Here is a 60,948-nt window from a genome sequence, read left to right as displayed (position 1 = left end):
TCACCATATCAACTGATCTACGGGATGACCTGCCATCTACCTATTGAGCTAGAATTTAAAGCTCACTAGGCCATCAAGCAATGGAACATGGACTTTAAAACCGCAGGAACCAAGAGAAAGATGCAACTCTTTGAGCTCAACGAATGGCGTGAAAAAGCATATCACAACGCCAATATATACAAGGAGAGGACCAAAAGATAGCATGATAAGAGGATAAAGAAGAATAAGTTCATCCCAGGAGATAAGGTATTACTTTTTAATTCCAGGGTCAAATTATTCGGGCATGGAAAACTTTGGACCAAATGGGAAGGACCATTCAAGGTGATAAGCACTTCATCACATGGAGGGGTAACACTTGAAAATGATGAAGGTATGTTATTCAAGGTAAATGGCCACCGTCTCAAGATCTTTCTAGAACCTAAAAAACCACCTGATGATTTGGATGAGATAGATTTTCTGATTTTACCATAGATTTACACCACTACCATCTTCTTTATGTTTCATAACGGATAGATATGCTTTTCAAGATTAGATAGGGACGAGGTAGCGTGCCCATGCGTTACTACGGGATAGCTAACAATTTATACTAAAAACACACGGATCGCACGATAAGATAACAATACTGTAAAAATTAAATATCAACGTTAAAGTTACAGTTAATCTAAAAAGCAAAGTTTATGAAATTAACAGTCACGGAGAGCGCGGCGTCATAGGCTTACAAACTCTACTTTATAGACCTTTCCATAATGCGCCTAAGATAATGTTTTATATCAGTAGGAAGAAATCTCCGATATCTATTTCTTTCGTGCACCAATAAATCCACGAATAAGTTCTGGCACATCTCCATACCATTCTATACACAGGCTCGAGTATATATATGTAAATATTAGTGCCTATCACATGGGTAATACTGCCAACAAAGATTTGAAAACGTAAAGAAAGCGACATGTTTTCCTATCCATATAGGAAATTTAAGCTCTGACCCCTATAATTTCAAATTCTTGTGTGTTGCAACAAAAAAAATGATACCTCGGTAACATACGTATGAGCGACGTGTTTTTCTATCCATAGGAAAGATTTTTTTTGCCTTATACTCATAAAATTTTCATTTTTGTTATCTCATAAAATTCACTTCTGTTTAAAATTTCTTCTATATACCTGTTTTGGATTTCCATGGCGTAAATCTTCCTCCACTTATACATAACGGGAGCGATTCATATTTTAGAAATTCGTAACAGAATGACAAAAACACTGACAACAAAACAATATAGAAGGCCACCAATTCTCCCAGCGTAACAATGTGCTAGAACTTGATAGACACAAGGGAAAGCATCTGGCTATAATCAAGAGATAAAAACGAATTCCACATGTTTCATTCCTTAAAATGTAATCACACATAACATTGGAGCCTGTTTGGTAACCCTTCGCTTCATGATTCTCGACCGAAGCGAGCATTCGGGTGAGGAGCTGAAAATATCGAGCACACACAACCCACACATTATCTGTCAGTTTTCCCTCATCGCCCGCAGCTCTCTCCACGGACAGCATCCCTTCTCAGCAGCATGGCTGCCCTTCTCAATAGCCAGCGTCACCACAACCTTTGACAAGTGTGACAATGAGTGATGCCGTAAATCAGAAATTTCTGGATATAGTTGGACTTCATGATGCAATGTGACTATGTGGAAACATGTAATTCGAACATGCATAGAAGAAAAACATTACCAATCAGAGAATGAACAAAACAAAGCAATACAAATCATGCAAAACAAAGCCTGAAAATATGTTCGGAAACCCAAAAGGTTAGTGGCCTGTGTATTGCTTCGTAGCAAGGGAAAAATAAAAATTCGAACAAACTGATATAGCCTGCACCTAATATTTTCAAGTCTCCATCAGTACATATGAACATTTTTTTTTAAAAATGATGAGACAGCATGCTAATATTAACCTCTTATTGCAACCAACATAGATGTTGCAACCCAGTAAATAGAAACCAACAACTCCCAGGATGGACTAACTTACATCATGAGACCATATCTTTTTCCCCAGATTTTAACTTTCACTACATCAACAAATGGACATGTCATAGAATTTGGGTCTAACTTACATCATGAGTGAATGAAGTGCCCTAAAAATAACACAGTCAAACTCGAAACCATGTCACAGTCAACCTCGAATTGCAATGGCATTATTGAAAAGGCTTACACATTAGGACTTTCACAACCTCAAGGAACAACGAAAATGTGCATGTGAATCCACACAAATGCAACAGCAGTATGCATGATGGTATAGGCTATTCTGTGATTCAGTGTTTTGATCCCTTCGAGATTCAGTGATTTATTTAATTTTAATGATGCTTTTTTAGATCATTTACTTAGACTTCAACTCCTGGGTTTTTCAGAACCGGCAAAGTTGTTTCCAATGATATCTATGCTTAGTGAGTGAGCGAGTAAGAAATAAGGAACAGAAAATGAAAATTTATAGGTTCTTTGAATACGTGCATAGATATAAGTTGATTTAGCATCTGGACAATTCGACTGTAACTATAACAGTAAAGCATACCATTTTCCCCGTTGGGGCCGAGAAACATGCCATTATATTGAAAGAATTGGACAAACTCTCATTATATATTTGAATAATTTGGGGGAGAAATATTCATGCCAGACCACAAGACTCGGTTCCAAAATTGCAGTAGCATCTAAGGGAAACACCAGACATACAAATTCAAGTAACTAATTGCGTCCTCCCTTTAGCTATTAAAGACATAAAACATAATAATAGAAAACAGAAGACATCATCAGTCTCTGGCTAGTTGCTTACACCATATCAATGTCACTGACACACTTAACTTCTAAGGTCTGCAGTGATGTTTGATCCTGAGTAAAACATTTTTCAAGTTTGAACCAGCCGGAGTGAAAATGCCTGGCCGGTATTTTTTAGGTCACACGACAACTGAGCAACTATTACTGCTAAGATATAAATTCACACAAGCCAACAGCTGACCTTCCTTGTACATCACAGCAATAAGTGATGCTGCAACTACACACATCTCTTATATTCTTTAGAGATAAGATCCAACTCATCAAGAACTATTGCTCCTACAACTATGGATGAATAAACTCATAGGTATTGACACCAAGGGACTCATGCCTTTATCCAGGTGATGAATTGACACCAAGGGAGAACCAGTACTGAGCTATTTACTGCAACTGAACAAAGAAGATAAAGGCTAGCTGATTAGGTACATACATGTTCACCTGATGCAATACTGGTGCCGACGTGCTTGCCTGAACTGAGGTCCTGAACTCAGCTTTCTCTGTTGCTGTGATGTTCACCTGAAAAAACAAATTGGTAACTCTTCCTTCATAGAACATCATTGGTCAAAACACAGTGATCGAGTGTCTTTCTTCTTTAGTCTCTACATGGAATAGGAAACTCAGGTTTGACCATGTCAACCACAGGAATGCAAAATGAGCAGAGCCAGCCAAGAGAGATAGCCACAGGAATGCAAGTGTGAAAGCCTCTTTTCCATACTAAGTGACAACCATACATTACTGTTTTCTACTTTTCCATGGCTTTTTTTAAGTTCTTGCTTAAGAGATTCCTACAACCACAAACGGTCTACTTAAGAGTTCGACGTTAGTGGACTGTGATGATGGGGAGTAGATTGGAATTGGACAACCAATCAAAATCCATATACAGCAGGAAAGGACAAGAGTTGGCATACCTGCTTGGAAATAAAAAATCCGTACACAGCAGGAAGGGAGAAGAGATGGGCAATGAAGACATGATGTAGTAGCGTGTGTCAGGGCACAGGCTGCGGAGGCGAATGTGGCTGCAGACAGCGGCAGGGTCACGCGGCGCCAGGTTGGAGCCCACCTGCGCTTAGCCCGTCACCCAACCATGAAGACTGATATACAATTCATAAAAGAATAATATACAACTTGTTTCTGCGAATCATTATCACAGAGTATTGCATTAGTAAATTAGTGAAGGGATTAAAATGATATATGTAAATAAATATCTATTTTAAAGCCATACATTTATGCTAATATTGTGACTGGTATTGTTGAATTAGTCTATAAAACCGATGTAGAGAAACAATGTTGTTAGACTTGGAGAAATTTTGATGCTTCAAAGGGAAATTTTCTTATCATGACTTTAAATTATTGAGATGGCCATGCAGAACAGCAAGAACCTGACTTTAAATTTTCTATGGAGCTGCTCTCTCTCCCCTCTCCTTCACCACACTAAGTTCGTCATGCCATCTCGAGCTGCTGCTTGCCGTCCATCATCTCCAATTTCTTCCTCCCCTGTTGTCGAGCACAGAAGGAGTTCGCACCCGTCGATCCACGACGCCTGACCACCGCGCGGTCCGATTCCTTCGACAGTGAGCATCCATAGACTCTCCTCCACGTTTTCCAAGCCGTGCCCCTTCCTCTCCTTGTCTGTACCAAACTGGTCTCGATCTTCAGAGCCGCAACCATGGCCGCCAATAGTGCTCGATAGTCGATACTCCCCTGCTCCCCCCCAACACACACACGCTGTGAACCCCCAAAATTGAAACCCCTTATCCTTCTATCTCTCCTTGTACCCTCGGATTTAGGAATGGTAGCCTAGAACTGGATTTCAGATTCAGGAATTGTAGCCTAGAACTAGATTTCAGATTTAGGAATGGTAGGCGAAGCTCCACTAAGCGCCATGGTGAGCATGGTGGCGCTCATGTCGAAGGCCGTTGTTGTTGACTCAGCCCATGCCGGACTGAACGGCAAGTTAACAGAATGGTAGAAATCAACAACGGAGTAACCTTTCACTGCTATTTCTCTAAAGCTGAATCTTTTGATGGTATTTTTTCAAAGTCAGGATCTTTTAATGGTATGGATCCAATTTTCCCATTATTTTGGGATTTACATCTACAAATGGGATGTCAACTGAAAAAGGTATAAAGGATAGTATGTACCGAGCATTTTCAGAATCAAAACTGGATCAAAATTAAGACAAATGCAGACAAGATAGCCTAACAGACAGATTGTACATAATCTATTTCCATTTATGTAACCATTTTTTTCTTCAAATTTGTGCGCTAAGTAGTAAAGGTGCAAACTACAGAGGGAGATGCAAACCTGAAACCTGCATCTTTCTTTTGGCTGTAGGAAATGAGACCAGCATGGAACCTTTCTAGAAACTTGCCACTGCTTATCCCAGGATTGTTTGGTGTAAGAAGTTGAGTTGATGGTTGAAAGCGTCAATAGATTTTGAAAATATACGTCGACAGTTTTTGCTATTTGTGGGCAATCAGCAAAATAGATCCCAAGCTCCTTGATCTGCAATGCACGTAAAAGTAGTGCCACACAGGTTAACCAACTTGCTTTCTCAGCACTATACTTCAAATGAAACCGAACTCTTTTTGTCGGGTATACCTGAGTAAGGGATTTCGAATCATTGTTTGCTGACCCTATGTACACATCCTTTTTATCTGATATCTAGACCTTTGAATGCACAACACCAGATCCCCACCAATACCCAAAAAGAACAGTTACATTCTCAACATTTGGCCTTCCTGTGACCAGATCGGTGCTCTCTTGGTCAAAATCAGGAGAAAATCTAGAGTGTTGGACAATCCTGAAATGATACTGCAGTTATCAATAGAGAAAATAAATCTCTTCGTTTGCCTTATAACTTCTTCGAGATTTAGTTGAGACACCAGGTTTGCTGTTGGCATACAGCTATGTCAATATTCCATATTTTTAGACCGACATCCTCTACTCCTTCAATCATCCTATGACTAAGTAATCACTAACATTTCTGAAACTGATAATTTCAAGTATCATACCAATACTTGCCTGATTTTGATCTTGTGATCTACTGTCGCCTCACCTGCATTCCCCTCTTCGAAAGCACCTTGCCGGCAGGTCACAAGGGTAGAGATCTACCGCAAGGAATCAGTAGGAGTTGGGGCTAGCAACGAGCCATCCCATCTGCCCTGCAAAAGAAGCAAAAGTTTGTGAATTTGGGGGCAGAGAAATCAGTAGGAGTTGGGGCCGGCGTCATGGAGTCAGGGTAGAGATGTACTACAAGGAGGAGAGGAGGGTAAGCGCACCGGACCGCAGGCACGGCTCTAGCCCTGGCAGAAGATGCAGGAGGCGGAGGCCCGCCACCATGGCTATCATTCCTAGGTAGCAGGATCCAGCTTCTCGATCCTCGAGCATTCCACGGCGGCGCAGGCCGCCTCGTCATCCATGCAGATCGCCGTCGCCCTCCGCCATCACAGCAAAAAAAAATCCCTCCGACTTCCATGAACCACACGTGCCCTAAAACCTAGGGTTTTGCATGTTCAAGGCCATTGCAGCGGCGTAGGTGTCGTACTCCTCCCGCTACCGTCGGAGATCACGACGGCCTCAGTGCTGTGTCCGCGTACACGCATCGGCTGTGACACTCGCGGCTGGCAGCAGCGGTGCAGGGCTCCATGGTGTGGCCGTCCTCAAACGGGAGTCGCGGCAAGGCTCGGACTGGCGGATCTGGGAGGCGGCGGCCGGCGGGAACAGCTGGGGGCGTGCGTGGGGATGGAATGCCGCGCGGGGATCGCACGAAGACAGACCGATGAGCCAAAGTTTGGGCGAGGGAGGGAGCGCTACCACTACGAGCGGGCAAGAGATTTTTGTTGCCTGGTTACTGATTTCGAAGGAGCGTGATTGACGTTGGGCGGGCCTGGCAGCGAGCGGGTTTGGTGTCACAGCAGGCAGGACGATGGACCCATGTTGGAATGTCGCACCAAAAAGTGTCCACGCTTTGTTCTTTTTAGTTGTAGGTGATTAGAAACCGCCGCAAGAAAAATCTCCGCAAGAGGGTGACATGTGGGGCTAGCCGGCCCCACCTAGAGGCCACTCGGCCCACTAATCAGCCCCCTCGCGCCCGGTCGATTCTCTCATGTCTTCTAGATCTTTCCCCTCCATAATCCCGTGGTTTTTTGACGCATTAGATTTCTCCTCATTACGAGACCTCTTATGGATAGATCTTGACCCCTATTACAAGTTGTTCCCCCCTATATAAACAAGCCCATGCTTGCCTCCATAGCCATCCCATCAAAGCCTCCTTTCTCCAACAGCAGCAAAGCTCTCCTCCTCTCTAGATTCCAATGGCTGGTAGAGAGATCATCCCCTATGGAGCCGATCTAAACAAGAAGCCCGACGCTCATGCGCTGACCATCATTCTTCTAGAGATAACCCCCATTCGCTCAAGCCAAACCTACTTCGCTCAAGCTATCCGTCGTCCGGTGATCACTCCGCCACCACCACACCCACTTATTGAAGGCAAGCCACGCCAGCAAGAGCCTCGTCTAGACATCTAGAAGTTGATCAAGGTGATGAAGGAGATCAACCTCCCTCCTAAGGGACACGAGGTGCTAACCGGAGTTAAGACCAATAAGTTTGGAGATGTTACTTGTGCAAAGTATAGATCGGTTACCCCTCGTACAACCATTGATGGAGTTTGGGCTATGCCGGATCAAATAAAAGTTGTTATCCCTAAGGAGAAGAAGAGAAAGGCATCACCAGCTATTCCAGAGGTTGAAGGGAAGTGTCTAAGGATGACCATTGCACTCTTAGAGAAGAAGATTGAAGAGCTCTCTGATGTTATCTATACCTTAGAACAAAGGATCGACGAAGAACACGTCTACTGCAAGAGCCTACAACATGATCTTAACGCTTTGAATCATTTTGTTGCTAAGATGAGAAAGTGAGAGTTAGATAGTTAATAATAAGGCAAGAGTGTTTTGGTCAAGTGTTTAAAGATAGTATGTTTAGGTTGCTTGTTTAGCTCAGTTGTTAGGTCGGTTGAAAGTTTGTTTTAGCTAGATCTTATGTAATAAAGTGCCTTATATATATTAATCGAGTCTTGTTATTATTATTACTTGTTCTCTATTTCTTTTGGATATATGTGTTTGTCTCCGCATGTTGTGCATAAAGGTAAATAGAAAATAAGTGTGGGGGAGACACACCACAACAACAAGACGGAATTCGATCGCGAAAATCACAAAATTCATGGAGCAATGGACTAAGAACCACGCTCACCAAAGTTGGTCCTGAGCAGGCCCGAGAGTGGGCCATCCGGCCTCCTGCATGGGCTAGCTGGCCCATCATGGTGCCGCCTCACCTCACGCTTTGTCCATGGCCAGGTTTGTAGCCCATATGTTCTATTTTTACCTATGTCGCTTTCCGTTTCGAACCAAATTGAAAATCCTTTGATAAATGACTTAAAACATGAGGAAAGATTATTTTAGTCATGACTAAAGGATAGACTAACATAACACCTTTCCTGGAAATCATGTTACTATTGGGAAGTTATTATTAGGGACCCCATGTTACTTAAGTTGTTGTGGAATGAGATATAGTAGAATAATAAGAACTTGATTCTTGATGTCTCGTTAATTGGAGAATTTTATTTCAAAAAGTAAAATGAGTAGCTATACCTCTCCTTTGTGGTAAAGCAATGTCCTACCAGAGCCATACATAGACTAGAAAAACCTTCTACATATACTACTTGTATTTGTTTTGAGTTTGGTCAAACCTTGTGACCCTTGTTGAGAAACTTATCATGCTCCCAAGATCAAGATCACGTACACTCTACACATATCTACTGCTCCTACACTGGGAGTACAGAAGAACATGTTTTCCATCCACCTAAAAATGTTCTACTCCTACACCGGGAATAGACACAAAAATATGCTTGTTAGGAATAAATGCTCCAAGTTCTTGTAAATGTCTCTCTAGAGAAGTTTCAAATTGCAGAAAAAGACGCATGGGCTATGCAAAAGTTATTCATAAAAAAAGAGAAAGTATTGAAAAAATAGACAAGTGTCCGAGATATCTAAAATAATGGGTACTCAGATGCCCGCCTGAAAAAAAAGAGGAAAAAAAAGAGAAAGATGAATAAGATAGCCCATGTTTTCTTGTAAAGTATTTATAAAGTTTCAAACAAGAGAGACAGGTTTAAAGGAGCATAGTAGATTTAGGATAGCCACCATATATATATCCACACACATGCACATCTTGATCCAAGGATATGACATTTTTCTCCTTAGATCCTTGTTTTGACTTTACAATATATGCAATGCAAGTATGTTTTCATATTCATCCCTACCTGAGCTCCACATAAGCTTTTTAGAAGTAGGCAAAAAGAAGGCAAAGTCACCATTGCCTTGTTGAGGATACAAAAATACCGTATATACAAAGTGATTTGAGAGTACTACAAAAGGAGAAGGTAAGCTATGTTTTGTTTTAAAAAACTTAAAATATTTGTCCAATTGACTTGATTGAAGGAAGATGGTGATCTGTTTCAAGTTGTTCCATTCTTCAACCACACAAAGTTTCATGGTAGACACTTTGAATCCCGCAGTGCATGAATGACTGGGAATAGTTTTATGTTAATGACATGTCCTAAGGTTATGTCTTGAGTAATCCATCCTTTTATCGAGGACGAGTAAAAGCCTAAGTGTGGGACATAAATAACTAAAATGGATCACCCATGTAGACTTAGGGGTTTAAACTGACAAGTTCCATGAGTTTTGGTGAATCTGTGTTTCCAGCAGGATTTAATCAGAAAACCGCCGAGGACCTATTCGTCAAAGGAAATCACGGAATTCCACCACGTAAACAGCGTGGGAAGACTCTAGAAGACTTTAGGAGGCTCTCCACCAAAGCGGAGCCCGTGCCCCTGACATGTGGGGATGGTCGGCCCCACCTGTAGGCCAGCTAGCCTATGGAACCCCTATCAGCCTCCCAGCTACTATGTCGGTTCTCCACTGCCTTAAGGATTGCATCTCTACCGTTTATTCAAGCCGGTTTGATTCGATGGCTCAGGATTGACACTCCGGCCCATATATACCTGCCTACACGCCCCTCGAGGGCATGCCAAGTTAGATCCTAAGAGCTGAAAAGCTAGAAACCCTAATCCATATCTCCACCAGGATCAGGGCTAGCAATCAAGAGAAGATTAGTCCTCGATAGGATCTAGTCTTGTATTAGAGATAGTGAGATAGAGTGAGAGGGAAGAGCTTTATAGGAGTCTCGGCCTATCGGTGCTCTCTCTACGGCTTGTACTCTAGCGGAATCAAATTCTTCTTGAGCTTGCTTATGAGATTTCTTTGGTAATCAACTTCTAATTCAAGTAAGCATCTTGTTGATATTGTTCTTATGGTTTGCAACTCTCTTTTGAGTACTTTAATCCTTGTAGCTCCTGGGTTAATGTAGTATTCGTAGTATAAGCATGGTGCTTAGACTCGGTTACTCATGGATGGACACTACTTTTTGAATTGGTGGTAGCTCGTGAGGGTGACTCTTATAGCCTCATTGAATCCTTTGTAGTCCACCTCCCATTAGTAGGCCTAGAAGGACCTTGTTACTATAGGAAACATACTCTGCCTGTGTTTTCTCTAGTAATGTCCCCTGAATTGAACAATAGAAGACAAAGCTTACCGAAGTTAGAACTAGAAGACCTTAGCAGTCTCCTCTACGCTCCTATTATCTAGCCTTGATTGTGAAGTTGGGTTAAGTTAGATTTGGTTATTCTCACACATGTTTCCTCGAGTTCGATATAAAACTGGGTACTCCCAGTGAAGTGCTACATCGGCATAATATCCGTGCACTTGCGTATTATTCTGTGTGCATTAATATATGCCAACATACTTCATTTAAATTTTGAGGGTGCTACCAATAACATAGCAGAGTACAAGGCCCTGCTCCATGGGCTGTGAACCGAAGTCACCCTTGGGGTCAGAAGACTTGTCGCCTCAGGAGACTCTGAGCTTGTCATCAGGTAAGTAATGAAAGCCTCAGCGTGCTGCGACCACAAGATGGAAGCCTATTGCGCTGAGGTCAGAAAACTTGAGGCAAAGTTCGACGGACTCGAGCTATGCCACTTCCCTCAAAGGGATAACGAGGAGGCTGACAGCCTCACCAGAATTGGCTTGACCCAAGACATGCCCCTAGGTGGCATGTTCCTCGATGAGCTTACAAGACCGTCAGCACGATGGGAAGTTGAAACTCAACCCCCCCCCAAGCCGAGCGTGCTCACCATCACCAAGTCCATAGGCTCTAACCCAAACTGGGCATAGGAACTCATCGACTATCTACGACACAGCATCCTCCCTGTCAATAGGGATGAAGCCGATCGAGTATGTTGAAGAGCCAAATCCTACATTATGAGGGATGACGAAATCCATCATAAAAGCACGAGCGGAATCCTGCAACGATGCATACCCACAGAAGATGGGATAAAGCTCATGCAAGATATACACTCGGGGGGCTTGTGGCCACCATGCAGCACCAAACACTTTGGTGGGTAAAGCTTTTTGACAAGGGTTTTACTGGCCCACCGTGGTCAAAGACGCACAACACATCTTGAGGACTTGTGAAGGATGTTAGTACTTTGATCGGCAAAAACATGTGCCTTCTCAAGAACTCCAAACGATCCCTATCACATTGCCCTTCGCCATCTAGGGACTCGACCTCGTTAGGAAACTCCCACCTGCCCCCGAGGCTTCGACCACTTGTTTGTCATGATTGATAAGTTCACCAAGTGGATTGAGGCCAAACCTATAGCTAAAGCTAGCTCGAAGGTGGCGGTCGAGTTCATCAAGGAGGTACAAACCAGTATGGGGTCGTGAACACGATCATCACTAACAACGGCACCCAGTTCATGGGGAGTGCCTTTGTTAACTTTTGTGAGGAACAACAAATCAACGTAAGATGGGCTGCAGTGGCCCACCCCAAGACCAACAATCAGTTAGAAAGGGCGAATGGATGCATTCTTTGGGGCCTCAAACCCTGAATTTTTAGGAAACTAAAAAAGTTCGAGGGTAGATGGGTCCAGGAGCTCTAGCCAGTCTTGTGGGGCCTATGGACCACCCCTACCAAGCCGACAGGGTTCACTCCTTTTTTCCTCATCTACGGTGCAGATATAGTACTACCCGAGTAGATCGTATACGCCTCTCATCGCGTCCACGCCTATGATGAGAATACAGCAGAGGAAGTCTTACAGGATTCCCTCAATAGGCTCGATGAGCACCGCAGAATGGCACTTGTCCACTCCGCAAGATATCAGTAGCAATTGCGCAAGTACCACAACAAGCACGTTCAGCCACTAAACTTCATGCAAGGCGATCTAGTTCTGCGTCGAGTGGAGACAACCAAGGGGAAAACAAGTTTACACCTCCTTGGGAAGGACCGTTTATCGTGGCTAAAGTGCTAAGATCAGGAACATATAAGCTGGCAAACATGAAAGGTGAAATCTACATGAATGCATGGAACGTTGACTTGTTATGACGGTTCTACGCATGAGAAAGAACCCTATGCTAGGGCCTAATTTATGGATGGTGTACCACCAACCCGCAATAAATGCAGTAGGCTCTACCAATAAGACAATCAGTATGCACCTAGGCTTAAACTAAGCACCCTAGTAGGTCACGCTGACCTACTGAGGCACTCGTGGGTTAACCAATCAAAAAGTTTCAAAGAGTATAACGCATTCGGGCAAATCGTGTCATGGGTTTCCCATCAATCACTGCAATACGTTATGCTAACCTATTACGGTGATCAGGGGGCTACAACTAACACTACACAAAGCCACGAGGCCACTACTCAGGAAAATACAAAACATGAAGTGCAGAAAGTCTTTATTCTAAGGCTAATGCAATTTGCACATCATGAGGAGCAGAGCGGATTACATCCTCTACTCTCTCAGATTCGGCAATGGCGCCTGCCACAGCCCTAAACTCCATGGCTAGTGCACCAACATCGTCAGGTTCTTCCACCGGTGGAAACCCTATCGCCATGTCACGAAGGTCCTCGACGCTACGAAGTGTAGTGGCCGCCAATGCCAACACAGCCCCGCGACGAACCGCGTGCCGAATTACTTCGGTAAACCGCCTCGGGACATTGCCGAGGCACTCTTCCACACTTACCCCCGCGTGTTGGTCCTGATATTGACCTGCCCTGACCACCATGGAGGAGGATCAGCCACAACAGCGTCACGGTCACACTCCGCCTCCGTCACTTGCTCGGTTAGAACGACGTTGGTGTCACAAAGCCTCGCAACCTTGCCTTGGGCAGCGGCTAATTCCTCTCAGATGGCTGGGAAGCATAATCAGAGCAACCGCTCATCAAAGCAAGACATCTTCAGAAGGATGAAAAGGAAATCTTGCCAAGAACTTACCAAGAAGGTGTGTCTGGGCTTTGGTGCGGGATGCCACGGTGGCGGCCGCTTCCCGCTCCGACCTAGCCATCGCTTCTTGTATGGCCTCCAACTGTGCTCGGAGATGACTCGCTTCATCCCTGGCCATTGTGACTGCCGGTGGCGCTGTGGTTTCCACCACCGTAACACCGACCGGCGATACGGGAGGACTCGCATTGTCAAGCACAAGAAACCTGGAAGAACACCCAGTGAGAAGAAGTGCAAAGCCCCAAGTTCACCCAATTTGGGTCGGAATAGCTACTTACCCAACGAACGAAGGACGGATGCGCGGATAGCGCTCGCTTGCCGCCCGTCTGGCAACCTCCGTCCTTGAGCTCCCCACACCCTCCATCAGATTGGATCTAAGGGGATAGAGCTGGAGGAAGACAAAGAACCAAAGAAAGGGAGGTAAGCTCAACAGTGCACAGATAAAATTATGCACATTTATGCCTCCCCTTTTTTATATAAGCAAGAACCGGCACACAGATGGCATCCCAACCGCACATGCTTCTGCATGGGAAAGCGAGCTGTTAACACCGATGCTCCAGCTTTCGATAAGCAAACTCACCCTCGGATCCCGGCGGTCTGTTTTCAATACACCCTCATCCGAGCCAGTGCAGGCGAGTGGTCTGACACTCAGATCGGGTACTCGTCCCAGCTGACCCCTTCAACAGGTGTAAGCGGTAGTGATTCATTCGCTATCGACCCTGCCCCTCTAGAGTCAGGGGGTATTCGGGAGGGTCACCAGTCTAACTCTAAAACCTTTGACACTCGGTGTCACGTAAATCTCCCAATACCCAGACAAGCTCAAAGTACCATATTTTAGTGAATGTGTGCCGCGTTGGGGGAACCGGAAAACTGGTTGGCCCATGGCTATAACCAAAGTACAAGCTCCTGGAACCAATGAGCATCTTTGGGTGCTAGCTTATCATTAAGTCCAACGGGGGCTACTGTCAGAGATATGGCCAGGGGTACCAGCACCGCCCGTATATATGACCATCACCCAGCTATCGGCCGAGCAACCGTCAAGGAGGAGGCTCACAAGGGCTGACACGATCGACCAACATGGAGATCAAGGCAAACTAAGGCAGGCGTATCTGGATGATAGCTAGGATCAATCTGTTGTAGAAAACTAGGAAATAATCTATTAGCCCGATCGCCCACTCTGTAACCCTACCTCTCCTACCTATATAAAGGAGGATAGGGACCTCGGACTCGGGATCGATCCAATCTTCCACCAATTCCATCTACCTCGTAGCTAGGAGCAACAGCCCCTGTAATTGAGCATACGAATACAAGAGCAGCCGCACCACTAGAGTAGGAATTAGCGTGTACCACGCCCCGAACCAGTATAAATCTCTGTGTCTCGTGTCCTACCATTTGATTCCGTCTACACGATCACGTTGCTGGATATTGCCGGATATTGCCGGAGCAAACAATCCGACAATATGTTTCACACATGTATTGCAAGTGTTTTTTTGGATGTTGCATAAGTGTTTTTGCAAGTGCTTCATATGCATATTTCAAGTGTTCATTTGTCTTTTTTGTATGTTGCAAATGTTGCATCTGGATGTTTTAAAAGTAGATCGGATGCTTCATATGGTATGAAGCGAGATGGAGCGTGAGCAGTCCCCGTGAACACGCAGCCCGGGTGACGTTCCGGCGGCGCCAGCCCCCGTGGGTGTGCAAGACACAGGTGTGGGTGAGCGACGTCTGGACGGCGTGGGCCCACGCGTGGACACGCGAACAGACTGCCGCCACGGGCGTCCGGACATCCTGACGCTAGCGGTTGTGATAAACGTTTAACATTACTTTATACGTATTTTATTTATTCCTGACATTATCCTGACATCAAAGCTTTTATCATGATCTGCATTGAAAAGAGGGTAGTAGAATGTTTTCTAGTGCAGGGTTTCAATTTTGGAAGTCAGCCTGCATATTTTTATTTTATAACCAGTACCGAACATTGAAAGCTACTTATTTAAATAAAAGAAAATGGTGCTCGCAGTTATTGTACTTGTGCTGTGTTTGTTTTAAAAAAGGTCGCAATCAAACAAAAAACAAAACATCTTGGGTGTTTCCATGTGACTGCATCCCCAAAGATCGATGATTTGGGCCTTCCATTCCTTCACATTATAAAAGTAATTACTACCAGAAAAGTAAATCATGACAAGATCCATAGAAGTCTATCTTGTAAGCAACATTCACTTGAAATAAATTACTTTTTATATGAAAAAAATCATGAAAGAGACCTGTTGATTTTTTTAAAAGGAAAAAGTACAGCAACACAATGATGATTATATTAAACAGCTACATGTATCCAGAACATGATTCCTCTTCACTTCATTTAAATGTATTGTAATCCACTTGACTTCGCTGAGATCTTGTGCATCAAATTCTCATCGCGTTTATAGATTTACCAACCTGTCATGATCAAGCATGATAGGAACAGTTCAGGAACTAACAATATAATTTTAAACATGTTAAGTTGTCATGACCATGTTGCGGGCGTCGATGGATTACTGTCGTCATTGACCTATATAATCTTAGATTTGCCCAATTGTTGGTGTGACGTTCTCTTGCTTATTCAGGAACCAGAGCACTGATTATAGTCCAATGTTAAACACATTGTACCTGTTCATGCATTTTGGAACCGTTCAAATAGAAGGAAAACTTAGTGTTCAATTAAATAATCTGATTACTGAATAATAAGATCAATGTCTTGCATCTCGGACCTCGGACAACTTGAAACGAACAGATATTTCTGCATTCCTTATCGACGCAATGTTCCTTCTTAGCTGAATTAATTAGAACAAATTCTGCAACTTGGACGACAACAAGGAAGTTTGAAGGAAAGAAGTCCATTGAATAAGACGCACGATGTAGCCACAATCTGATTATATATATCGCAGATTTCATTCTGCAAATCTCTTCAGAATAGTCAAATGTCACCGTACCAACATGGGTCATCTGAATGTTTCCTTCGGCATACGTGGAGAGCACATAGTTTGGGGATTACAGAGGGATTCAGTGCTAATTGTTAACTGCAAGTGCCAAAACAAAATCTTAGTTTGAAATGAGCCAAGGATCGATGAATCAATTGTTGGTTGCTTCACGCATTCATTCAGAGAGAAGTTCTCCACCACTGCAAGCATCTGCACCCAGTTTCTAGTTTTCTACACAGCTTGGTTTGTGGCTTTGTGCATTGGTCTGGTACTCTTGTTGTCCCTCATTGCCTTCTCTTCTCATCGATGGCCGAGGAGGTGTACAAGGCGCTGAGCCTCCTCTTCCGCATCGCCGCGCTCGGTCTGTCGGTGGCGGCCGCCGTCGTGATGGGCACCGCGAGCCAGCTAGTCATCGTCGACGGCAGCCCCGAATCCTCGAGCTACTCCGCCTCCTACAGCCAGTACAACGCTCTAAGGTACGTAACAAAGAGGCTTGCACATTCAAATGTGATGTTGCCAACGTGCCGTGTTTTGAGATCTGTGCTTCGTGCGTACTTGCAGGTACTTCGTGGCAGCCGGCGCGATCTCGGCCGTCTGCTCGGCGGCGGCGCTGTACCTGTTCGCCGTGCGCGCTGACGCCGCGGTCGCCTCGCTGCCACTAGTGCCCGTCCTCGACGCCGCCGCGCAGGGCTTCCTCTTCTCGGCTGCCGGCGCGGCCTTCGCGACCCGTGACGTGGTTGGCGGCACCGGCACGGCGGCTGGTTCGTGGGGAAGCAACGCGGGAGGAGGCAGCGTGTGCGACTCCGCCGGCGCGTTCTGCGGCAGGGTGATCGTTGCGGCGGCGGCCTGCGCGTTCGCGGCCGTCTCCGCCGCCGTCGCGGCACTGGCCAGGGACGCGAGCGACGGCACCTCGGGAGGGCGGCGTTGTGACTGGTGATAAGCATGCTCGAATCTCGATCGGCCACTGCATGCGTACCATTGCTCGCATCGTCCTTTTCACCTGGGAACGGTGAGGGTTGTAGTTGTAGTACTACCTTGTATATAAGTCTACGGTGATTTTAATCCTTCATCAGTTCAACGGATTCAGTTCTTTTAATTTTTATATCGAACTAAGATACGAGAACTATGCATCTCATGTTTCATCATCATGCATGGATAATATATTATCTATAAATATTAATAAAGAGATAAAATTTCAGCCTCTTTTTGGTCCATTCATTTTTTTTTTTTCGTCTCCCTCTAGCTACTTGACAATGTAGAGTTATTTCTGTTTGGGCTTATATATATAACTCGTGCTCATACTACCGGACAATGGAGAGTTGTTTCCGTCTGGACTTATATATATAACACGTGCTTATATGGCTTAAAATAGCTCTTGTGTAGCATGATATGGAGTCCGATTCCAAAACGTATTGGGTCATGTATGTGACTCATAATACAAATCCAAATAGATCTCTACGATTCTGAATAATATGATTAGAATAGAATCCTAATTCTAATCTAAATAAAAAAATATAAAAGTAGCCAAATAGTAAACTACTCTATACGAATACGAAGATAATAAAAGAGCCAAAATTTCTGCCGGTAATTTTTTCGTCCACCTATCCTAATCACCGACTGCCTCCTCGGTCACCCACTCGGAAGTAGCCCACGCGTTTTACTCCTATGGCACGGAACCGCCCGGAATTTCTGGTGCAAAACGTCCATATCCTTTCCGGTTTTCTCTTTTGTTTTTTTTTTTCACCGTTTGCCCTTCCCGTGTTCGCTTCCTTGACTTGTTTTCTTTTTTTCTTCTTTTCTTCTTTTACTATATGTCATAAATATAATATTTTGGACCTTTAAAACTCTAAATTATTGATGTAATTTTAATGACAAATAAAACTGTAGATCAGAACCTTGATCAATCTAGGATCCAACTAATGAAACTGTAGATTCAAATTTTAGTTATCCAATCTAAATGAAATAAATGTATGTTCATGTTGTACGCGTACACGAGTGAAATACTCGATGAGGGCTGCCATGTAAAAATTGAGTGTGGTCTTTGCCGTAATCATCAAGTATGTTCCCCAACTCTTTGACATCTTACTCATCAACAAATGGATACTATGAAAAATAAAGCTACGATGTATTTACAAGTTAATGTTTATGTGCCTTATACAATGAAAAAAATCTATCAAGGCTACATTTAATTCCATACAAACTTAAGAAGATATTGTCAAATTACTGTCAATATTAACTTATATTATTGTTAATATTAACTTATATTATGAATGTCATGATCATCGTAAAATAAAATATAAATTTTAAAGAAAATAATTACGCATCATTCGGATTCTCATTTGATATTAACTTTTGATAGTTTTTTTTCTTTCATTGCAAGACACGGGCATATATGCCAGTATTAATATTAAAAAGGGAAGCGATTTTTGCGTCCATCTTTGTTACTTTTCACAATGCCTTTGCGCCTCTCATTGTCTCCTCTGGAATCTAAACTCACCACATGTGCTCATATAGCTTAGAACCACCAACATTTATGCGTCCAACAATGGTACTGAATTCGATTTCAATACATATTGGGACGCAATTGTTACACAAATCTCCGATCAACAATTCTTGAGATGACCCAACAACAAGGTGTACGACCCGTTGCAACGCACGAACATCTTTGCTAGTGATATAATAAAAAAAGATGCGGGAATTTTTTTTCTATTTTTGCTTCATTTCATTTCACAGGAGATCTCTCATGTCACTTCATTTTTTATCCAAATCGCGACAAAAGAAAACGTGCAACTAAAATTTTTCATAGGCATGGGTCACCAAATCCATAATCAAAGTGAAAATTTTTGTACTATTGTAATCTTTTCGGTGCACCGTGCACATGTTTAAGCTTAACACTGTATTAAAAAGGCAGCCTGATGCCTTATTCTTTTTTTAGAATTACGCAGTATAATATAGATGCCCACAACATGCACGCACACTCACCCCTATGAATACAGACGCACAAATCCTATCCTTTTGAGCAGCTCCGAAGGACTGAGCCGGCGGGGTCATCGCCTACCACTGAAAGTATAGGGCCGTTAAATCCCGAAATAAATTTAGAAAAATACGAGGACTCGTGTTAAGTCGAGGACTTGAACTCGAGTGGGCATGTTCCACCACATGGAAGCCATATTAACTGATCTATGATCAGTTCACCTGATGCTTTATTCTTGTATACAAATTTAGTTTTGGAACTCAGCTTTCATATGCAGCTTAAACCATAGAGTTTTCCAACTCGCAAAAAAGTATTGGGAGGAAAAAATTAGACTGTCTCCAATAGTTTCCTATAATTCACTCATAAAATATAGAAATATAGAAGATAATTTTACATTAGGAATCCTATATACTATTTCCAAATTAACCTATATATATATATATATATATATATATATATATATATATATATATATATATATATATATATATATATATATTCTCTATTGTATGTTTGCATCAGGAACCTTTTTCTACTCTTTATTCTTTCCCACGTCTTTCCACCTTAAATTGGGACGGTGATAAATCCGTGGAAGACGCGCGGATATATCCGCGCGTTCGGTGATTTTTTCGAAGTGGCAAAAGATTAAGAGGTGGTATTGTAAACTCTTCGAGATTGATTTTTTCTATTCTTGACAAAAATTCTAGATGCATGATTTATTGGGAACTCTTAGAGGTTGGTTGAAACAGGAAGGGATCAGAGCCGTTAATTTTATTTTACTGCGACTACCATATACACCGGAGTAGCAGACCAAGAAAAATATTCCTAGCATACTAAGCCCTTTTCTAAAATGTAGGTCCTATATAATCGAAGGCTAATTGGGTGGCCCGTCCTTGCCTGACACAGGCCCATTAAGGCAAGGCCCGAGTAGAATTAGATCGGGCCCTATTGCTCAGGGTGCCGTGCCTATCCATGGGCTATGCTTCCGGTCTATGCATGGCCCTACAAGGTATTGGTCGTATTTTTATATTTTTTGATTTGAAGGAAAGGTATTGGTCGTATTGGTCGTTGTGGCCTGTGGGTTGATCTAGGCTGGTTTGGGGTTCCAACCGTTTGGAACCAAACCATGAATGAACAGGCCTATTTGTGGGCCACCATTGGCGCCACGTCCAGTTTCTGCTTCGCGTCAGCCTTCTTAGGTAAGATTAGTGGTGACAGAGGATTGGCTTGGCAACCAGAAGTATTATGTAGTAGTTACGTGGAGAGATGATTTAAATATTAAAGTGTGTAAATGAAAGGAAGTAAACAAAATACAAGAGATCACATATAGGGATGAAAAAGGCAGGGTATCGGATCCTGATATCACATTTTACTACATTTTAATTTGAAATACAAATATGGATTTGGATATTTTTGAATAGAAATACAAAACAGATGTCTCGGATTTGAATAGGAATACAAAACAGTTGCACTCAACCAAAAGTTACCCCAACGGTCTAACTCCACGAAATCTAGATTCACCAAAATGGTGGATCGGGAGGCCAGATTCAACGTTTTGGTGGAGCTTCTCAAGGGGTGCTCCACCAAACTCAAATTGGCGGAGTTAGAAAAAGCTATCCGTCACTGCCACTAGTTACACACCTCCCTCCCATACTAGTTGGTTTTCTATTCTATTCTTCTCCTTCTCGTGAACACCAGACTCCGTCACCCGCCTCCTCCCTCCCGCCGCGACCAACAGGGAGGCCACTGCTGAACAACGAGCTCCCCAACTCCGGAACTTGTCCCCCTTTTTCTCCCCAACCCCTTTCTGCCCCATGGATGCCAGTACGTCTGGTTTGGCTGGGGCACGGCCCATTGAACGCCGGCGCAACTCGCCTAGCCGAGGCGCGGCCCCCCTAGCCGCCAGCACGGCTGGCTTCGCCAGGGGCGTGGCACCCCTGGGAGCCGGTGCAGCTAGCCTGGCCAGGGCGCTACCCTCCTAGCCGCCAACACGGTTGGCCTGCCCACGGCACAACCCCCTTGGTTGTGAAGTTTTTTTAGACCGTGAAGAAATAAAGAACACCGCGTAGTTTTTTTCAGACACCAACACATGGGGCCTATCTCGAGGGCAAATCAGTGCATTCCAACTAGAATGCCTTGTGTGGATCTAAAGTTGTTGTAGCCGAATAGTTTCCTGGTAGATCCATAATGGATCTTAGATCCACTAATGTAGCTGCTCTACGGTGAATCCTAGATCTAGATTTACTTGTTCAATGGTGGAGCTATCCCAAACAGCCCTAAATGCTTTCCTAATCGCACTTGCATATCTATGTGGGGAGATGTGGCGGCAATGTGGTGGAGAATATTGGGACTCGAGAGATGGACAGAGGCGATGATGGAGCTTCGGATTGGGCAAAATCTGTCACAGATACAACCGTGTTGAGAAGAGATTATTAGATCATGGATACAAATGTTTTCCTCACACCGCCTGCGGATGCCAAGACACACCAAGTTACTCTGTGGTGTAAAGTGTGCTTCACCTGATGCCTCAGGTCCCAAGTTCGGTTCACAAGAGCCCAAGATAAAGACCTCTCATTGAGTTTTTTTTTTTTGGCTCTTACTGTATATTTTCTTGGATGTTGCGGTGTTGTCCTACATTCCTTGGCAGCCAACCAGCCTTCAAGAAAATCATCCTTGAGTGCCAAAACATACAAAGAAAACAATTTCCTTTATCCTCTATCCATGACAGAGTTTGCTTGATGGTTTAAGCATTTTTCTTGACAGTTTTTGGCTCTCAAGTTAATTCGGAATTTTTATAGTGATTTGATTTATTTTTTAGTTCCTCCCCGAACATAACCTTGATGACCATGTCTTCTTACCTCGTCGCATAGGTTGTATTTTGTTGTTTAGTTTCTTTTTTTTAACATGAAAGTTTGAGTAAAGACGCTCATAAACATACACGCACACTCATTCCCATGAACACATACACACATGCTTTATATTGATGACCACCTCCAAAAGATTTAGCCGACAGATCTCAAATATGATGAAATAATTTTAAATAATAATAATTTTAAACAATAGAATAAATCTAAGAAAATCTGTGCATTAGGCCCCGTTCGGCTTATCTTATAATCTGACTTATTCGGCTCCTTTTTTCAGCCGGAACAGTGTTTTTCTCTCACAATAATTCAGCCGGAACAGTGTTTTTCAGCCAATTTTAGCCAATCGAACGAGACTATATATATATATATATATATATATATATATATATATATATATATATATATATATATATATGTTAAGTTGAAGACTTGACCTGAATGGGCAGTCTCCGCCATAAAAGAACCAATTTTTTTATCTAAGTGCTTCGTTTTTTAAAAAGGGTTTGGTGGCTTTTTTGGAGTATCGAAGCATACTATCAAATATGCCCGTGCGTTGCATCGCCGGACGCGAGTTGTTCTAACACATATGACGACGGATCCAATATGTTTTGAAATCGTACTCCGTATCGCCCTAGACAAGAGCTATTCTAACTCGTATCAGCATGAGCTATATTATAAGTCCGGACATAAGAAACTCTCTATTGTCCGCTAGTTAGAGGAAGACAGACAAAAAAATAGATGGATGAAAAAATGGGCTGAAATTTTGCCTCTTCATTATTAGGTATAGATATAGATATAAATAGGACCCTACTGTTTATCCGTAGTAGAATTTGGACAGGTAGCAAGATGTCATATTTTTTTTTAGAATTACATAGTACAATGTAGATGCCCAACACGCATGCACACTAACCTCTATGAACACACGTGCACAAACCTACTCCTATGAGCATCTCTAAAGAACTGAGCCAGCAGATCTCGAGATTCATGAAGTCACCATATATAGGTGCCTCGCTGTCGACTGGGACGTCGCCTACCATTGAAAGCATAGCACCGTTAAATCCTAAAATAAATCTGGGGACTCAGCCTCTTGCGCAAGTTGAGTGGAAATCTGGGGACACGTACTTTTGGGTATGAAGGTGAAACAGATGTTCTTTCATTTTGGAACGTTCATAATAAAAGATGGATCCCAAATTAGATGCTCGGAGGACAATTGGTTGGGAAACAAAACACTTCGCGAACAATAATATTCAAGCTTATACAACATAGCAAGAAATAAACAGGCTACAATTGCTGAAGTTCTTAGTTCATCCCCGCCAAATTTGTCTTGGCGCAGGGATCTAATAGGCGCAAAGTTAGCTAAGAAATAAACAAGCTACAATTGCAGTTTGCTTATTAAAGTTTGAACAGTACACAACAATAATTATACTACCATGTAGAATGGGGTGGTAGGACTACTGGTAAAGTGGCAAACGACTCCGACGAGCCTGCCGTCGTGCCAGCGGTCTCTGCCGAGCGGACTCCGCTAGCGAAGGAGCTGCCGGAGACACCAGAGTCATCGACGACCGTCGAGGCAACGTTGCCAACAGATGGTGGCGTCGCCAGCTTGCTGTACATGTGTAACGAGAGCGCCGGCAGCTTCAACTCCTCGGACTGCAGGACCTGCATGGCCTCAGCGATGGATGGGCGCTGCCCGGGGTCACGGTGCGCGCACCAGAGCCCGACGAGCAGAGCACGCTCCATCTGCCGGTCATGGGCTTCGTCTCCCCGCAGCCGCACATCAGCGGCATCCAGGACGCGGCCGACGCCCTGCTGGCAGTACAAGGTCTCTACCCACTTGAGGAGCGAGAAAGACGGATCCTGGCGGTCCACAGGTGACCGGCCGGAGACGATCTCGAGCAGGACGACGCCGAAGCTGTAGATGTCTGACTCTGTGCTTCGGCGGTGCGTGTTGACGAACTCCGGATCGATGTACCCCATGGTGCCCTTGACGAGGTCCGTCGTCTGCGGGCCGGTGCCATGGTCACCGAGGCGGGCCAGACCGAAGTCTCCCAGCTTTGCGTTGTAGGACGAGTCAAGCAAGATGTTGCTTGGCTTTATGTCACCGTGCACAACACGTTGATCCCAGTCCCGATGGAGGTAGTGTAGTGCTGATCCCAATCCCAGAATAATCTTGTACCTATAGATAGTATTTGATTTAATCTTGTACCACAAAGTTAATTTGTAGTTTTAATATATACCACCGAATGCATTCATGCATGATTTTCCTATTAATAATTATGAACCAGCTTCCACATTAATAATCACAAGACACGATTGGAAAAATAATGATAAATCCCACAAATCGTCACAAAATTCTGAAACACCAACCCATTAGTCTTATAGCTTGTACTTAGTCCGTTTCAAATTATAAGTCGTCCTGGCTTTTCTATAGACAGTTTTTAGTATGTGTTTAGACATGGTATATATTCTACATGGTCAAAGGTGAAAAAATTACAAAAATAGATGATGGATTTATTGCTAATTAGTTTGTAAAATTAACAAAGAAGAAAAAAAGAATATGAAGTATCCAATGGGTTTTGCGTTAGATAAAATGAAGATAGAAATTATTCGCAAACATTAGTAAATTTGATTAGTTGTTGGAGTTAAATACAATTTCTTCTAGTGTTCTAAGCCAGTTCAGGAGTATTGGTTCGATAGAATAGTGAAGGAAAAAAGATATAACTATAACCGAGTAACAATTAATGTTATTGATAGGATGCATGTTGTACCTCTCGGGCCAATTTAAGACCTTGTCAGTGCTGTAGATGTGTTTGTCAAGGCTCCCTTCGGGCATGAGCTCGTAGACAAGCAAGAGTCCTCTACGGCTATCACACCAGCCTAGCAGTTGCACAAGATTGCGATGCCTTAGACGTGCTATGATCTTTACCTCAGCCTCGAACTCTTTCCGGCTCTGAGACAATGACTCCGAGTTGAACTTCTTGATGGCTACCTCCTGCCGCCGCCGCTGCAGCTGCAGCTGCTGCTGGTGCTGGTCTTCATTGTCGTCCTCGTTAGAAGAACCGGGGAGCCGGCCCTGGTACACGCTGCCAAACCCCCCACGCCCAAGCAAATTCTCGTCTGCGAATCCGCCGGTTGCAGCGGCGAGATCGCGGTAGTGGTAACGTCTTGGACCGGCGACACTCATTTCGAAGGTGGCAGCCTCGCCGTTGTTTTGCTCGTCGGATTCCTCACTGTCGGAACCTTGACTTGGGCGGCGATTTCTTGCATGCGTCCTCCATAGGAGAAGGACGGCACCTGCACATACGAGAACAGATCCTGTAGGAACTAGTACCTCGAGTAGTAATTTCGCCGAGGGCTCTGGTTTGATGACTGCCCCGGCAACCTCTGCCAACTTGGGTTCTTGGAGTGTCGAGTTGAAGGACCAAGACAGGAGCTGGTGCAGCTCCACACAGTCGCCGGTCGATGCTGAGAATCCGACAGCCACAATCTCCGGCAAGCTTTGTGTAAGGTTGACGGTCGTGTTCAGGGCGTACGGAGTACCGTTGATCTGCAGATCAACGGCTAGCATCTGGGTCACGTTGTCGTAGCTGATCATGGCCGCCTTGGTGAAGGGGGATGTGAGGTTGTTCATCCCTGGAGTGTCCGTGCTCGCCACAGACACGATGGAGTTGACATCGATGCCGATGTGCTGGATGGTACTGTTGTCCCATCCCACATTATAGAATGTGTCGAACTCGACGGCAACAACCCGATTGTCACCCGTTGCGTTGAAATGGTTGCTGGGGTTGAAAAGGTAGAGGTCGCCGCCTTCCATTGCGGTTGCGTTGGGCAGGACGATGCCGCCGCCGGTGCTCGAGTTAGAGTTAGGCCAAGGCGCAAGGAAGAAGGCCATGCCGTCGCCCGTCTGAGATGCCCATGTGTCCATGCACCGGTTGGAGTCGGACGGCGTGAGGTTGAAGGAGAAAGTGGTGGTGAAGCTCGCTACCTCGCCGGTGCTCTCTTTCCATAGCGGCACGGGCAGCTTGTACCACACCCGACCTTGGCTGTCGGTGATTTCTCCTCGGAGGTCCTTTGTCAGCTCGATGGCTGATGTGGTCTTGTCGAAATGCGCATCGCGGTAGCACATGAGCTCGAGTCCGCCGCAGGGGTCGTCACCAGTAGTGTTGGAAAAGTTGAAGCTGAATGAAACCGATGACGACGAAGGAACGTGCATGCATAGCACCAAGAAAGAGTAGCTGAGGCAGATGAAAGCGAGAGAATATAAGGGGGCTGATGCGCTCGCGCGAGCCATCGTTGGAGCTTGGCAAGAAAACAATGCTTCTCGTATATATATCGCGGTAGTAGTAACTCTGCCTTTTGTTTATTGACTGGCTCTGTTGGGGTGACCGTGACTTTGGCTGAAGAGAGGAGCAGTCCAAGTCGTCGTCTCTACGGTTCATATCTCTTCCACTGCTTCTCCACAACAGTCCAAGTCGTCGTCTCTACGTCCCGTCATAGGCCAACCCCAGTCAACACGTGAATTTACTTGCATGCCCATCACTGCAGCTTCCAGGAAGAAGCACTGATGATGATGATGATGCGGACACCAAAGGACGACGAGTCCCATCTGCCTATACAGTGTTTATCTTGTGCGTGAGACGAATAAGGTCCTGTTTGGTTATCTAAAATTCATGTCACTTCGAATGTTTGATACATGTATGGAGTATTAAATATAGATTAATTATTAAACTAATTGCACAACTTGCGACTAATTTGCGAGACGAATCTTTTTAGCCTAATTAGTCCATGATTTGACAACGTTGTGCTACAGTAAACATGTGCTAATGACAGATTAATTAGGCTTAAAAAATCATCTCGCTAATTAGCCTCCATCTATGCAATTGGTTTTGTAATTAATCTATATTTAATGTTCCTTATTAGTATCTAAACATTTGATGTGACATAAATTTTAGAAGCGACTAAAGAACCAAACACCCCCTAAGCCAGCTAATTGATACAGAGAGGCAAAGTCAAGCTGGTCGGCGTTGGGGTATTTTTTTTAACACTTTTTGTAAACTAATTCTAAATCTAACACTCTTTTATTTTTAAAAGTTTGTTGTAGAGCCTACTCATAAATTAGATCTGCAGTATAGATCTGCGGTACAGACATGGGGTGTTTGGTTCCACCTACTAAAGTTTAGTCTATGTCACATCGAATGTTTGACACTAATTTAAAGTATTAAACGTAGACTAATTACAAAACTAATTGCACAGATTGAGACTAATTTGCAAGACGAATCTATTAAGCCTAATTAGTCTATGATTTGACAATGTGGTGCTACACTAAACATATGCTAATGATTGATTAATTAACCTTAATAGATTTATCTCACGAATTAGTCATGACTTCTGTAATTAATTTTATTATTAATATACGAACACCCGATGTGATATCTGATGTGGTACCCGATGTGACACCTCCTAAGTTGCGTGTTCTTTTCTGTGGGGGAATCTAACCATGAGTGAAATAATGAATTTGGTTTGTTGAGGAAGGCTTGACTTGCATCGAGATCTCGTTTATGAGTATACAAGAGTCGTAGTAATAACGAAGTTGGCTTTTTTGGGGAAGACTTGACTTGCATCGAGATGCGCCAGGCGTGCATAATTTTAAATACAAAAAAGGGAGATTAGTTCTCTGATCTTGTGCCAAAAAGATTGATCAACTTGTGCTTCGCCCTGACATACATTAATTTACAGTTGGATTAGGGCTCACTGCACAAGAAGGTGGTATCGAGTATGCCAACCATAACTTGTACTCCCTCTGTTCTAAATTATAAATTACTTTGACTTATTTAGTATATTAATTTGTTATGTATCTAGATATAATATATGTCTAGATGTATAATAAAATGGATGTATAAAAAAAAAAGTTAAAACAACTTGTAATTTGGAACGGATGTAGTATTTAAAAACTACCATTTGTCCTTCAGTGTGAAGGAAAGATCATAAACTAATTTCAAAATTTGAAATTTGAAATTTAAAATTTAAAATTATCAAACAATCTTGGATATTGATATGGTCTATATGAAAGTTATAGTTCTCAATACAATCTACAACTTTGTCGTTGAAAATTTTTTGTTTGTAGTCATTTAGTATCCCAAAATTTAATTTTAAATTTCAAGTTTCAAAATCTATAAACATACAATAATATTTTGGGACCCAAAACAGTTTTAATTCAAAAACTTTTCAACTACGAAGTCGTAGATCGCGTCGAGGGCTTCAATTTTGATATAAAGTTTGTCTTCATTCGGGTTCATATAAAAAAGTTATGAATTACTTTTTGATATAAAGTTTTTAGATTACCCTGTTTTGACCCAGATGAGACTAAGTTTAGGGAGCGGGATGACACAACTGAACAAGTTTGAGGACTTAAACGGTCGATTTGCAAGTTTAGAGACCGGGATGACACAGTCGAATAAGTTTAGGGACCGAGATGACACAGATGAACAAGTTTGAGGACATAAACGGTCGATTTGCGAGTTTAAGGACCGAGATGACACAGCAGTACAAGTTTAGGGACCGCTGGTGCACTTTACTCATTTTTTTATGTTACGGTGGGTTCCATATATTGGTCCATATAGACTCTTACACAAATAGTAGCTATAGCTCACTGATATAAAAGCTGACCATATGGACTACCAAGTTCATATTGTGGTTGCTCTCAGCTGCGTTTCACTTAACGTTGTATACTGAGGTCGTACTCATACAAGAACATGTATGCATGCATAGTAAAATAACATGATGATGGCATGGTTTGCTACAAATTTAAAAATCTATAGTTTACAAATTAAAAATGTAAATTAAATTTTGATTACACTATTGTGTTTATTGTAATAAATCCTTTAAAACAAGACCTACATGGATATATGTAGATAAATTTTATTATCGAACATTTATCTCATAAAGAAAGAACATTCTCTTTTATTATATAGAGACCATGTTTAGGATCAGCAAACAATGTTCCATCTTCACAAGGGAACAATATTTCAGATCTGGGAGAACAAATTATAGGGTAATACGATAGTATTATAATATCTGTGAAAATAATATATATGCTCACTATAAGAGATTGGGCCTTCTATGACAATTTTCTGGATTACGACGGACCGTCTATGACAACAGCATATTGTCAGAGAAGGGGTACTGTGACAAGAAAAAGGCTGTTGGGCGCCCCCGATCTGGGAGAACAAATTATAGGGTAATACGATAGTATTATAAAGAAAGAACATTCTCTTTTATTATATAGAGACCATGTTTAGGATCAGCAAACAATGTTCCATCTTCACAAGGGAACAATATTTCAGATCTGGGAGAACAAATTATAGGGTAATACGATAGTATTATAATATCTGTGAAAATAATATATATGCTCACTATAAGAGATTGGGCCTTCTATGACAATTTTCTGGATTACGACGGACCGTCTATGACAACAGCATATTGTCAGAGAAGGGGTACTATGACAACAGCATAATATATATGCTCACCATAGATGGACTGGGCGCCCCCGATCAGGGCGCGAGGTCAAGGCCCAAGTGGCCGTTGGGCCACTGTGGTTGGGAGATCAAACCAACACCATATATTGGTCCATATAGACTCCTGCACAAATAGTAGCTATAGCTCACTGATATAAAAGCTGACCATATGGACTACCAAGTTCATATTGTGGTTGCTCTCAGCTGCGTTTCACTTAACGTTGTATACTGAGGTGGTACTCATACAAGAACATGTATGCATGCATAGTAAAATAACATGATGATGGCATGGTTTGCTACAAATTTAAAAATCTATAGTTTACAAATTAAAAATGTAAATTAAATTTTGATTACACTATTGTGTTTATTGTAATAAATCCTTTAAAACAAGACCCGCATGGATATATGTAGATAAATTTTATTATCGAACATTTATCTCATAAAGAAAGAACATTCTCTTTTATTATATAGAGACCATGTTTAGGATCAGCAAACAATGTTCCATCTTCACAAGGGAACAATATTCCAGATCTGGGAGAACAAATTATTGGGTAATATGATAGTATTATAATATCTGTGAAAATAATATATATGCGCTTTTGTATTTACTATCTTGTATATAGAGTTGAGGCCAACAACACGAAAAAAAAGAGATTTACCTGGGCTCCTAGAGCGCATGGGCCGCTGCCTCCACTTATCATTATTGGGTCTAGAAAAAGGAGTAGAGAAACAACCCAGGCAACTGCGCGCGTGGAAGTAGGAAGTACTCAGCGCATGGTTCTAGGCCGACGTGTAACTGTTACTCGCTCCGTCCTAAATAAATATTGTTCACTCTCAATAAATAATTTTAACTAATTTTATATAAAAATATTAATATATATATATATATATATAAATATTAATATATATATAGATGTTTCCTTCGATGTGATGGATGAATTATTGAGCGATGCCTCAGTCAGAGCTGAATCAGTCGAGTGGCAGAGCTGAGCGATTGATAACCTGACGACGACATGGATGGTAAGTCTCTCAAGCTGCACCACTCATTTGTTTATTGGAACCATTAAAATAAATTACCCATAGCAGTTTGCTCGGTTGGCAGCGTTCCCCGTAGTGACAAGCTCCAGGTCGGAAGTTGGACTCCCCACATTCGCATGCGTAGGTTTACACATTATAAAAAAATCTCGTTGTCAGTCTCATGCTAAAAACACATGCGTCACAGTCTTCACATGGACTGCACTGCCGCTATATATAAGTGGAATAGGGTTCGAAGATTTTCTCGATCTACGTTAAGCACATGTTTAAGGGCTGGCACAGTCTCACGTGAGCTACGCTGCCTCATGTATACATATAAGTGGAGCAGAGGTTTGAGGATTTTCTCGATCTGCGTGAAGCACATGTCTAAAGGCAGGCACAGTCTCACGTGAGCTACGCTGCCGCTATGCATAAGAGCAAGTATAATAGCAGGCTGTAAACCGACTAAATGCTGAGGTGTAAGAGAGAGGGGAGAAGAGAGAGAAGAAGCGGGCTGTAAGCTTACAGCCGGCTTGGGCACAAGAACCAAGAAAGTCTGTGAGAGAGACAAGTGGGCCATGTATTAACTGTAAAGAGCTAACTAGTATATGAGTGGGCTGAGAGAAGGCTGTAAGGAACCTTACAGCCAGCAAGCCGGCTGTATTATTAGCCTTGCTCTAAGTGAAACATGCGTTCGAGAATTTTCTCAATCTACATGAAAATAACTTTTTCGATCTACGTGAGAAGATCACTTTTTATCTTAACCAGAAACCCGAGGGGTGTCTCCCACATGGATGATGTTTTTTTATTTATGAAAGTCCTGCCCCTTTTCTTGTCCCCAACTCCCCACCACCGCTCCTATCGGCTCCATGGAGTTCGCGACAGGGGCACCGGGCACTCTCTGCTTGATGCGTCTGATCTTTCATCATCATGCATGGATGATATAACAAAAAGAGGTGCGGGTATTATTTTTCATTTTAGCCTCGCTTCATTTCGCAGCATATCTCTCATGTCACTTCATTTTTTTTATGTTACGGTGGGTTCCATATATTGGTCCATATAGACTCCTGCACAAATAGTAGCTATAGCTCACTGATATAAAAGCTGACCATATGGACTACTAAGTTCATATTGTGGTTGCTCTCAGCTGCGTTTCACTTAACGTTGTATACTGAGGTCGTACTCATACAAGAACATGTATGCATGCATAGTAAAATAACATGATGATGGCATGATTTGCTACAAATTTAAAAATCTATAGTTTACAAATTAAAAATGTAAATTAAATTTTGATTACACTATTGTGTTTATTGTAATAAATCCTTTAAAACAAGACCTACATGGATATATGTAGATAAATTTTATTATCGAACATTTATCTCATAAAGAAAGAACATTCTCTTTTATTATATAGAGACCATGTTTAGGATCAGCAAACAATGTTCCATCTTCACAAGGGAACAATATTCCAGATCTGGGAGAACAAATTATAGGGTAATACGATAGTATTATAATATCTGTGAAAATAATATATATGCTCACTATAAGAGATTGGGCCTTCTATGACAATTTTCTGGATTACGACGGACCTTCTATGACAACAGCATATTGTCAGAGAAGGGGTACTGTGACAAGAAAAAGCCAACAATTGTCACAATCAGTGTCAGAATTACTGATTGTGACAATTTTTAGGATTCGGTCATAATTACAGGCTTTTTCTTATCACAATACCCCTTCTCTGAAAATATGCTGTTGTCATAGAAGGTCCGTCATAATCCAGAAAATTGTCATAGAAGACCCAATCTCTTGTAGTGGCTTTTGTATTTACTATCTTGTATATAGAGTTGAGGCCAACAACAAGAAAAAAAAAGAGATTTACCTGGGCTCCTAGAGCGCATGGGCCGCTGCCTCCACTTATCATTATTGGGTCTAGAAAAAGGAGTAGAGAAACAACCCAGGCAACTGCGCGCGTGAAAGTAGGAAGTACTCAGCGCATGGTTCTAGGCCGACGTGTAACTGTTACTCGCTCCGTCCTAAATAAATATTGTTCACTCTCAATAAATAATTTTAACTAATTTTATATAAAAATATTAATATATATATAAATATTAATATATATATAGATCTTTCCTTCGATGTGATGGATGAATTATTGAGCGATGCCTCAGTCAGAGCTGAATCAGTCGAGTGGCAGAGCTGAGCGATTGATAACCTGACGACGACATGGATGGTAAGTCTCTCAAGCTGCACCACTCATTTGTTTATTGGAACCATTAAAATAAATTACCCATAGCAGTTTGCTCGGTTGGCAGCGTTCCCCGTAGTGACAAGCTCCAGGTCGGAAGTTGGACTCCCCACCTTCGCATGCGTAGGTTTACACATTATAAAAAAATCTCGTTGCCAGTCTCATGCTAAAAACACATGCGTCGTAGTCTCACATGGACTGCACTGCCGCTATATATAAGTGGAACACGGTTCGAAAATTTTCTGAATCTACGTTAAGCACATGTTTAAGGGCTGGCACAGTCTCATGTGAGCTACGCTGCCTCATGTATACATATAAGTGGAGCAGCGGTTTCAGGATTTTCTCGATCTGCGTGAAGCACATGTCTAAAGGCAGGCACAGTCTCACGTGAGCTACGCTGCCGCTATGCATAAGTGAAACATAGGTTCGAGGATTTTCTCGATCTACGTGAAAATAACTTTTTTTGATCTACGTGAGAAGATCACTTTTTATCTTAACCAGGAAACCGAGGGATGTCTCCCACATGGATGATGTTTTTTTATTTATGAAAGTCCTGCCCCTTTTCTTGTCCCCAACTCCCCACCACCGCTCCTATCGGCTCCATGGAGTTCGCGACAGGGGCACCGGGCACTCTGCTTGATGCGTCTGATCTTTCATCATCATGCATGGATGATATAACAAAAAGAGGTGCGGGTATTATTTTTCATTTTTGCCTCGCTTCATTTCGCAGCAGATCTCTCATGTCACTTCATTTTTTTATGTTACGGTGGGTTCCATATATTGGTCCATATAGACTCCTGCACAAATAGTAGCTATAGCTCACTGATATAAAAGCTGATCATATGGACTACCAAGTTCATATTGTGGTTGCTCTCCGCTGCGTTTCACTTAACGTTGTATACTGAGGTCGTACTCATACAAGAACATGTATGCATGCATAGTAAAATAACATGATGATGGCATGGTTTGCTACAAATTTAAAAATCTATAGTTTACAATTTAAAAATGTAAATTAAATTTTGATTACACTATTGTGATTATTGTAATAAATCCTTTAAAACAAGACCCGCATGGATATATGTAGATAAATTTTATTATCGAACATTTATCTCATAAAGAAAGAACATTCTCTTTTATTATTTAGAGACCATGTTTAGGATCAGCAAACAATGTTCCATCTTCACAAGGGAACAATATTCCAGATCTGGGAGAACAAATTATAGGGTAATACGATAGTATTATAATATATGTAAAAATAATATATAGTTACTATCTTGTATATAGAGTTGAGGCCAACAACAAGAAAAAAAAAAAGAGATTTACCTGGGCTCCTAGAGCGCATGGGCCGCTGCCTCCACTTATCATTATTGGGTCTAGAAAAAAGGAGTAGAGAAACAACCCAGGCAACTGCGCGCATGGAAGTAGGAAGTAGGAAGTAGGAAGTACTCAGCGCATGGTTCTGGGCCGACGTGTAACTGTTACTCGCTCCGTCCCAAATAAATATTGTTCACTCTCAATAAATAATTTGAACTAATTTTATATAAATAATATTAATATATATATATATATATATATTAATATATATATAGATCTTTCCTTCAATGTGATGGATGAATTATTGAGCGACGCCTCAGTCAGAGCTGAATCAGTCGAGTGGCAGAGCTGAGCGATTGATAACCTGACGACGACATGGATGGTAAGTCTCTCAAGCTGCACCACTCATTTGTTTATTGGAACCATTAAAATAAATTATCCATAGCAGTTTGCTCGGTTGGCAGCGTTCCCCGTAGTGACAAGCTCCAGGTCGGAAGTTGGACTCCCCACCTTCGCATGCGTAGGTTTACACATTATAAAAAAATCTCGTTGCCAGTCTCATGCTAAAAACACATGCGTCACAGTCTCACATGGACTGCACTGCCGCTATATATAAGTGAAACAGGGTTCGAAAATTTTCTCTAAGCACATGTTCAAGGGCTGGCACAGTCTCACGTGAGCTACGCTGCCTCATGTATACATATAAGTGGAGCAGAGGTTTGAGGATTTTCTTGATCTGCGTGAAGCACATGTCTAAAGGCAGGCATAGTCTCACGTGAGCTACGCTGCCGCTATGCATAAGTGAAACATGGGTTCGAGGATTTTCTCGATCTACGTGAAAATAACTTTTTTCGATCTACGTGAGAAGATCACTTTTTATCTTAGGCCTTGTTTAGATTGAGGTTAAAAATCAGTATTTGGCATTATAGCACTTTCGTTTGTATTTGACAATTATTGTCCAACCATGGCCTAAATAGGCTCAAAAGATTCGTCTCGTAATTTACAATCAAACTGTGTAATTAGTTATTTTTTTATCTACATTTAATACTCCATGCATGTGTCTAAAAATTTGATGTGATGGAGAGAAAGTGAAAAAACTTGCAATCTAAACAAGGCCTTAGCCAGGAAACCGAGGGGTGTCGCCCACATGGATGATGTTTTTTTATTTATGAAAGTCCTGCCCCTTTTCTTGTCCCCAACTCCCCACCACTGCTCCTATCGGCTCCATGGAGTTCGCGACAGGGGCACCGGGCACTCAGCTTGATGCGTCTGATCTTTCATCGTCATGCATGGATGATATAACAAAAAGAGGTGCGGGTATTATTTTTCATTTTTGCCTCGCTTCATTTCGCAGCAGATCTCTCATGTCACTTCATTTTTTTATGTTACGGTGGGTTCCATATGTAGGTTTTCTTTAGGACATCTAGGTGTAGATTCAGTGGGTGATTTCTTTCTCAGTTGAATCAAATAGACCTAGAGCTTCATTCGGTAGTAGGAGACAGAGAGAGAGTAGAAGCATCTAACCGTCGGGGGAGCTCCCTGCCTTCGCTGCTTCATCGATGAAGATTTGCGCATGGCAACGACGGTCGGAGTAGCGGTGGAGACCGGCGGTTGTGGAGGCAGTGGCGTGGCGGCGGCGGTGCTTCTCGTCACTAGCTACGCCCCTCTGTTAGATCGGAGTAGGGTTTCTAGGTGGGGCGTACGGCTCAGGCGAACCTCGTACTGAGAGCCGCCGACCCCACCTCTATTTAATGCGCAGTGTGACAGGGGCCCGCCAGCCATAGATGGACTGGACGCCCCCGATTAGGGCGCGAGGTCAAGGCCCAAGTGGCCGTTGGGCCACTGTGGTTGGGAGATCAAACCAACATTCTCCCCCTTGATCTCAACTCATACTTTAACTTTAAACTTTGACTTTAATCATTTTCACTTTTATTAGTTCCATCACAGATTAGTGCATAGAGCATGCTTCATCGTCATGGTCAATCGCCGATAGACTTAACAGCTACAATACACATCTCTGTTCTGAAACAGATTCTTTAACTTTGGACCCTTTGTTGTCCGGAAATCATAGGCTATATCATAAACCCATATCGACTGTGTGTTCTCCAAACACACTGGGTGGTAAGCCTTTTGTACGTGGATCCACAAACACTTGCTTGTTACTTATATGTTCAATACTTTTAGTATGATTCTGGACTTTCTCCTTCTCAACGTACAACTTTAATGTCAATGTGTTTGGCAGCACACTTGATCCGTTGTTATAGGAGCGAACTTCTTAAATGGTTATTGCTGTTGTATACCATTATCAATTCCGGGTGTAAGTTCTTTTAACCACTTCGCCTGTCCTTAAGCCTCATAACAAGCTATACCATGGGTATGCATCTTTGATGACACCATAACTGTTTCTTTGGAGCTTTTCCATAATAAAACTCCAACTGTGAGTGTTAGCTACTATGTGGGTTTCACTAAACATCTCGCCAAAATATAACTTTTGTACCCACAACTATTTGAGAGTACTTATTCTTTCTTACTCACCATAAGGCCTATAAATCTTTGCACAATTACAAAATATTCTCAACTCTATTCCAGTGATCTATATCTGGACTGGACTTCTGCCAAAAACATCCCAGATACATAAATTGTGTAAAGGTAAGTTCTTGCTTATAAGCATTCAGTAAGCTTCCAACAGCTGAAGCATATAGGACGTCCATTTGATCGATCTCACATTTATTCTTGGAACACTGAAAGTTTCGAAAACTATTACCCTTGACTATAGGAATAGGCGCAGATTTATTCACATATATACTTTATTTCTTTAGAATCTTCTCTAAGTATACATTTGAGATAGTTCTAATACCCCTTTTCCTTTTATCTCGGTAAGTTCCAATTCCTGGAACGAATGATGCTTTACCAAGACCATTCTCATTGAAACTTGAGGACAAGAACCGCTTCTTCTCCAACAGTGGATTAACACCACTACTAGCGAGTAAGGTGCTACCCACATGCAGGATTAGGAAAATAAATTTCCTATGTTTAAACTTTGCATAAATACAATTGTCCTCTATATTCTCTTTAAAACCCAAACTTTCTTATTATACTGTCAAACTTCAAGAACCACTGTTTTGAAGTTTGCTTTAATCCATAAATGGATTTGTTTAGGCAACATCCCTTTACGTTCTTTTCCTTCCACGACAAAACCTTTTGAGTTATGCCATGTAAACGTTTCCATACAAATCCTCGTTGAGGAATGTGTCTTTACATCCTTCTGATGTAACTGTAAATCGTAATGTGCCACTAATACCATTATGATTCTAAAAGAATCCTTGCATGCTCATTATAATCTATTCCTTCTCTTTATGTAAATCATTTCACCACAAGTGGCGCTTTATAGCTTTTCATATTCTCTTTGGATATCCTTCTATATTCTCTTTAGAGTCACTTTGTCTTGTAGACCCATTATAGCATACTGTTTTGGCTCCATTAGGAATTTCTTCCTAGTCCCAAACATCGTTGGTATTTATCGATTTCATTTCATGTTCCTTTGCTTCTTGCCATTTAGACCAGTGAACGTCTCTCATGGCTTCTTCAAATGAGGTGGAATCACTCTCTATTTGAATTTCTTTCTTAACTTTTACTTCTTAGTCATCAGAAATATCTGATTTTCTTATTCTTTGAGATCTTCTAGATCCTCGTGGCACTTCTTTCATATGGGGCTATTGTTACTCTTCATTGCCAAAAGGCAATTGTTCTATAGCCACCTGTATCACAAGATCCTTGTTTACTTATTCATCCTCTTTAAGAGCTAACATCTGGTGTTGTATATGTCATACAACATCAACATGTATTAAGCAATTTGTTGCTCTAAACACTATAGTGGATATGTAATCCCACTTCAATTCAAGCTTTAGGTATCTGCATACCATGCTCCCCCAGATTACTCCATCTTCTATAAAGATGGTGTATCTTTAAATTTCTTATTTTGGGTTTAATCTGCTAAAAACTCATAAGGCGTCATCCAGTATAAATACTAGCTGAGTATGCTATCTTCCTATCGGAACTATAAAAAAAGGTCCAGGAATTTAGCTATTTCTTTACCTTAGGGGTATCGTTATTATGACCGTCTTACTCCCTCAACGATCACAATCATCTTTTATAGATCACTTTTACCTTCAATGCATAGTATGCATTGCATTATCTGAAGTATGGGAAGTATCTTTCTTAATTGCCTTTCTTAATTAATCTTACATTTCTCCCCCTCGAAATGTGGTATGAACTTTTCTACCACAATTTTGAAACATTCAGAACTCTTGTGAATGAGGAAACTTTGATTACTTACTTCATCCACATGATTACATCATGCAAACAAAATTCGTATGGGAGTACATTTTTCTCATTACACTTCAAAACTCAACATAGTCTATTATTATCAATACTTTTGCAAGTCATGCTTGCATATCTTTCTTCTTTTGGTTCACATGCAACTTTTTTTTGTTCTTAAACTCATTGAGTACTTAATGACCATGACACAATCAGAGTGTACGATCGATACTATGATAGCATAAAAGCTACCTCAAACTTCTCTCCATGTGCGGTATACACTTAGAGCACATGAGTCATCACATCCTTCTCCCGCCATGCGGGATAAGTACTTTGCCAAACTCTCCCGCCATGCAGGATTGGTTAACATATGTACTACGCCAACTTTACCCCGTCATGCGGGTATTTTCTCAAACTTTTTCCCACCATGCGGGTACTATCACAAACTTTTTCCCGCCATGCGAGATAGTTCTCTTGAACAAACATAATTGCCAGGATTGGCTCGTGTTCAATCATCAAATTCAGAAATAAATCCGAATATTCTTTAACACACATGTTTAATCCAATGATAGTCAAATTAAATATGTATATGACTTTTACAACTCTCATAAGTGAAACTGAAATAAATTCTTCTCCACAGAGAGTACATAAAAGACATTTCTCAATGAAGACTCTCATTGATCTATCTCTTTTCTTGGATCAATATCCTAGAATTCTTTTCTTTTGAAGCCATTCTTTAAAGAGAACACAGTCCCTTAACCAATGGCATTCTTTCATACATAACTTGCCCTTAGGCATTTCATCATCTGAGTCACAAGTACCCAGCTTATTTCTCTTTCTGCCTTCAAGAATGAAAGCATGTAGGTCTTTTGTCTAAAAAATATTCAACAATAATGCTCATTAAACTTTGAAAACTTTATATTCTATTCTATATCACCGTTGGGCAGAAATAGAATAAAATATCATTCTTCTACATTAATTCCACATCACCGTTGGGCAGAAATGGAATTAACGTATAGAAATTCAATAATCTTGAAAACATAGAATTGCTCCTCAAAATTAAATTCTCCTGTTGGTTCGAATTTAATTAGAAGACAATCAACTTCATTGCAGCGGAAACATAAAAATACATTTCTCTAGTTTAAGAGCATTCCTTGATCTTTATCTTTTCTCTAAAAAATTGGTCACTTTGATGCAAAATTCATCAGAGATTTAAACTTTAAACACAAAACTCATAGAATTATAATATTGTTATCATCAACGTTGGTCAGAAAATAACAATACCATAATTTCGCTTTAAACTTAAACTCATAGATAAACATATAATTTATCTTAACTATCAACCGACTATTCCTCCAATTAAAATTTTTCTAGCTGGTTTCAATTTTAACTGGAGGATAAACTTTTCATCATTTACTGAATAACTATAACTGCTCTTTAAATTAGAAGACAATAAACCTTTAACTTTGCAGCGGAAACTTGACAAAATTTCTTTATATACTTTTCAGAAGCATTTTACTGTACTTTTCTACTCTCTGAAAATTCTAACATGTTGGTGCAATAATTATCAGAGATTTTAAATCATTCTTTGAATGAAATCAACAAAATTTGCTTCTGAAAAATAATAAAACAATTTTTAATCATCACTGTGCATTCTGGCCCGGTCCAGCACTGTATAGCCCGGAGCCCACCAGCAGCAGTGCACGCGGCCCAGCTGCACACGCGCTCGGCCCATATGCTACAGCAGCGCGCGGCCCGCAAGCAGCAGCAGCGCACGGCCCACCACTACGCGCGCGCCTTCCTCCCCGCGCCCAGGCCGCAACCTGGGCCTAGGCCGGGAAAGCTCAATCCCGCCTGGGCCGCTGAGTGGCCCGGTCATTCCACGCCGTCGGATCTTGATCGGACGATCGTCCTTGCATTTCGCGCGAACAAAACCGGCATCAGTGGCCTCACCATGAAACCCTAACCTCATTTCCACCCTCCCCTTCTCTCTCATCGCGCAGCGCAGCTCGGAGACGCAGCCGCAGCAGCAGCCACCGAGCGAGCGAGTGGGCGAAACAATGGAGCAGCGAGCCCCGGCGCCGTCGCCGGCCCCCTCGCCGGCGTGCGCGTTCCCCAGCGGGTGAGCGCACCGCCGTCGAGCGGCCTGGCCACGGCGCCCCTGTGGCCGGATCCCGGCGAGCAGTGCCCCCCGGCCGGCCCTTTCTTTTCCCCCCGGCGCGCGCCGGCGTGCACGATGGCGAGGTAAGCTCTCTGGGTTTCCCTCTTCCCCTTTTCCCCTTCTGTATTTCTCTTTTCTACTCGGATCTGATCCGATTTGGGGACGGGGATTGGAATTAGGGTTAGGGTTTCGGCAAGTTAGGGTTTGGGCCGATTCGATTCACTGTTCTTCTTTCTTTCCCTAACCCAGTTAGGGTTAGAGTTAGTGAAAAACCCTCTTTCTTTGTCTAGATCCGAACGGATTTAAACCGTTCTTATCTTTTCTGTTCTTTTGATTCTCTTCCCGCGTGAGGCGGTGGTGACGGCGGCGGGGAAGCCCTGGTAAGATTTCCCCCCGGACCGTCCAATTTCTTTAGGGTTAGGGTTCTTTAGGGTAATCCGAATCGAATTCGAATCCCCTTCTTTCTTTTTCTTTCTATCACCCGATTAGGGTTTAGGGTTCGATGAACCCTCTGTAATTCTTTTCTTTCGATCCGAACCGGATCTAACCTATCTTTTCTTTTCTAATCATTTTCTCGCCCCTGACAAGATCCACGCCTAGGTAAACCGGCTCCGATACCATTGTAGGTTTTCTTTAGGACATCTAGGTGTGGATCCAGTGGGTGATTTCTTTCTCAGTTGAATCAAATAGACCTAGAGCTTCATTCGGTAGTAGGAGACAGAGAGAGAGTAGAAGCATCTGACCGTCGGAGGAGCTCCCTGCCTTCGCTGCTTCATCGATGAAGATCTGCGCATGCCAGCGACGGTCGGAGTAGCGGTGGAGACCGGCGGTGGTGGAGGTAGTGGCGTGGCGGCGGCGGTGCTTCCCGCCACTGGCTGCGCCCCTCTGTTAGATCGGAGTAGGGTTTCTAGGTGGGGCGTACGGCTCAGGCGAACCTCGTACTGAGAGCCACCGACCCCACCTCTATTTAATGCGCAGTGTGACGGGGGCCCGCCAGCCATAGATGGACTGGGCGCCCCCGATCAGGGCGCGAGGTCAAGGCCCAAGTGGCCGTTGGGCCACTGTGGTTGGGAGATCAAACCAACACCATATATTGGTCCATATAGACTCCTGCACAAATAGTAGCTATAGCTCACTGATATAAAAGCTGACCATATGGACTACCAAGTTCATATTGTGGTTGCTCTCAGCTGCGTTTCACTTAACGTTGTATACTGAGGTGGTACTCATACAAGAACATGTATGCATGCATAGTAAAATAACATGATGATGGCATGGTTTGCTACAAATTTAAAAATCTATAGTTTACAAATTAAAAATGTAAATTAAATTTTGATTACACTATTGTGTTTATTGTAATAAATCCTTTAAAACAAGACCCGCATGGATATATGTAGATAAATTTTATTATCGAACATTTATCTCATAAAGAAAGAACATTCTCTTTTATTATATAGAGACCATGTTTAGGATCAGCAAACAATGTTCCATCTTCACAAGGGAACAATATTCCAGATCTGGGAGAACAAATTATTGGGTAATATGATAGTATTATAATATCTGTGAAAATAATATATATGCGCTTTTGTATTTACTATCTTGTATATAGAGTTGAGGCCAACAACACGAAAAAAAAGAGATTTACCTGGGCTCCTAGAGCGCATGGGCCGCTGCCTCCACTTATCATTATTGGGTCTAGAAAAAGGAGTAGAGAAACAACCCAGGCAACTGCGCGCGTGGAAGTAGGAAGTACTCAGCGCATGGTTCTAGGCCGACGTGTAACTGTTACTCGCTCCGTCCTAAATAAATATTGTTCACTCTCAATAAATAATTTTAACTAATTTTATATAAAAATATTAATATATATATATATATATAAATATTAATATATATATAGATGTTTCCTTCGATGTGATGGATGAATTATTGAGCGATGCCTCAGTCAGAGCTGAATCAGTCGAGTGGCAGAGCTGAGCGATTGATAACCTGACGACGACATGGATGGTAAGTCTCTCAAGCTGCACCACTCATTTGTTTATTGGAACCATTAAAATAAATTACCCATAGCAGTTTGCTCGGTTGGCAGCGTTCCCCGTAGTGACAAGCTCCAGGTCGGAAGTTGGACTCCCCACATTCGCATGCGTAGGTTTACACATTATAAAAAAATCTCGTTGTCAGTCTCATGCTAAAAACACATGCGTCACAGTCTTCACATGGACTGCACTGCCGCTATATATAAGTGGAATAGGGTTCGAAGATTTTCTCGATCTACGTTAAGCACATGTTTAAGGGCTGGCACAGTCTCACGTGAGCTACGCTGCCTCATGTATACATATAAGTGGAGCAGAGGTTTGAGGATTTTCTCGATCTGCGTGAAGCACATGTCTAAAGGCAGGCACAGTCTCACGTGAGCTACGCTGCCGCTATGCATAAGAGCAAGTATAATAGCAGGCTGTAAACCGACTAAATGCTGAGGTGTAAGAGAGAGGGGAGAAGAGAGAGAAGAAGCGGGCTGTAAGCTTACAGCCGGCTTGGGCACAAGAACCAAGAAAGTCTGTGAGAGAGACAAGTGGGCCATGTATTAACTGTAAAGAGCTAACTAGTATATGAGTGGGCTGAGAGAAGGCTGTAAGGAACCTTACAGCCAGCAAGCCGGCTGTATTATTAGCCTTGCTCTAAGTGAAACATGCGTTCGAGAATTTTCTCAATCTACATGAAAATAACTTTTTTCGATCTACGTGAGAAGATCACTTTTTATCTTAACCAGAAACCCGAGGGGTGTCTCCCACATGGATGATGTTTTTTTATTTATGAAAGTCCTGCCCCTTTTCTTGTCCCCAACTCCCCACCACCGCTCCTATCGGCTCCATGGAGTTCGCGACAGGGGCACCGGGCACTCTCTGCTTGATGCGTCTGATCTTTCATCATCATGCATGGATGATATAACAAAAAGAGGTGCGGGTATTATTTTTCATTTTAGCCTCGCTTCATTTCGCAGCATATCTCTCATGTCACTTCATTTTTTTTATGTTACGGTGGGTTCCATATATTGGTCCATATAGACTCCTGCACAAATAGTAGCTATAGCTCACTGATATAAAAGCTGACCATATGGACTACTAAGTTCATATTGTGGTTGCTCTCAGCTGCGTTTCACTTAACGTTGTATACTGAGGTCGTACTCATACAAGAACATGTATGCATGCATAGTAAAATAACATGATGATGGCATGATTTGCTACAAATTTAAAAATCTATAGTTTACAAATTAAAAATGTAAATTAAATTTTGATTACACTATTGTGTTTATTGTAATAAATCCTTTAAAACAAGACCTACATGGATATATGTAGATAAATTTTATTATCGAACATTTATCTCATAAAGAAAGAACATTCTCTTTTATTATATAGAGACCATGTTTAGGATCAGCAAACAATGTTCCATCTTCACAAGGGAACAATATTTCAGATCTGGGAGAACAAATTATAGGGTAATACGATAGTATTATAATATCTGTGAAAATAATATATATGCTCACTATAAGAGATTGGGCCTTCTATGACAATTTTCTGGATTACAACGGACCGTCTATGACAACAGCATATTGTCAGAGAAGGGGTACTGTGACAAGAAAAAGGCTACAATTGTCACAATCAGAGTGTCAGAATTACTGATTGTGACAATTTTTAGGATTCGGTCATAATTACAGGCTTTTTCTTGTCACAATACCCCTTCGCTGACAATATGCTGTTGTCATAGAAGGTCCGTCATAATCCAGAAAATTGTCATAGAAGACCCAATCTCTTGTATAGGCTTTTGTAGTTACTATCTTGTATATAGACTTGAGGCCAACAACAAGAAACAACAAGAAAAAAAAAGAGATTTACCTGGGCTCCTAGGGCGCATGGGCCGCTGCCTCCACTTATCATTATTGGGTCTAGAAAAAGGAGTAGAGAAACAACCCAGGCAACTGCGCGCATGGAAGTAGGAAGTACTCAGCGCATGGTTCTAGGCCGATGTGTAACTGTTACTCGCTCCGTCCTAAGAGTCTGCGCGGAGCAGATAAGGCAAGACGCTCGAGTCAACCGCAATACCGAGGACCGTACCCTGCACACCTGCAGGACATTACCGCTAGACCATGCCAGAAGGGTGCTTTGCAACCTTTCTGACATGTCAGAACACGAACAGTGTTGTGGGTGTCGATATTTGTCCTACAGTATGGTAGACGCCGACATTTGCCATACCAGAATAACACGATGGAGCCTGCCATATGCATCTGGGCGTCAACAGTTTTGTGGGTGCCGACAAACTGTCTTGTACCTGACGGCGTGGGCAACAAGACTAGAAAACACACACGCTCTCTCTCTCTCTCTCTCTCCTAACCTCCATTTTGTTTGGAATCCCAAAGTGATTAGTGAGTAGAGACTAGTGAGCAGTCATACTTTTATGGGAACTGTAATGTCCTTGATTCCTATAGGCAGCTGAGACAGATGTGGGGTGCTTGTGGACGTTTGGTGGACGTGATGTGCATCTAGTCGAGAGTGTGAAATGCTTTGCTCGATGTTATATTGATGCTACAGTATATTAGAAAGGGACTATCCTTCTTATACATATGGTATGGTAATGTGTGATCTGGTGCATGTTGATTTGTTGCTGTATAGTAAAACTGTGCATGATCTTTGCTGTGTTATGTTCATATGGTAAATCCGTTATGTAGCTAATGGTTGTGTCTAATTTGTGGCATGCAGTTCCGGCGGTTCAAGATCAAGGATTACGGGATCATGGATAAAAGCGACACAGAGGCTGTGACTGCACATCTTAATTGAAAGGCGGCACAATGGTCGGGACTTTCCCAATATCCCGGAACTAGTACTTCAGCCTGAGTCCTAGAGACGTTTATGTCTACGACCCGGACAAGGTGATCAAACATGAGAAGTCTGTGTGTTAGAATTGATCTCATCCGTCTTGACCCAACGGTCGAGACGGACCCCTTGACCGCATCCTGATCGGGGACGTCCAGCCATCTAGTGGCTGGTGGGCCCCCGTCGCACAGTGCCTATAAAGAGGAGGTGGGGCAAACGGCTTAGGGTACGAGGTTCACCGCCGCCACAGCCCCACGGTCCTAACCCTAATCCGATCCAGAGGGTGGCACTGCCAGCGGCGGGAAGCACCACCGGACCGCCGTAGCTCCACCCCGCTAGGACTCCGCCACTTCTACACCGTCACTGCCACACCGCCACTGACACCGATGCCATGGACTCCTCGAGCTCGTCTGTGACAGAACCGCCCAATTTATACAAGATCAAGTACGGTTGTCCCCGCTAACACGTTGACACACCCATACTTTCACTCATATAAACCCGGTAGTCCGCCGAGTGTCCCGAAAGACCTCGGTAAATCAACATTACAACCAAGATCGCGTGATTAAGCAAATACACATCACATACATCGGGTTGCAGCGGAAATAATATTACAAAGGAGTTAACAAATAGTAGTACAAGTTTGGGGTTTCAAAACCGATTAGTGAAAACAACATAGCTTTCAAATGATTACATTAATATAAGTTCCAAATATATTGCTAGCATAGTGACATCATCCGACAAAAGTATATAGATGAGAAGTAAGTATAGAATCACCGAGCCCACCGGTGGTTAGCCACCATCATCAACAGGTCGAGAACATCACCTGCAACAAGGTGGGATAAACCCTGAGTACTCGAATGTACTCAGCCAGACTTACCCGTCTTAAACCAAAATAAAGCGACAACAAGGATTATGCAAGGCTTTCTTTAGTGGGCTAGCTGACTTGTTTGCGAAAAGCATAAGCTATCATGAAGAAACCATTTTAAGTACTTTATATCATCTTTATTATGACCGATCCATCTAGGTAAGCACCTGTACTATAGCAATCACTTGATTAACCAATAACATCCAGTTACCAATTTATATTTAGCATATCCCGTACCATCCAGATAACCATCATTGTTCCATAATAATTACTACGATGCAGTAACTCGAGTCAAGTGCTCACTATCCAGGAGCGATGGCGATTCGAATCGATTCCTAACCAGCTGGTGATTTATTCCTTACACAAACCTCACTCACCCGCTAAAGTGAGATATTGATCACCGAGTCAACTTTCCAGGTATCTCGAGTTTGCCAGGAACCACATGTACCCGGGGGCCGACCGACTGCACTTTGGCCTTATCATCCCGCCCCCGTGTCCTACCACACCTGCTCCGGCACAGTGCATTGCGGGCAATCTACTCGGCCCGAAAAATCTCCCAGCTTCGCGGTCGGAAGGTACTTTATCCGGCCAGCTAAATGTAAGGCATGCGTTCAACATGACTCGAGGCCCAACAACGGTCGGTCCTTAATTGACACAGACGGAAACTAACAGCACCCCAGAACCCTGTCTGGTTGCCTCCAACTTTTTCCGTCCGGTCTCTAATTATCCATCACACATGGTTAATTCCAGGATATCATTCTTTCCATAGCTAAATTCTCCCAGTAACCACCTATAATGTAGGTGACCGGATATCACCGATCGCTACCGGTCTAAGCAAGGCTAAGCAGTTATTCGATCCTGACCTAACAGGGTAAAAAGGTAATAAGGTAGGCAAGGATAGTAATAAATGCATCAACGGTTTCAATCAACTCCTACAACTTAATGCAACAATATATAACTCATATATAGAAAGAATTGCTTTTATAAATTAGGAGACTTATAATGCTCCGGGGCTTGCCTGGGATCCGCCACAAGTCAGTTCAGTTAGCTTACACCGTCCTGGTGACATCACAGGTCCTAACACTTGCTTAGTCCTTCCATCTTCGGGATAGATCCATCAAACACCGTCTTCGGGTTTGGCTCCAACATCACGTCCTTCATGTGGTGCATCTAGCGTACCTAGATGAGATGCAATATGCAAGTGCATAAATATGAAGAATAGCACCATGAGACGCATCACAAAATAGCAAGCAAGACAAGCATAGTTTACACTAACACACTTAATAATATACAAGCAAACACTATAATTGGAATCTACCAATTTCTGGACATGCAAACAGCAGCTACAAGATTTAGCTATAACTGGAGTTATACAAATCCAAATGACTTGCAAGAAGACATTATGGAAATCTTATGAAATTTTCTACAATTCATATTAAATCATCTTAGCATAATTCTCAAGTTAACTAAGTCAAATATATCCATTTACAGAAACTGGTCTACAATTGACAGAAAACAGCCATTTCTGAAACCCAACTTTAAACAGGCACAACTCTTAAACCACAAGGCCAAATACCACCAAATTTTAACAGCAGCTAGATACATGAATTATCTACAACTTTTGTATAAACAAGTTTCACAACAAGGCACATTATCATAAAGAACTTTGCTAGGTTCCCAGATCTGTCCATAAACCACATCGGCAAGAAAATAATTATTAACTCACGTTGCAAACACATAATTGGGCAAGACCAACTTTACCAACATTTCACACATGACTAAAGAACACCAGAAAACCTAGTGTCCATGACCAAATAAATTCTTTTAATGCATTTCTTAATTTATTTTAGATAACAAGGTGACTTAATGAACATATACCAAAAGTGCACAATAACTTCTACAAAAATTACAGTGGCTCACATATCCTCTCAATAGTCTACTGTACAAATTTCACTTCATTTGGATATGTACAGCAACCTCTACGAAAAAGACAAGTTGCTAAAGCAAGAATTCATGTGAGAGCAAGATAAACCAATAACTCACTCATACTTCATCCAATACTCATGAAATTTTTATCACACATCAACTATCATATGAGTAGCATGCCACAAAAATTTCACTCCATTTGGAGCCCTAGATCTACAGTTATGAAAAAGACAAATACCACTAGTATTACAAACCTAGCTGCATAAATATATTTTTACAGCTAAAACTTTAAAGTAAAACATGTAATATTATAGATCTAGTGCATAGAGAATTTCACAAGGATTCCAAAAAGTCCTCATTTACTATTTTACGAATTTCCTATGAATTACTATGAATTTCCAAAGTTCTTGCAAAATAATTACAAACCAGTCCTTACGGTACTATTCACATGAGTCACTGACTTCGCAGTTAGGACCCTGAACTTCGTCGAATTCTAGTAGGAGGTCCCTGACGGGATTTGAGCAGGGGAGGCCGTCGGAGCTCGCTGCTCCGGCCGTAGGAGGCCATGCCGTCGGCGGCTGAGGGGCGGGGGAGCACCAGGGGTCCTGCGCGCGCCCGCTGGTGGTCACGGATGGCCGAGAGGAGGCCCAAGGTGGACCGGCCATGTGCACCGGCGGTCGGAGGCGACGGCGGTCGGCGACTGCGGTGCTCCCAACGTGGTTTTGGACGGCGAGCACGAGCACGAGATGCAGGAGGTGAAGGCGAAGCTGCTGGTAGTCCTCAGGAGGAGTGGAGAGGCGCGGAGTAGCGGGAACGCAGTGACCGCGGAGCTCGGCGGCGGCGTCCATGGCAACCGCAGCCATGGCGAGAGCAGAGGAAGTGAGGGCGAGTGGGAGGGCGAGCAAGTGAGAGCAGGGAGGAGTGGGGAGCGTCTGGCGCGCGTTATGGAGGAGCAGAGCACAAGGAGGCACGCGGCACGCGGCGGAGAGCAGGGGCGCAGCTCGGGCATGGCTGCCACGCACGGCCACGCGTCGTTCACAGAGGCATATTCCCGAACAGGTGGCGGGCAGCAACGTGGGCACGGTGGGCGCTGTTATTGGGCCATCTCTGGGCTGATTAAGACCTTGGGCCCAAAACGAAGTTTGAAGCCCACGAACTGCTCTACATTTTTCATTTAGAGACCAAGGTCATTAGAGCTCTTCAACAGCGGGTAATTAAGCCACAAACTGCTAGTGTCAGCGCCTTGATAACGGTCACGAAAATTCACTTTTGGAGGTCAAAACTCGGTCAAACTCAGTGCAACTTTTTGCATGCTCTTCTCCATAGTATAACCTTCAACTTCTCTTTTTGGACCAACTCAAGTTGCTTAATGAATTTCGGAGAACGCGGAATGCCAACGTCGTTGCTTAGCGAAACTGACTTAGAATAATTCTAAGTGTTGAAATCAGCAGCAGGTTCCAACTTCGAGCCTCTGTTTGACTTATTTCCAAGTTGATCTAGCTCTTGGTCCAAAAACAAAGTTCGTTCTACATGATATGTACTACAACTTTTATTTAAGGTCCAACCTCAAAAATGGTATAGAACCTACTGTTCTACTTTGACCAAAGTAGGATCACGATGATACTTAAATTATCCTTTTTGATCCATTGGAGCATTTTCTTGGTATTTGCTCAACATGAACCCTTCATGACTTTTGTTGTAGAGTTCATCTAGAGTCATTTGGGCAAGGTTGCAAGGTTTGGTGAACAATCTAGAATTCCATTCACTTTATAAAACGATCCAAGCAAGGACATAACTTGTCATTTCATGTGACTTCTTGATTCCAAACTTCACGAAACTTTTCCATGGATCAATATAGATGGTTATTGATGTTAGACACATGAAGATATTCCAATAACACCTCCCAAGCATATATCTTGAAAAGGGGTCTATAGGCGAGCAAAGGTGCAATCTCCAAGTTTAGGTTGGGGCTCGTTTCTATAGGTTTGACCTTGACATCTTCATCATCACTTAATATACCATGTTTTAGCTCAAACCCATTGCTTAACTGGTGGCAAACACCTGGGGTGTTATAGCCCTCCCCCCTTAAAAGAATCGCGTCCCGAGATTTAGGACGAAAGACTTTTGTGGAAGAGAGACATGCTACCAGTTTCCCATATCAGCCAGAGCTTTAGGCTACATAGCTTCAAGCATAAGAGAGGCTAATTTGGTCAAGACACTTTCTGATACTTGTCCTTTGTAGTAAGTTTTGTCTGAAGAATTTCCTTCATTGGCCTTCATGAAGTATTGTTACTTTGGGAGGAATCCAAGATAGCAATGTCCTACGTACTTCGTCCTCGATGTACGAAGAGCGATACAAACGTAGACTAAATACTTGCAGCATCTACTTCCCAAGTGGATATAGCATATACCATATGGACTTTGCACTAGACCGCAGTCGGTTGATGGATATTTCTTGCAACGGTGCTATATTTGCTCCCAAGGTTTGAAAAGCAGTTCTCTATTAAAGTGGCTTGAGCACAACTTCTCATAAAGGATGTGATCATAAACGGGTAAGTAACATCCTTGAGGGTATGAGAAGCTAGTTAACCAATATCCAAACTAGTTGTAGCGGTGCAATCACTTAGATGTCAAACTGATGGAAAGCTACATAATGTTCCAGGTGCGCAGTGCCTTTCTTTTGATAACAATATTGTATGGTCTGAGTCTACCGAGTGAGTGGTAAACGTAATAGCTGACTCTGTCGGCTCAACGTTCTCGATGATCATTCCTTAGGGAGCCTTGGGATCCAAGTTGCAACAGTGATCTAGGTGGAATCTGATGCAACCTCTTGGGGTAAAAACACATATAAGGTACCAAAGGCATGTCAGCATTGGAGAACCATTGATGTAGAAGGATGTTAGCGAGGCTTGGAGGATAAAACAAGTTGCAAGTAATCACAAAACTAGGGACTAGTTCACTACCAAGCAGGTTGAGCACAATTTGCCTTCGTCGTGCAGTTGCACAGCAAGTTGGGTTGACTTGCATCGTAGCAAAACTAGCTTTCTTACTACATTTATCGTCGAAGCTTCCATTCTAAGGCCAATCAATATCTCAAAAACCACAGTCCGAAAATCCACGGTTTGACACCTTTCCAATTACTTTCGAATTGCAAGGGCACAATTTGACTTCTAGAACACTTTGACTGCTTACGCATTGCTGATCTAAGAGGGCAAAAGCAAGGCACATAGGGGTGCAATTAGTCTTCTCAAGGGTATATAAAGGATTATCTAATGGCAAGACAATGATCGTGTTGCCAATCTTGGCATCAATTGTAAACACAACTTTCTCAGGTGAAGGATGATCGCAGTCGCCGTGAAATTGCAGATTCTGTACCCTTTTGTTTTCTATTCATATCTCACAAACTACTGCTCCAATATGCACAAATTTTGGTGGGCATGTAGATCCATGGGTCTTCTAACTACTCACCAAAATTCAACTCAAACGGACACCGTTTGTCCATCCAAACAATTCATCTACCAAAACTGTTGTGTTCTGAAATGGCAACAAACCGAGCCGACAAGATATCTCTCAAATCTGATGTTTTACTCAACCAATACTCAAACCAACTTAAGACATTGAAGGGTCCTAAGCGAGGAATGAGATCACCAAGTTTGGGGTCAATCCAACTTCGTTTGAGTCACTAACCGCCGGCTTGAAGATAACCGGTTTAGTGCCACAAAATCTGGACAGATTTCGTGTCCTCCCTTTTCTTCGCTCCACACGTTGAGGTGTGTGTTTGGCACTCTCTAACCTTTCTCATAGCAGCAGCAGTCTTTCTCTAGCTGAGGATGGAGGCTAGAGTTTTCCTTACATGCTTCTCTGGTAATACTTCAACCATCGTTTTAGACACCAACTTGACTATGCACAAGCATTGGACTTGTGGGCTGTTTTCGCAGGGCACAAAACATTATTCCACATGTAGGGCATTTCTACATTGACAAGGAACCATTCCTATATATCCTTCGGCACTTCATCCAATAGAGTCTGGACACATGTGTTAGTGGCACCTTGGGGCACAAAGATGCTGACTAAAAACTAGGGACGTGCTTTTGCTAGCTCCTACCTAGCCGATACAACATCTTGTACTATCTACGTGATCGTCCAAGATGGAATTGACTGGATAGCACATTTAGAGAAGAAGTAGCACTTGCATTGCGGGGCCAGGTTTGCTGTTTCCTTGATCAACATTGTCCTGTGAGATCTGGTCTTCATAGTTACCAAATAGTTGTTACCTATCTGAAGACTAACTTTCCTACTGGTAACAAATCAGTTGTCCCTCAACACTAAAAAGGTTCCAAATCTTCACTCTTGATAATAAAAATTTTGGTCGAAGCCTACAGATGGTCGCCATTGAAGTCAGCAGAAAAGGGGTCACACCGAGAAGGTCGATTCATCTACGTCATCCTTATGCACCTAAAGATTGAGAATTTGGATAGGAATCTCATATATACCAGGTGATCTATTACAGCACATAATCTCCTGGTCCATTCATTATCCGACTGATAACTTGTTCAACCTTAAGTGTGGTGCACCTTTTTGATCCAATGAAAATGACATAAGTTGCTCACTAGATGATCGATGTCATTACAGGGACAGTCACGTCGAGTAGAGTCACTTGTCTACCCTCTTGCAATCTATTTATGTTCCTGTTAGTAACCTGTTCTTCAAAGGTTAACCATTGGACTACTCCAGAAGGAGGTCCTATTGCATCTAGTTCTGCATATAGATCTCTTGACATGATAAGGAGAGATAACCAAGGAAGAGCTCAAGTGAGAATAACATATTGGTGTAGTTCTGCAATGGATCATGACTAGAAACCTCGATACCAGCGCGTGCCGAGCAGCACAGCCTTGTGTGTGCACCCACAGGAGGCTCTCGGTTTCGTCGCGGCACCATAGATCGCTAATCGTGGCACCATTACTGAACATACAACCCACAAGAAATCTCACATGGCATAAATTGGGTTGCATAGGAGCAAGCACTATGCGAAGGAGGGATAGCAAACAAAGGTAGTCACAAGGTTAGGAGTCAACAAGCAGGGGATCCGAAAATCAAAACACAACGCAAGAGAGCATAGCTTAATTTCCAAGGACAACTGAGCAGGGGACTTCTTGCCGAATTTCCATATACGTCTTGTGTCCACCAAGTGATTACCAAAACTTGGACGTGGTTCTAGGATAGCGCTCTTCAACACTCGTACGCTTACCGAGGACAAAAGGGTGACAACTACGGCACTACCTAAATAACAAGCATACATACCCACCACTTGGCTAAACTAGAGGACATTATAGGTTTAAGCATGTAACCACAATTATTTCTAGCAAGGCTAAGCACACACTTTTCTCAAGCACTTCCTATTCAAGCAACATGGAACAAGGCATTCTTGTTTAACTTCACACAGAGAAGATAGTAACATCACATTGATCACAAGTTACTTAGTATTAGAACAAGGTGAGGGAAAGCATATTTATGCACAAGCACAATCATGATGCATGCTCGTCCTATTCGTCCTCACAAAATTGCCAGCCTAAGGCGACAATCACGTTTTATGTCAGTGGCATAACACGTACTCTCTCGGTATATAGCTAGTCGTCAGCTACATTCAATCTACGCATTCGTGGTTAGCGTACCTGCAGGCAAATTCATTGCAGCCCATTCCCATACGAGATAATTAAGCACATAATGAGAGCAGTAAACTAAGATACTTTCCATATATACATCCCCAGATATATATACTTTGGTATCCGTAGCTACCCGACAGATATACCCATAATTAAGTACCTTCATATATACATGTGTGTAACATGTAAATATTCCAGTAACCACAGCTAACTCTCCCCTAGACCGATAGTTGAACGGTCATGCTCTCACAACTCACACTTACCTAGGCGTAGAGGCAATTGATCCATACATTACCATTCAAGTGAACGGCATCCATACAATAGCACGCCGTATGGACGACGAAAGAAAAATTGCAATACAGTACATCCCCCAAAGTTAGTACTTAGATAGCCACCTAATAGTCCTTAACTGGGCATAAAGGAGGATGTCGCTAGCATAGTTTTGCAAATAAGTTTTGTCAAATTTGCCTGTGGCTAAAGTTTTAGTTAAAATAGACCTTTTAAAACCAAAACTTGGCTTTTAAAATTATGTACCTGACAGTATTATGCTTAATCTCGCTCTGATACCAGCTGTGACAGAACCGCCCAATTTATACAAGATCAAGTACGGTTGTCCCCGCTAACACGTTGACACACCCATACTTTCACTCATATAAACCCGGTAGTCCGCCGAGTGTCCCGAAAGACCTCGGTAAATCAACATTACAACCAAGATCGCGTGATTAAGCAAATACACATCACATACATCGGGTTGCAGCAGAAATAATATTACAAAGGAGTTAACAAATAGTAGTACAAGTTTGGGGTTTCAAAACCGATTAGTGAAAACAACATAGCTTTCAAATGATTACATTAATATAAGTTCCAAATATATTGCTAGCATAGTGACATCATCCGACAAAAGTATATAGATGAGAAGTAAGTATAGAATCACCGAGCCCACCGGTGGTTAGCCACCATCATCAACAGGTCGAGAACATCACCTGCAACAAGGTGGGATAAACCCTGAGTACTCGAATGTACTCAGCCAGACTTACCCGTCTTAAACCAAAATAAAGCGACAACAAGGATTATGCAAGGCTTTCTTTAGTGGGCTAGCTGACTTGTTTGCGAAAAGCATAAGCTATCATGAAGAAACCATTTTAAGTACTTTATATCATCTTTATTATGACCTATCCATCTAGGTAAGCACCTGTACTATAGCAATCACTTGATTAACCAATAACATCCAGTTACCAATTTATATTTAGCATATCCCGTACCATCCAGATAACCATCATTGTTCCATAATAATTACTACGATGCAGTAACTCGAGTCAAGTGCTCACTATCCAGGAGCGATGGCGATTCGAATCGATTCCTAACCAGCTGGTGATTTATTCCTTACACAAACCTCACTCACCCGCTAAAGTGAGATATTGATCACCGAGTCAACTTTCCAGGTATCTCGAGTTTACCAGGAACCACATGTACCCGGGGGCCGACCGACTGCACTTTGGCCTTATCATCCCACCCGCGTGTCCTACCACACCTGCTCCGGCATAGTGCATTGCGGGCAATCTACTCGGCCCGAAAAATCTCCCAGCTTCGCGGTCGGAAGGTACTTTATCTGGCCAGCTAAATGTAAGGCATGCATTCAACATGACTCGAGGCCCAACAACGGTCGGTCCTTAATTGACACAGACGGAAACTAACAGCACCCCAGAACCCTGTCTGGTTGCCTCCAACTTTTTCCGTCCGGTCTCCAATTATCCATCACACATGGTTAATTCCAGGATATCATTCTTTCCATAGCTAAATTCTTCCAGTAACCACCTATAATGTAGGTGACCGGATATCACCGATCGCTACCGGTCTAAGCAAGGCTAAGCAGTTATTCGATCCTGACCTAACAGGGTAAAAAGGTAATAAGGTAGGCAAGGATAGTAATAAATGCATCAACGGTTTCAATCAACTCCTACAACTTAATGCAACAATATATAACTCATATATAGAAAGAATTGCTTTTATAAATTAGGAGACTTATAATGCTCCGGGGCTTGCCTGGGATCCGCCACAAGTCAGTTCAGTTAGCTTGCACCGTCCTGGTGACATCACAGGTCCTAACACTTGCTTAGTCCTTCCATCTTCGGGATAGATCCATCAAACACCGTCTTCGGGTTTGGCTCCAACATCACGTCCTTCACGTGGTGCATCTAGCGTACCTAGATGAGATGCAATATGCAAGTGCATAAATATGAAGAATAGTACCATGAGACGCATCACAAAATAGCAAGCAAGACAAGCATAGTTTACACTAACACACTTAACAATATACAAGCAAACACTATAATTGGAATCTGCCAATTTCTGGACATGCAAACAGCAGCTACAAGATTTAGCTATAACTGGAGTTATACAAATCCAAATGACTTGCAAGAAGACATTATGGAAAGCTTATGAAATTTTCTACAATTCATATTAAATCATCTTAGCATAATTCTCAAGTTAACTAAGTCAAATATATCCATTTACAGAAACTGGTCTACAATTGACAGAAAACAGCCATTTCTGAAACCCAACTTTAAATAGGCATAACTCTTAAACCACAAGGCCAAATACCACCAAATTTTAACAGTAGCTAGATACATGAATTATCTACAACTTTTGTATAAACAAGTTTCACAACAAGGCACATTATCATAAAGAACTTTGCTAGGTTCCCAGATCTGTCCATAAACCACATCGGCAAGAAAATAATTATTAACTCACGTTGCAAACACATAATTGGGCAAGACCAACTTTACCAACATTTCACACATGACTAAAGAACACCAGAAAACCTAGTGTCCATGACCAAATAAATTCTTTTAATGCATTTCTTAATTTATTTTAGATAACAAGGTGACTTAATGAACATATACCAAAAGTGCACAATAACTTCTACAAAAATTACAGTGGCTCACATATCCTCTCAATAGTCTACTGTACAAATTTCACTTCATTTGGATATGTACAGCAACCTCTACGAAAAAGACAAGTTGCTAAAGCAAGAATTCATGTGAGAGCAAGATAAACCAATAACTCACTCATACTTCATCCAATACTCATGAAATTTTTATCACACATCAACTATCATATGAGTAGCATGCCACAAAAATTTCACTCCATTTGGAGCCCTAGATCTACAGTTATGAAAAAGACAAATACCACTAGTATTACAAACCTAGCTGCATAAATATATTTTTACAGCTAAAACTTTAAAGTAAAACATGTAATATTATAGATCTAGTGCATAGAGAATTTCACAAGGATTCCAAAAAGTCCTCATTTACTATTTTACGAATTTCCTATGAATTACTATGAATTTCCAAAGTTCTTGCAAAATAATTACAAACCAGTCCTTACGGTACTATTCACATGAGTCACTGACTTCGCAGTTAGGACCCTGAACTTCGTCGAATTCTTGTAGGAGGTCCCTGACAGGATTTGAGCAGGGGAGGCCGTCGGAGCTCGCTGCTCCGGCCGTAGGAGGCCATGCCGTCGGCGGCTGAGGGGCGGGGGAGCACCAGGGGTCCTGCGCGCGCCCGCTGGTGGTCACGGATGGCCGAGAGGTGGCCCAAGGTGGACTGGCCATGTGCACCGGCGGTCGGAGGCGACGGCGGTCGGCGACTGCGGTGCTCCCAACGTGGTTTTGGACGGCGAGCACGAGCACGAGATGCAGGAGGTGAAGGCGAAGCTGCTGGTAGTCCTCAGGAGGAGTGGAGAGGCGCGGAGTAGCGGGAACGCAGTGACCGCGGAGCTCGGCGGCGGCGTCCATGGCAACCGCAGCCATGGCGAGAGCAGAGGAAGTGAGGGCGAGTGGGAGGGCGAGCAAGTGAGAGCAGGGAGGAGTGGGGAGCGTCTGGCGCGCGTTATGGAGGAGCAGAGCACAAGGAGGTGCGCGGCACGCGGCGGAGAGCAGGGGCGCAGCTCGGGCATGGCTGCCACGCACGGCCACGCGTCGTTCACAGAGGCATATTCCCGAACAGGTGGCGGGCAGCAACGTGGGCACGGTGGGCGCTGTTATTGGGCCATCTCTGGGCTGATTAAGACCTTGGGCCCAAAACGAAGTTTGAAGCCCACGAACTGCTCTACATTTTTCATTTAGAGACCAAGGTCATTAGAGCTCTTCAACAGCGGGTAATTAAGCCACAAACTGCTAGTGTCAGCGCCTTGATAACGGTCACGGAAATTCACTTTCGGAGGTCAAAACTCGGTCAAACTCAGTGCAACTTTTTGCATGCTCTTCTCCATAGTATAACCTTCAACTTCTCTTTTTGGACCAACTCAAGTTGCTTAATGAATTTCGGAGAACGCGGAATGCCAACGTCGTTGCTTAGCGAAACTGACTTAGAATAATTCTAAGTGTTGAAATCAGCAGCAGGTTCCAACTTCGAGCCTCTGTTTGACTTATTTCCAAGTTGATCTAGCTCTTGGTCCAAAAACAAAGTTTGTTCTACATGATATGTACTACAACTTTTATTTAAGGTCCAACCTCAAAAATGGTATAGAACCTACTGTTCTACTTTGACCAAAGTAGGATCACGATGATACTTAAATTATCCTTTTTGATCCATTGGAGCATTTTCTTGGTATTTGCTCAACATGAACCCTTCATGACTTTTGTTGTAGAGTTCATCTAGAGTCATTTGGGCAAGGTTGCAAGGTTTGGTGAACAATCTAGAATTCCATTCACTTTATAAAACGATCCAAGCAAGGACATAACTTGTCATTTCATGTGACTTCTTGATTCCAAACTTCACGAAACTTTTCCATGGATCAATATAGATGGTTATTGATGTTAGACACATGAAGATATTCCAATAACACCACCCAAGCATATATCTTGAAAAGGGGTCTATAGGCGAGCAAAGGTGCAATCTCCAAGTTTAGGTTGGGGCTCGTTTCTATAGGTTTGACCTTGACATCTTCATCATCACTTAATATACCATGTTTTAGCTCAAACCCATTGCTTAACTGGTGGCAAACACCTGGGGTGTTACATCATCCACCAAGCCCGACGGTCTGTACCTCTCCTTTTCTCCTCTCTCACTCTCTCTGGATCCATGTGTTCTAGTTCTTTCATACCGAATGGACTAAATACCCACTAATCTACTCCTAGTCGATCCAAAAGATCTAACAAATGGCATCAGAGCCGGTTTGCAAGGTGTAGATCACGGCACTGGGCAAAGAAAAGAAAAGAACGGAGCTAGATCCGATTCGGATCGAAAGAAAATAAATACAAAGGGTTCATCGAACCCTAAACCCTAATTGGGTGAAGAAACGGGGAAAGAAGGGGATTCGAATTCGATTTGGATTACCCCAAAGAACCCTAACCCTAGCAGTTCGCCACTCTAGGGTGTAGATCTAGGGTTTTTCTGAATCAAAAGCAAAGAATAGAGAGAAAGGGGAGGGGTACCCGTAACCCTAACCCTAACCCTAAATGAACACAGAGAGATGGACGGAGGGGAGGGACCTACCTGGTTCTCTCGTCGCCGTCGCAACCGCCATCGCGCGGGGAGAAAGAGGCCCGACGGCGCTGCCGATCTCCTATGCGAGCTCGCCGCCGGTCCAGATCAGGGAGCCGCGCCGCTGCTGTCTTGTGCTCGCACGCGCGTGAACTCAAACCAAAAGGGCGCCGGTCGCAAGGCCATTCGACGGGGCCGCGCGCAGCCGCACACGTGCACCGGCGAAGGGCCTCACGGTGGCGCCATCCTCTCCCGCCGAACGCTCTTTTCCTGGCACCGGTACGTCGAGCTCCCTAGCGGCGGCTTGCCGGTGGCGTGAGAAGAGCGGATGGAGAGAAAGGAAGAACGAAATGAGCTAGGGTTTGGGGAGGGGCGACCGGCGGGTGGGGTTTTGATCCCACGGAAGTCACGCATGGCCGTCCGATCAAAATGAATGGCCACGATTCGCCGGGCTGAATGAGGCCCAGGCGGGGCGACGAATTCCCGGCCCAGGCCCAGGTTGCGACCTGGGCGCGGGGGGGGGGGCATTGCGCGCCGGGTGCTGAGTCGCGGGCCGCGTCTACGCCGCTACTGCTGTGCTGCTAGCCCATGGGCCGAGCGCGGAGCACACAGAGCTGGGCCGCGGCAAAGCCGCGCGCAAATGGGCCGCAGGCCACTTTTCTGAGGTGGGCCAAAAGAATAGAATTAAAGGGTAGCTCATGGTTTTTTTCTTTTATCATTTTCAGAACCAGATTTAAATGATTTTTGATCAATTTTGAAGGTTTAAATTTCTGGTAAAATTGCACCAACGTGTTAGATTTTCTAGAGAGTAGAAAAATATAGTAAAATGCTTCTGAAAAGTAGATAAAGAAATTTTGTCAAGTTTACGCTGCAAAGTTAAAGGTTTATTGTCTTCTAATTTGAAGAGCAGTTATAGTTATTCAGTAAATGATGAAAAGTTTATCCTCCAGTTAAAATTAGAATCAGCTGGAAAATTTTAATTGGAGGAATAGTCGGTTGATAGTTAAGATAAATTATAATATTGTTATTTTCTGACCAACGTTGATGATAACAATATTATAAGTTTATTTATGAGTTTAAGTTTAAAGTTGAATTATGGTATTGTTATTTTCTGACCAACGTTGATGATAACAATATTATAATTCTATGAGTTTTATGTTTAAAGTTTAAATCTCTGATGAATTTTGTATCAAAGTGACCAATTTTTTAGAGAAAAGATAAAGATCAAGGAATGCTCTTAAACTAGAGAAATATATTTTCATGTTTCCGCTGCAATGAAGTTGATTGTCTTCTAATTAAATTCGAACCAACGGAAGAATTTAATTTTGAGGAGCAGTTCTATGTTTTCAAGATTATTGAATTTCTATACGTTAATTCCATTTCTGCCCAACGGTGATGTGGAATTAATGTAGAAGAATGTATGTTAAAAGAATATTCGGATTTATTTTTGAACATGTATGTTAAAAGGATATTCGGATTTATTTTTGAATTTGATGATTGAACACGAGCCAATCCTGGCAATTATGTCCGTTCAAAGGAATATCTCGCATTGCGGGAAAAAGTTTATG

The 60,948-nt window shown here is 42.6% G+C and overlaps 2 protein-coding genes across 2 annotated transcripts; one reads left to right on the top strand and one right to left on the bottom strand.

Moving 5' to 3' along the window:
• Positions 1 to 16,456: 16,456 nt before the first annotated feature.
• LOC136485962 (CASP-like protein 1U1) lies at positions 16,457 to 17,370 on the top strand. Its single transcript, XM_066482749.1, has 2 exons — positions 16,457 to 16,645; positions 16,731 to 17,370. The coding sequence occupies exons 1-2, from the start codon at positions 16,476 to 16,478 to the stop codon at positions 17,104 to 17,106; spliced, it is 546 nt and encodes a 181-aa protein (XP_066338846.1). The 5' UTR covers positions 16,457 to 16,475; the 3' UTR covers positions 17,107 to 17,370.
• A 5,768-nt stretch (positions 17,371 to 23,138) lies between these two features.
• Positions 23,139 to 26,429, bottom strand: LOC136485573 (L-type lectin-domain containing receptor kinase IX.1-like). The gene is made up of 2 exons (XM_066482424.1): positions 24,776 to 26,429; positions 23,139 to 24,183 (listed from the first exon to the last, which is right to left on the bottom strand). Exons 1-2 carry the CDS (start codon positions 26,296 to 26,298, stop codon positions 23,433 to 23,435), a joined length of 2,274 nt encoding a protein of 757 aa, XP_066338521.1. The 5' UTR covers positions 26,299 to 26,429; the 3' UTR covers positions 23,139 to 23,432.
• Between the last annotated feature and the right edge of the window lie 34,519 nt (positions 26,430 to 60,948).

Source organism: Miscanthus floridulus, chromosome 10 (assembly GCF_019320115.1).
Source record: "Miscanthus floridulus cultivar M001 chromosome 10, ASM1932011v1, whole genome shotgun sequence".
NCBI classification, from domain to species: domain Eukaryota; kingdom Viridiplantae; phylum Streptophyta; class Magnoliopsida; order Poales; family Poaceae; genus Miscanthus; species Miscanthus floridulus.
This window is presented reverse-complemented; position numbering and strand designations above follow the sequence as displayed.

Excerpts from the sequence above, each read along its gene's own strand:
- LOC136485962 (XM_066482749.1), top strand. The coding sequence starts at position 16,476 with ATGGCCGAGGAGGTGTACAAGGCGCTGAGCCTCCTCTTCCGCATCGCC. Across the intron at positions 16,646-16,730 it reads AGCCAGTACAACGCTCTAAG|GTACTTCGTGGCAGCCGGCG; the intron begins GTACGTAACAAA and ends GCGTACTTGCAG.
- LOC136485573 (XM_066482424.1), bottom strand. The coding sequence starts at position 26,298 with ATGGCTCGCGCGAGCGCATCAGCCCCCTTATATTCTCTCGCTTTCATC. Across the intron at positions 24,184-24,775 it reads GTCTTAAATTGGCCCGAGAG|GTACAAGATTATTCTGGGAT; the intron begins GTACAACATGCA and ends TACTATCTATAG.